Source organism: Artemia sp. Qi Xiang Cuo, chromosome 5 (assembly GCF_049724085.1).
Source record: "Artemia sp. Qi Xiang Cuo chromosome 5, ASM4972408v1, whole genome shotgun sequence".
Classification (NCBI taxonomy): domain Eukaryota; kingdom Metazoa; phylum Arthropoda; class Branchiopoda; order Anostraca; family Artemiidae; genus Artemia; species Artemia sp. Qi Xiang Cuo.
The window spans coordinates 65,445,341-65,506,288 of record NC_142798.1 but is presented as its reverse complement, the minus strand read 5'-3'; the positions used below and the strand labels follow the sequence as shown (position 1 = coordinate 65,506,288).

At 36.2% G+C, this 60,948-nt stretch overlaps 1 protein-coding gene across 3 annotated transcripts; it reads right to left on the bottom strand.

Moving 5' to 3' along the window:
- Window positions 1-273: 273 nt before the first annotated feature.
- On the bottom strand, window positions 274-47,470 carry LOC148952398 (pyruvate dehydrogenase [acetyl-transferring]-phosphatase 1, mitochondrial-like). Of its 3 annotated transcripts, none has more exons than XM_089089856.1 (4): window positions 47,449-47,470; window positions 12,425-12,648; window positions 6,602-6,743; window positions 274-4,344 (listed from the first exon to the last, which is right to left on the bottom strand). In XM_089089856.1, exons 2-4 carry the CDS (start codon window positions 12,626-12,628, stop codon window positions 3,092-3,094), a joined length of 1,599 nt encoding a protein of 532 aa, XP_088945982.1. In that variant the 5' UTR covers window positions 12,629-12,648; window positions 47,449-47,470; the 3' UTR covers window positions 274-3,091. The 3 variants fall into 3 exon arrangements, with proteins under 3 accessions (XP_088945982.1, XP_088945981.1, XP_088945980.1); XM_089089855.1 differs by having other exon boundaries at window positions 47,408-47,462; XM_089089854.1 differs by lacking the exon at window positions 47,449-47,470 and adding an exon at window positions 45,228-45,267.
- Between the last annotated feature and the right edge of the window lie 13,478 nt (window positions 47,471-60,948).

The window sequence follows — 60,948 nt, the reverse complement described above, 5'->3', positions numbered from 1 at the left end:
TGACACACAAAAAGTGAGTCTATAGCCCCTGCCCCCCCTCCCCGGATGCAGTATTTTCAACTGTTCTTTGAATTTTGAGCATAAAAAACGTTCAGATTACGGGGTATAAGAGGGGTGTTGCAGCAATTTCCTCCAAAATTTTTTCAACCTTAATTTCTAACGCGTGAAGAATGCGCTAGGGCCAAGAGCGGATCCAGGATTTTTGTTGGGGGGGGGGGGGTTTACTAATTTTCGACTCGGTCAACAATTTCGGGGGGGGGGGGTTCGAACCGGGTAACCCCCCCCCCCCTGGATACGGCCTTGGCTAGGGCGTTGTCACGATGAAAGAGGATTCCACCACAGACCTTCCCTGAACGTTTTTTAGCTATTTCTGCTCTCGATTTCCTCAAAACGTCTATATAATAGGCTTCTGTAACAGTTTTTCAACCTTCAAAGAAATCTCAATCACAACTCGTTCAGAGTTCCAGAAAACGGCTGCCGACCTTGTTGACAAATAAGCTGACAATTAATTAGAAAGTGCGGAGCAAGATATTTTCTGAATGCCCAGTTAGCTACTATCGAACAATAAAGCCATCGCGTGGCTACATTGCATAAGTACACAAACAAACATCAATAACACTTAAAGTGCAAACAACCAATATTTTGATTCCCATATGACAATAAGTTTTGATTCTGAGCAAAAATTAACAACATACAGAAAATTTTAGATCTTTCATTATCGAATAAGATTGAGTATAAACTAAAATTAACTAACTATTAATTAGAAAGTGTTGAGCAAGATCTCATTCGTTTTTACCTTTATGCATATTATCCCTCCTATTTTCTCGTACTTCGTCGCAATTTGTAGAATTAAAGCATAAATTTGCACAGACTTCACATTAACGGATATGGTAATGCATCATTTTATGGATCTTATTCAGAAAACAAACGCGATGTCTTTTTCTCCCGTTGCTCTCAGATTTGAAAGGCATGATTTTGGTAAGAATACCAATTTTCAAGGCCATACCCCCTCTAATAAAAAAAATTTTTTTCTCCCTCGCTGAACCTTTGGGCAGCCACATACTCTACCATAGTCTGTTTTAGTTTCTGACTTTAATAGTATTGATTCAAAGAACGAAACTTCTGGGAAATGAGAAGGATTTATTCCAGATGAAGGGGGGATAGTTTGAGATAGCATGTACTCTGAATCTGAATGGGGAAGACCCCCTTATGGGCAGGTATAACAGAAAGCCTTCAAAAGCTAGGTTGAGAAGAATAACGTCTACAACGCCACTTCTATCTCTGAGACTTGATGCTCTATAGGTCTAGAAGTCGACATTCATTACATTTTGGGAGTACAGAAAAAAAGAGACGACGATTCTGAGATACAACGGTAAAAGCTAACTCTGTTTTTCTTAAATCTCTATTTGGACATAATGCCACATGATACATCGCTTTTACGTATATTGAGCATTAAAAATTATGATGTGCACGTTTTCTCAAAATGACAGAATTGAAACCAAAAATGTTTCAATAACGTAAAAAGAAATTGAATTACAGGTGTTTCATCATTTATACAGATCCAACTAGAATTATGAATCTACATTAAAGAACTAAACTTGTTCGATTAGGAACAACGATTATTTCCATGACTAAAAAAAAAGAATCGACCTTTTTTATTCTACAAATAACGTTCCACACATGTGTTATGTGTCAATCTATATGTAACGAAAAATACGACCACCTAATGAGGACAGATTGTTGGTGATTTGGGTTATATTTTAGTTGCTGCAATACAAGGGGCATTGCGTCACATTTTTCGTAGAACTGAGATTCGTAGCCTTCATTCGTAAACCCAAGATACTCAATCGATTTATTTGATTCCGTGGTTAAACCGACTTAATCAATTAGTTGATTTAACCAATTACTTTATTGATTTAATCAATTAATAAGTAATCAAACTGAAATAAATTAAAATGACAGTCACAATCAATTAAATTGATAAATAAATTTTGGTGGGTCCACAAGACATATAAAATCAAATCTCAGTCATAAAAATACATAGGAAAATGGAATACCAGAAAAATATTTATATTAATAATTCTCACGGCATCTTTGATGCTTGAAATTTCTTTTTGTTCTAACAGATTGCCCTTTAAAACTCAAAGACCCCATTTTACTAGACTCGAATAACCAGTAAAATTACACTGAGACATATAAGATAATCTTGACTTTTCTATGAACGGAATGTATGGAAGCCGTTTCTACAAATGGGATTTAAAATTCCACGCGATTCCTGAGATGCATCGTTTAATATCAATTACTAGATGAAGAAATATTAGCATTCAACCCTGTTTCAACTCTTTACTTTGGCCCCCTTCAAAGGGGAGACGCCAGCTACTAAGACAAACACAGCGATAAGCCTGGTTTCTATATTCAATAGTTGAAGAATAGATGCATGAAGGTAATTTAAAAACACGATTTTTTTTTGTACAATATTCTAAAGTTTCTGTTGACTTTGCTGGCTGAGTAGGCTAAAAAAAACCTTGGAAACGCATTTTTAGTTTTTACACTGAAAGTTCATGTTTTGCAACATTATACTTTTGGAAATACGGCAGCCAATTTTCCCCAACGTCCAAATCGTATATAACTCGTAAAACTCGTTAAAAACTTGCAAGAGGTATTTACTTGCATATTCATATTATTTTGTCATATTTTTCGACGACTAAACAGCTTATTTATATAGAAGATATTTTTGAACCCACTACTCAGGTAAGCAATAACAAGCGCAAATCCGTAAGAACGCAATACCATTTACATATAGCACTTCTACACGTTTTACATTAAATAATATACAACTATCACACATGAATTGTATGTAATCATTTGTAATTGATTCCATAGTTGATAGGAGCTACAATTTAGTTCCACCACAATCTCAGCATTTTGAAAACATCACTCAGGTGAAACACAACGAGTGCACATCCTCAAGAACCCAACACCTTTTGCATACACTACTTCTAGGCTTTTTAAGTTGAAAAAAGGTATAGCTATCACATATAAATTGTAGGTTATCACTTGCAATCCATTTTGTAGCAGAAGAATGGAAGGTTTAATCTAATTGTGCTGTAATCTCAGCGTGAAAGGGGTACTTCAGGAGATATTCTGAGTCAAAATATACAACTATGATTGATATGTCATCCCTGAAGTGTCGAACTATATCTTCAGGCATAGTTAGAAGCTGTGCCAACCTATCGTGGTCAAGACCTGTGGCAGTACCTGCTAAAGCATGACGCAATAAATGAGTGGCAACGTTCACATCTTCTGGGCGTTTAGACAAGTTTTCTCTTCGTTTGAGCAAGAGATCATGCACTGCACCTAGTGAAACGTCAGTAGGAGGTAAAATAAGAGGTCCAAGGGCTTCATGCCCTAGCATATGCTCCCCAACTAGCTTTACGGCCTGTGAAGGTGTCAGTTGGTCCCAAAGACCATCTGTTGCCAAAATAAGGAATTTATCATTGTTAGAAAGATGACGCTGCATTATCTCTGGCCGGGCTGTCAAATAAGGAGGCGTGTGGTAGTTAGGAGGTACAGCTTTGTTGCTGAAGTAAGGTACAGAATGTTCTTGTATCACTGCTTTGTCCCATTTAAATCGAAAGTCACCAAAGGCACGCAAAGGCATTAACTGACCAAGAAGTCGATCCATAACAATAATCGAATCTTTTTCTTTGGGAGGGTGCTCAGAAAAGAGTCGGTTAAGCTCACCTGAGTTCTCAACTGTATGCTCGGAAGACAATTTGGTTGTCACCCATCTACCGTCTTCCCCTAGTGTACCAAGAACAGCTTGACAATCACCAACATTAGCAACAGAAAGAATATTGTTATGAACGTGAGCCACGCTACTCACAGCGCCCGACATAGCAACAGTCATTGTGGCTAGAGCAACGTTCTGATCTTTTCTTGATGCTAAAGCCTCTTTGCTTAAATCGTCATCCAGCCTTAGAAATGCCTCTTCTAACGATGCAGCAACATCATTTATCTCATCGTCTCCAATAGTAGAATTTACAACACTTGTGCCATCAAACTCAATAGCTTCGAGCAATGTTGAATCATCCTTCCTTTTTTCAGCAACATATTTCAACAGACTAAGAGTATAGAGCTCATGAAGTTCTGGTACCAAATCTACAGTATCCGCAACATCTTCCAGAAACTCATCTCTTATGTCCTTAGAATGTTCTTGACTGAAAAAGCTTCGCAGCTTTCTACTGTGGGTCAGTGCAGTTGCAATATAAGGGAAAATCCGTTTTGCAAGTACTTGAGCACAGGAAGGACCTCCATGCCCATCAAAAACACCAAAAAGCATACCTGGAAACAAATACGCAGTTATAAACTTGGCTAAAATCACATTCGCTAAAAGTAATACACAGTACAGTATATTCAAAAGGAGATCAAATAGCATTATCTTTTTATCAAACAATACAAGTTTGATAAAGTATTGACAAGACTTGCCGAGTAGAGGTAACAGGAGACAAGCTAAGAGGATAGAAATATTTTTCGCGAATCAGTTTGAAAGAAACACTCGGGAAAAATATCCCGAAAAGGTAGCCGAGAGTATTCAGGATAGTTAGTCTTTCATTTTTCAGTAGCGCGTATACTCCCAGGCTAAGTATCTTAGCGAAAATAGACACATAATATATTGCTAGCTTCATTACATAAACAAGTTCAACGCGATTGAAGCTGAAAGTTATTTGGTTGTACAAAATGATTTCAAATACTTTTTTTCGCACTGATACCACCAATCAATACAGAAGGGCTCATAAACATATACGGTACATCTACGTCAAAACTATATTTTTGCAAGGAATGTATGTTTATTTTTAATGCCCAATTTGGCCCACAACAGATTGTGAACTTCAATAATCGACGTGGGAGGGGGGAGGGGTATGTATGCTATTCAACAATAATTTGAATGGAAGCAAAAAAAAGAAGAAATAAAGAAGGAGGAAAGAAGGGCATCAACTTCTGGTGTTGGATAGAAGTCCTCACTAGTTGGTTTCTTAGTTCGATCAAGTGCTGAGTTAATCAAATCACAGGACATCACTCTTTTCAAAAGCGTTTTGACGTTACAGCTATGTCAGTACCCTACAGTTTCATGCTTTACACTCCCTCTGAGGAAGTTCCCATTGTAATATCTATCTAAGTTTATGCAATGAGGGTACTACGTTACAACTTCGTTCTTACCGTTTGCTTTCACCAGGAACTAGCAGGAAGGAATATTAATTGGAGTGCTTCGTCCGGCGATTGGGTACTATCAACAACGCTTTCCCACTGCAAGCTATCCACCGAAAATGGTCTTCAGAAACTTTTTTTACGAGGAGTGTTCTTTAAACCAAAATCGCAATATTGGAATGTGAAAAGTCAGGGAACTTGACTAAGTATAGACAGCCCCCCCCCCAAAAAAAAAATTGATCCTTATTAACATTAGAATATACAATTGAAAAAGCTGTGCAAGAATGCTCTAGTCCAACTTTGAGCGAAAACAATACTATGGAAAGCGTATATTTGATATATTAATGATGCCTTTTGAAGAAAATTATTACACAAAACGACAAAATCAATCTATCTACAAATATTCGATCATTTTTCTGCTCCTTACACAAAACTACACTACTATTAAAATAATTTTACAGTGAATTCTAAAATACAATCATAGCTTCTCTGTCTACCAAATTTTTTCCCTGAATAAAAACTTGGGTATTTTAACTATTTTTTCCTTTATTTTATTGTATGAGAACCCATTTTATTTTAAGTCAAAATATGGGTTGATTTCCCAATTTTATAAGTCTTCCATATTCCCAGCAGTCCAGCCTAAACTGTGAATTATACAAAATTTTGAGACGGTCTTTTGGCAAAAACAAAAGGGCAAATACAGACTTTTATCTTTGGTAGGAAGGGACGTAAAGTCATGCAGTGTTTTTTTTCTTTTACAAGAGTAAGACATTTAGGGTTGGGGGAGGAGTTTGGAAAGCAACAAGCGAGTCATTTAACATTGTAGAAAATCCTGGACATAAAAGTAAAAATCCCAACATTTTACAAAACGGGACCCAAGCCCAACTGCTCTTGTACATGCCTTGGATGAGATTGGGAAACAGCTTGACGTAAAAAAAGATCATGTATATTCTTCAATGTAAAAGGTTGCATACAACATAGATTGCTTCAAATTAGGCTATAAATGGGGAAACCAAAAATGTACTACAGCTTGACCATCTAACGTAAAAACAATCATGTATATTTTTCAAAGTAGCATTATTTGTAGATTTTTCCGTGTTGTTTGGTTTTTAGATTTTTTAATTCGTCAAATTTTGGTTTTTATTTGTTTCTTCTGTTTGGTTCCCACGTTGTTTGTTTTCAACCGGTTTGTCTCGTTCAGAAATGTCAACGTGTTTCATTGTAACGTTCTCTTATGGCGCTGAATAAAGGAAGCGGATTTCCTCCAAAAATACCCGTTTTGTTTCGTCAAGTATTTTCGTTAGCCTTAAACCAATCCATTCTTGATCTCCATTCTTTTAACTATGTTTTTTCTTATCTGTCAGTAAAAAGAAAAAAAAGACAAAGAATTCACCCTTTGAAGGTTTGCAATGAGCCACTGCTAGAGTATCTTCAATGGGGGTATTGGATCCTAATTGATTCCATTCAACCGTTTTGACAGCACCTGGACGTGTTAGTATCCTTGACACCTCGTTGGCTCTTAATATTTCTGTTGCCTGGAAATAATATACGATCAAGTTAATGATACCATTTGGATCATAAATGATATTATTTGTATCATCATACAGATCATATGCCTGAACATCAATTGATACCAAAGTGTGTGCCAAGGACCTAATGTACGTTAATAGTAATTAGGATGCCTGGACAAAAATAAACAGGAGCAAGTTTATGATACTATTTGGAGCATAATTAATACAATTTGTATTGTCATATTGAACGGAAGTCTGATCATCAACTGATACAAAGGTGTATGCCAAGGACCTATTATACGTAATTAATATTGTGGTTGCCTGGAAAGAAGACAGGATATAGAAACGATGCCATTTGGATGATAAAGATTAATATTTGTATCGTCATACTGATCGTATATTTGATCAACTGATACCAAGGTGTGTGACAAGGACCTATTTTACGTAAATAATACTTCGATTGCCTTGAATGAAAACAGGATCAAGTTAGTGATGTCACTTGGAGCATACATGATACTATTTGTATCGTCATACTTATCGTATGTCTAATCATCAACAAGTACCAAGAAGTGTGCCCAGGAGCTATTGTACATAAACAGGATTGATAATTACCATCAAAATGGAAAGTGATTATATTATTTATAGAATGTTACCATAGTATGTCTATTGTGTTTGAAATTACCATTAAGGACTCTACCATTGATACGAATTTCTTAAAGAAAGAAAAAAGAACAAAAGAACCAACTCGTTACTGAATTTTCATAGTCATTATAGTTTATTAATTTCTGCTATGTATATGATATAATATGTATGTATATAATATAAGTTTATTAATTTTCTGCTATGTTACATTGTTTCATACTGCTTGCACTATAGTAAATTTAAAACGGCATAATGTTATGCCACAACAAAAGCAAAATACATCATATTCCTAACGCTGCTTGGAAAAAGATGTACAAATCGCAACTCGAAATCCTTGAAATTCAAGGTTTGTGAGCAAAAGAACGGGGAGTGGCAAAATATATGCCGGGCTATTGTGCGTAGGCTCGAAGAGTAGCTTCAATAGGTAAAGTGATAATACTATTTTTAAAATAAAATCACAGCATACCTATTGTGTATTGAAATTTATCTTTTAGGGTTATAAAGATGAAACTAATTTCTTAAGAAAGATAAAAAAAACAAAGCAAAATAAGCAACTCGTTGCTTAATTTGTAAAACCATTAGTTTAATTCTTAATTTCTATTATTTTTACATTGTTTCATAATATTTCCCTTACTTAATTACTTAATTCCTATGGTGGCTTTTGAGAGCGTAGTCAGCCTTCTCCGCAAGGGGGGATCAACAGCAAGGGCCTCTGCATTAGACAACAAATCTCAAGGCTGGCCCAGGAATTTCCCGAGACTGTCATTCCATCGGAACTTGGGTCTTCCTCTTGGACGTTTCCACCCACTAGTGATTGGTTCGAACTCGTACAGAATCCGAGCCAGTGTCAGCAGGCAGTCGCAAAATTTGACAAGCAAATATCAAATGCATTGCACCATCCTAACTATGAATTCTTTAGGTAAACGAACAAAAAACCAAATAAACACGCATCCGTGATCTTTTTTCGTGCAAAAATACAAAATTCCATATTTTTGCATATATGAGCTTGAAACCCTAACAGTACGGCTCATTAATGCGATGAGATCGATAGTATGATATACCTTGAAGTTCTATTACTTTTATAGGTCGTTTTCTTCCTTTTTCGGAAATAAGGCAAATTGTCTCAGTCTCATAACTTTTGATGGATAACAGTAAACTTGATAAAATTTATATTTAAAATCACCATAAAAATATGATTATTTTATGTATCTATTGGTATCAAAATTCCGTTTTTAGAGTTTCGGTTACTATTGAGACGAGTCGCTCTTACAGTTCAAACAGTTCGTTACCACGAACTATTTGATTAAAAAGAAAACAATACTGGTTTAAATGTAAATAATAAACTAATCATTTTCTTACATTCAATCCTCAACAATTTCCGAATCACCATTGGGTCTTAGCCTACATGTAACATTGAAGCATATGTCTTACACATCTTAATATCGATATTTTTGAAAGTAATGTATAGGCCTAATGCATTTGAGATTAACTTGTCAAATATTTGTAATAGATTATTTCTTAGAAATCCAGCTAAGGCGAAACCAAAAATAGAACCTCCTAGAATTTAGTGGAAAGATGGCATAAGGAAAGATGTGAGGGATGTAAAAACTTCCTCGAAGGGAAGCGTGAAGTTCTGAACAGTGAGGTGGAGGAGGAACTTGCGTAGTTTGTCTTGGCCTCAGAAGGCTGGGTGCTGGAATGAGTCATCAGAAGCAGTAGCAGTTATATACATGCTCCAGAACTACTACTACTAAGAGCTCACTGCAGTGTCAAGCAGCCTGAGGCCAGCACAGCAGCGCACACTTCTCCTCCATCCCAATATATTCAGAACGACCCTCTTTACACGTTACCAAGAAGTTACAATGCCTTTTAAATATTTTCTGACGATCACTTCCCATCCCATTTGGGGACGACCCACTTTTTCGTTTGGTCCTTGATGGATGGCCGAAAAGAACTATCTTTAGCAATCTGTCATTCTTCATCCGCAAAACGTGTCCTGTCCATCTCAACCTTTCTCTGGTTATAGCTATAGACAGCGGGACAGAACCATATTTTTCATAAAGTTTACTGTTTGAAATACAATCAGTTAAAGGGGAACCCAAAACAATGCGTAGAAAATTCCTCTAGAAAACATCTAACAAATTATCCTCTGTCTCCCGAAGCACCCACGTTTCAGAACCATACTTGACAACTGTCATCACCAGAGACTTCAATATTCTAGCCTTGGTTCGCAGACTTATCCTCAAATTCTTCGTAACTTTTTTCCCTTCTTCATTGTGAAAAACAACCTCGGCGCTGGCTATTCTACTTTTAACATCTTAACTGTATCCATCTATTTCATTAGTACTGCAAACTGCAAAGGCACAATGACTTTTTTTTAACATTGACTACTTAATTTTTACTAATATCAAATTAATTTCATCATACTGAATATCAGTTCCCAAAGATTGTCTGTAGCAAGATACGCAAGTGCCTATGTCTTGAGATAAGCTACGAAGGTATTCACAAAAAAATATTTCCTAACTAAACAATCCTTCTCAAGGTAATACATAAATATGAAGTTAAAAACTGATGCAATAGGATTTCCTGTCAAATTTTAAGACTTTTGCAGTTTTAAAATTTTAAAAACTGCATTGATTTCCCTGAAAATATTTTTAGCTTTGGGTTTGGTTTGCTCCAATATTAGTAAGCTTTTTGAAAAGCCGATTTTCCAAGAAATCAAACAGTTCGTGGTAACGAACTGTAAATAAGGAGCGACCCGGCTCAATAGTAACCAAAACACTAAAAGACGGAATTTTGATACCAATAGATACATCAATAGAACCATATTTTTATGCTGATTTCAAATATGTAAGTTTCATTAAGTTTAGTCTTACCCATCAAAAGTTACGCGCCAGAGAAAAATTTGTCTTATTTTCGAAAAAAGGGGGAAACAACTCCTAAACGTCATAGAACTTTAATAAACATCACAAAATCAGATTCAGCGCATCAGAGATCCATACTATAGAAGTTTCAAGCTCCTATCTGCAAAAATGTGGAATTTGGTATTTTTGCCAGAAGAAAGATTATGGATGCGTGTTAATTTGTTGTTTTTTTTCAGGGGTGATCGTATCGATCCAATAGTCCTAGAATATCGTGAGAGGGCTCATTCGAAGGGCAATTAAAAGTTCTAGTGCCCTTTTTAAGTGACCAAAAAAATTGCAGGGCAACTAGGCACCCTCCCACGCTCATTTTTTTCCCAAGGTCACCTGATCAAAATTTTGAGATAACCATTTTGTTCAGCATAGTCGAAAATCTAATAAATATGTCTTTGAAAATGACTTCATCCCCCACAGTTCCCGGGGGAAGGGCTGCAAGTTATCAACTTTGTCCATTTTTTATATATAGTATTGGTTAATAGGAAGTATACAGACGATTGCAGGAAGGATTTTTTTCTGGTGGGAGGGTCGGAGGACAGGGTTCCTGGGTAGGATATTTCCATTGAGGATGTTTACGAGGGGGAAAGCACATTTCTATGAAAGAGGCGCCGGATTTCCCAGCATTACTTAAAAAACCATCAGAAATTATATAAAAAAACTAGTTTTTTCAACTGAAAGTAAGGAGCAAAATTAAAAATTAAAATGAAAAGAAATTATTACGTATATGAGGGGATTCGCCCTCTAGTCATTACCTCGCCCTTTACAATAAAGTTTTTTTTTAGTACTTTCAAAAGAGATATCTATTCTAATTAACCGGCCTTTGTTATTCAGGGGTTTGTGATTTGAAATTAAGCGTAAAGAGCGAGGTATTGACTAGGGGGCGAACTCCCTAATATACGTAATAAAAACATACGACTATAGAAATTCGTTACGAAGTTAATTCGTAAGTTACGCCAGAACAAAATTTCGAGAAAACCGTTTAGCCAAAAAAGTGAAATTAATATGCAAATTTTGTTTTAATTATTCTTGTATGGTGAGCCAAAATCAAAGCTGCATTAATTCAAAAACGTTCAGAAATTAAATAAAAAAAAACAAGTTTTTTTAACTGAAAGTAAGGACCGACATTAAAACTTAAAACGAACAGAAATTATTCCGTATACGAAAGGGGTTGTCCCCTCCTCAACGCCTCGCTCTTTACGCTAAAGTTTGACTCTGTCCCACAACTCTGTTTTTTAAAACAACAAAAAACTTTAGCGTAAAGAGCGAGGCGTTGAGAAGGGGACAGCCCCTTTCATATACGGAATAATTTCTTTTCGTTTTAAGTTTTAATGTCGCTCCTTACTTTCAGTTAAATAAAAAAAAAAATTTTTTTAATTTAATCAACAGAAGGTTCGACCATGGAGACAACCAGCTCAGATTCCACGAAGGCTTGGGCGTCCGAAACGCACACGCAACTTTTTGGCTATTTTAGACCGCTATCAGATACTGAAAAAGAATCTGTATGTGTGCGCGATCTACATTTCAAAGGCGTGCAATTCCATAATTCATTCAGAGGCTATTGTTTTTCTATTGAAAAGAAGAATAAACCCTTTTTTCTGCCATCTCTTATGGAATTGAAATGACAATGTCTATTTTTGTTGTTCTTACTCCTTGCGTTGAGGATATATATGTTATTTTCCTAATAGGAATAGCACCAAAAATGCATTTGGATCCAGTTCTCGGGGGGGGGGATGTTCTTGTGAGACAGAGCAAAACGTAGAGAATAGTAAATTTTTCAATTATTCTAGGAAAAGGGTCCCTTCTCAAAAAAGTTTTCCTCAGTGGGAACTTCATACTTTGAGATTATACCCTGAGTGACACAGACGGAATTTAGATAGCAATAACAGGTAAATGAAACAAAGGGTAAAACAATGGGTTCATTCTACTTCCCTTACTGACATATGGTTATGGATTGGACAAAAAAAAGGCCATTGGCTTTACATTTCAAAAACTGACGCAATGAAAGCACACGTTATAACACAGAATTATTGGTCTTTTCCTCTGTGGTTACATGTTCAAGACCTCTTGTGACAGATTTGGGGTTTACTTTTAATAGCTACACTAAACAAAACAATAAAATATACAAAGGAACTTGAAAGTTTGTACCTGAGCTGGGGATAGAAGATCAGAGATATCTTTAAAGGGAGTAGCAAATTCGTCATCAAGTCTTTCTCTATTTGAGCTAGATGTAGAGAGCTCCCTCAATGAGAAACGTGACGCATTGCAGTTGCCGTTAAATAGGCAATTGCCTAATCTTCGAACCTTGTAATTCCAAGATAATATAATAAGGCCTCTCAGCATCTTCTCCATTTCTTTCACATATCTTGTACCTAAAATTTGAGAAGACATTTGTTAGAGTACGTTTTTTTACATTGTGATTTAAAGAAAATAGCTTTGCTCTTCATGGGCAAAACTGTTGAGGAGGGGGCGAAGGACAACTGACTACCACACATTTTTGCGTATTTCTTATCTTTATTCAAAAATATACTTTCACTCCCGCCCCACATATTTCAGCAATTGGTACCACTGTTCCTCTTTAGTTCACCGCTTTACTAGCTAAACCATCCAACTCTCCTTTTGAAGACTTTCCCATTATACTATTATAACCAAAAATTGAAAACAAAGGCTTAAAAAATACAATAAACGGTTTTTATTCAGCACTGCCACTTTCTTGTAAAAGTTCTGAAAGCAAGATATATTTTAAAACCTGACAACAGCTTAAGAGAGCCGAAACAATTCGGCGGTTTCACTTCCTCTGAATAAAAATGGGCGTTCTTCTTCTTCTATTTAACAGCAGGCGGGCTTTTCAGTAAAACTATTTAGCCCTTTTCCTTTTGCTTCACTCTGTGGGCTACAGAGCTACTGGCTTGATTGCCTCATATTTATTAGATATATTCAGATATCTTTCAGCAGATCTTTCGACTCTAGGAGTTCAAATATAAGATGATAGATGTCGATTTCTATGCTCTGTTTGCAGGTATAGTTTGCTAGGCTCTTGGCTGATAGTGGGATTTTGTGGTGTTTGAAGTATTTTAACAGTTTAGAAAGCAAGGTATGTTGTGCAGACGTCAGCATATTACATTCAAATAGGCAATGGTCAATTGTTTCATTATTCATATTACAATGCCTGCAAAGAGGGGACAGGGGAATTGAACCACTTGAATTAGAAAGCTTATATGAGAATGCAAGGAAATTTAGTCCATTTGTTCCAGAACGAATTCTATGATAAATTTTAGAAAGATACTTATTGGGAAAGGGGGAAAGGATAGGATTAATCTTATTAAAATTAATATCTGATAGCCTCCATCGGTAAATATCTCTAAATGGGATTGGTCTCCCACTTGGCTGGTCAATGTTTATAGCATTTTTTGCTATTTCATCAACCTGATGATTACCACTTATGCCAGAGTGGCTAGGAATGTACTGAAAGTAAGTTTTTATGCCATTTGAAGCAAGATTATCAATAATACTGAGACAATGATAAGTGTCAATGTCCAACTTATATTGAGGAGCTGAGGCCAGCAACTCAAAGTTTGATAAAGAGTCGGAATAGATGATAATATTATTCGAATTTTCAATCAAAGATTGGTTTTGCTTAAGGTGTTCTAATTCCATGATTATGGAATTTAACTCAGAAGACATTATACATAAATTATTAAATAGTCTCTTGCCCATTGCAATTTTCAGGTGAGTAAGGAAAACACCACTTGCAACCTTCTCATTCATTTTTGACCCATCAACAAATATTTGGAAGTGATTTTTATAGGTAATTGTATTGAGTTCTGCAAATTTTTTCTGAACAAAAGCAATGGGGGTTAAATCTTTATTCCATTTTGAAAATTCAGTATTTATTATGGGAAATGACCAATTACATGGAGGTGATTAGGGGAAATTAGGTGCAATAGACTTTGCTGGTACAGGTAACTTCTTTTGAATATTTGCATACTCATCTGCAATACCTCTATACATGTCTGGATTTCTTAACCAATTATTTAATGTGTGTGAGCTATTTGATTCAATTTTTGTAAGATTTTTTATCAAGAGAAACCTACATCTCTCCCTTATTGTTGTTAATCCACTCTCCATAAGCAGAAACTTGGTGCTTGTGGGTTTCCTAAGACCAAATATGAGACGTATTATATCGTTTTGTATTGTTTCAATTTTTTGCATCTGGGTCTTTGCACATTCACCATAGACGATTAGCCCATAGTCAATATGGGGTCTTATATGTGATTTATAAAACTGGATTAAGGTTTTCTCCTTACAACCCCAGGGTGTGGAAAGAAGTCTTTTTAGTATATTTGCTTTTCTATAGCATTTTCTTATTGTGTTTGAAATGTGGAGGTGGAAATTAAGTTTTTGGTCAAGCATTAGACCTAGGTAATTAATATTATTATCTTCTGGAATAGTTGTTTTATTTGGAGTTAGTTTTGCATTAACATGGTTTCGCTTCCGGTGAAATTGGATTATTTTTGACTTGGTGGGTGCAATGGGTAAATCTGAATGTTGAGAGAATTTTTCAAACTGGAAAAGTGACTTTTGCAGATTTGACTGTGCTATCTGAAAGGTGTTGCCAGATGACCATAGCACCAGATCATCAGCATATTGTAGATTCGTGTGGGGTAGGTTCATGTCCAAGAGATATAGGGCAAATAGGAGGCAACTGAGGACTGCTCCCTGAGGTAGGCCTTTGGATATTGTCTTTTGGGGTGAAGAGGCTTAACCAGCACAAACAATGATACTTCGCACTTCTATGAAGGATTTAATAAAGGATACTAGCTTAGGAGGTACTCCAAGGTTTACAAGTTTATCTAAAAGGATTTGGTGGTTCACATTGTCATATGCTCCTTCAAAATCTAGGAAAGCTGCCACTAGGATATTATTTTTTGAGAAAGATTCATTTATTGCATTTGTTAGCAAAATGAAAGCATCTGTTGAGGAGTGGTATTTCCTAAATCCAGTTTGAGTGTGTGGGATCATGTTAAATTCCCAACAAACCAGAGGAGTCTGTGATAAATCATTTTCTCCATTATTTTCCCTATCACAGGTGTAATCATTATGGGCCTATAAGACTCAGGGTTATCTTTTGGTTTATTTTTCTTTAGGATTGGTAGGAGGGACGAACATTTCCATATATTGGGGAACATAGAAGATGCCCAAGCATGATTATAACAATTTATCAGTTTTTTTTTGCATGAAGGTGTGAGATTCATTATCCATGTGGGGTGTACATTGTCATAGCTGCTGCTAGTTTTGAACCTAATATGATGTATTGCATTATTCAATTCCTGGATTGAAAATGGATTAGTTATGTACTCGGATCCTGGGCGCGGTTAGTAACTAGGGTTCATAGAAATTGTGGACAGTTTGCTTTGATAATTTGATGTTAGCTTATTAACAAAAAGAGTTGCAAATAGGTTAGCCTTTTTAATATCGTTGTCATAATGGGTATTATTATGTAAAAGCTCATACAGGAGTGGGTTGGGAGAAGTCTTTTTCCCACATATGTGGCTTATGACTTTATGTATAATTGGCTCATGCGTTTCTCTGGAGAGATTATTTGCAAAATTATTCCAGTATTTATATTTAGCATCTATTATAGTCCTTTTTAGATTAGATTCTGCTTGTAATTTTTTTAAATATGTAGTAGGTGTTGGTTTTTCTTATGAAGTCTGTCCTAGCTACCTTTTTTATCCTCCGTTTATTTATACACTCATTTGTCCACCAAGCTTTAGGGATTTGTTTAGGGACTGTTTTATTAGGTGTTGTCCAGGTAATAGTATGATTAGCTGTATTTATTAGTAAAGATGTCAAGGCTTCAGCATGTGTGTCAACTGTTGTGTTAGAAATGCATGAACTTTGGGTGAAACTTGTAATTTCATCATTTAGCTTATTTTGGAAAATAGACCAATTTGCTTTAGTGTTGATATATTTGGAGGTATGAGATGAAGTTTCAGTAGGTTCATTAAGGGAGCAAACTATAGCAAAGTGGTCTGTACATAGACTATCAATTTTATTTATGTAAATTTTGTTCAAAAAATTTAAAGACATAATTCGTAGATCAATTGTGGACAATTTGCCACTTTTGGGGTTAAAATATGTATTCAGGTTTGGAGGGGTAGCAACAGCTAATTCATTATTATTTGAGGTCATATGCTCAGTAAATTTACCAGCTTTATTTGCTGGTTTATTCCCCCACAAAAGGCTGTGGGCATTGAAATCACCACAAATAATGATATTTTTTAACATATTAGAATTATTTATATAATTAAAGAAATCCTTGGCATCTGTAGTTTGGCCATTAGGGTTATAAAAGCTTATTATGTAGGTTTTTAAATTATTCAGCCAAACACTTATACCAATTACATCAACATCATTTTCAAAATCTGGAAAATTGATGCCACAAAATTTTATATTATTATTAACTAATAAAGCTACACCACCTCCTTTTCTCTCTGAAGATCTATCCTTTCTCATGATAGTATATCCCAGAGACTTAATTTGTTGATTTTGGGTTAAATGAGTTTCCTGGAGGCAAGCAATATTAATGGATTTATTATTCATAAATGATATTAGTTCATTTAGCTTATTTTCTGTGAGTGATCTTACATTCCATTGGAGTATTGATAAATGTTGTGTTGTTGATTTATTCTTCATATGACTGTGTATCAATGTTCAGCTTTGTTAAAAGTAAAGCAAGATCTTTTTGTGCTTGAATGAGCATATCATCTTGGATGTAGATTTTTGCCAATTCTGCAATAATTTTTGTTTTCTGTAGTTGATGTATGTTCATGGCCTGAACTGCATTACAGTTTAGAATGAATAAGCATATATTTGGGGATTGCATTTTTGGTAGTGCATCCTGTTTGTTGGTTAAGGGATTGATTCCTGGTAGTGTTTCTGGCTTGTTTCTTCTAGGGAGGAAGGGCCAGGCTTGCCTCATCTCACTGGAAAACGAGACTTGCTGGCTTGGTGATTCCTTCTGATAGGGATTTGAGCTGGGGGGCTTAGAAGATATTGTTTCATATGGGGTGCTAGATGCATTTGGGGCAATTGACTTGGGGGCTTTGGTTGGTTTCATTACAGGCTTTATTTGGTATTGTTGGGCAGCATTTGCTTCCATTGCTGCAAAGGGGTATGGGATGGCCTTCTCTGTTGATATTTGGAGTGTTAGAGCTCTTTTCTTGTATGCAGGGCATAATGATTTATTTATAGATTCATGTGGGCCTTTGCAATTGATGCATGTAGGCTGGGTGTTTTTGCAAGTTGTCAGCTCTTTAGGATGGAAAGATTTACAATTAATACACTCTTAGAGAATTTCATTGCAATTGTTTGTCGTGTGTCCCAGTTTGAAACACTTCTGACACTGAATAGGCTTAGGTTTGTATTCCTTGTGTGGTTTGATTTGCCCAAATAGGAATAATTTCTCTGGGATATCAATTTTATCCTTTAGTGTGAATAAGAAGGATGTACTAGTTTTTATGCCATTAGAGTTAGGTTTTCCAAGTTGGGTAACATCCTCAACTGGGATTGTGTTACCAGTCCTATCTGAGAGGCCTTCTTTTAACTCCTGAGTAGATATCTCTGGGGGAACATTATAAACTACAATTTTTGTTGGTGATTGTTTTGGGTTCCAATTAGATGCAATAATTGGGATATTTAGAAGGGATTTAAGGTTTATTATTGTATCTGCTGATTTCTGATCTTCTACAGCTATTAGCAGAGATCCATCACGGTTAATGTTAAGAGAGAAAATTGATTTTAGCAATTTAAAAATTGCAACTCTTATTGCAGTGATCATTTTTATTTCAAAGGGGGTAGTGGGAGTAATTTTAAGGTAAATTCCTAAGTTTTTGGAGAGATGATCTTGGGCAGGGAGAGGGGAAATGCTTTTAATTGGGGAGATTTTTTTCCTTTTTTAGAGCTTCTAGAGGGGACCTCTTGAAACCCATTATCATCATTTATGGTTGCATTAGGATCTACAGTTATCATTGTCCTATTCTCCGAATTTGAGCCATCATTAGAACTTTCAGATAATGTGCTTGACCAGCCAGGATGGGTATCTTTCACTATGGAATTTGATGTGGGATCTGGGGGGACGTTTTTTTTTGGAGGACTTCTAAACATTGCCTATTGGAAAAAGCTTTAAACACAAATATAAAACTAAAACAAGAAGGGAAAATAGATGATATCAAACCGTCTGCACTATACTATGGGGAGGATAAACACCACAGTATAGCCCTGAGGATGACTTGAGCAGGATAGGTTTGGTGCAACTGCTGATTAGAAGCGATAATAATCACGAGAAAATATATTTCGATTTTCTTATAAGGTTGCTGTTGTGCGTTACATTGCATGGGTAAATCCATCCAACACTGACTGAAAAGTATTGAAGGATTTTTCCATTGGAGGGGGGATGAAACACCCAAGAAGTTCGTTTTTATGTAGCCTAAATATTTTTAAAATATTCTGAATAAGGATTGGTTGGGTTCCCTTTCACTCCTCCCTGTTTCTACACACATCCTGATGATTGGCCCAGAAAAGATGGTGAAACCTCAATATATTTTGACTTCACTCTCTAACAAGTTTGCCAATCTTAAATGAATTTGAATTGAAGTTATCAAGTATTTTGCAGTAGGTTGCATCAAGATCTGTCATTTGTATAGTAAAGACGAATTGCATCTTGACAAATCTACTTTTTACACATTCACGACATGCACAATCTCTAATAAAACTGCTACTATTACCTAATAAATTTTCTAAATAAAACTAATATTCTTTTTCATTTAACCATTTCATAAATAATTCTTGGCTTGGTCATAGGTAGAGTAGAGGGACTGGTCCCATTCTAGAAATCCATTGTCCCTTCCCTTTATCATTAAACTATTACTATTATTAGACAACTATTAGATTATTTTATTCAAAGTGGATGCAAGTTGACACCCAAGCATTTATTATCTATCAGTCCCTTGCATACATTAAACCCAGGCATACACCAAATGAAGTCCAGGTTAAGGCCCTTAAAAGCATCAAGTCTTCTTTAAAGCAGTCTTCTTTCAGAGTTCAGAGTGACCACATCTAAACTCGGATATTATTAAACCAATCAATTTTTCAAGTGAACTAATTTATCACTTAGTAATAACCATTGGCAAAGTTAGAGTTACCTATAGTCCTTTTCTATGTTAATCAATAACATCAGTGACCTTCAATGATTCTAAAATTGTCTAACAGTGATAAAATACAACAAATTATTCTCTAAGACTATAATTTTGAAATACGAACAGAAATAAGCCAAAAAATTAAACATTGTGTTTTGACCATTATATTACTTTGTTCTGCAGTGGAGAAGTAGGCAGACGGGGTTTGAGAGAGTTGTATGCCCGATACATGGGAACAAATGAGCTTGCCCCTGAAATCGCGGGGACAAGGTAGTCAGCCTCCAACGCTTCCCTTACTTCTCTCATAAGTGAATTTCTGCTATTCATTTGGATTGAATTATTTCATTTGGATAATTAGAAGGCGTTTATTGGTAAGTGGGGGGACTTAAAAAGCCCCCTTGCGGGTAAGTCATTGTTTTGTGACTTTACTTTAAGATTTAATTACGCTTAGAACTACAATGGCTGAAAGTGAAAAAATTATTTTGAATCCGTTACTGAATTGTGTAACGAGAGCACTAACAGATGGAATAAAATTGGAGTGTATCGTAAAAGCGTGTGTTGCTTTCTATACACAAGAAGATTTTATAGAGGCAAAGCGAATCCTTTATACTGAGTTGAATATCACGAATCGTCTTGTTATATACTCTAAAGATGAAGACAATATCATTGAAATATGCAAAATTCTAGTTTCAGCTGCAAAAAATAATGTGAGTATGCCAAAATTTGTCATCTTTAACCCCTGCTCGGTTCCGGTCATCGGATATGCGGTGAATGCAACAGTTACTGCCAAAGTAAATGAACTCTCTCGGAAGCTTGATAATTTTTTAGCTACCCAGTCCGCTCCAGCCACCAATATTTTCACAAGGAGTCATAGTGCACCTGAAACGTACAAGCCCAGAAACTCTACCTATTCTGTTGTCTTGAAAAATCCCCCCAAGGAGCTCAATGGCTCAAATGACCGGAAAGCTTTCATAGACAGTTTCTGTGAAAATACAAATGACATTAGTGAACTTCGCAAATCTGCAAACGAATGGAAGCTTGTGGTCATGTCGAAAGCTGCTGCAGCGAAAATCGTTGAGAAAGCGAAATCTTATAAGCCTGATCTCATAATTACTGGTCTAGAACCCCTGCGCAGAGCGCTGCTCCTAAATGCATCGGATGATATAAACTGTGAAGTCATAAAATATCTCATTCTTAATTGTATTAATACTGAACAGTGAGGAAAATTCCATTTATTAAAAGCGACTTTTGACACTCTTATTTATCTCCCCACAGTTTTGAGTGTTTTGGTAATTATTAGCTACGAGCGTCTACCTGCTGATCCGTTTAAGTTCTTGCCAAGACGATGCTATAACTGTCACAAAATCGGTCATCTCGCTTCCCAGTGTACGGCTGAACCTGTATGCTCTAGATTTGCCTCAAGTGAACATCGTTCTACGCGAGATGAACCATGCAGACAGCCAACATTCTGCGTTGAATGCAAAATCGGCAGTCACACGTGTTACAGTGTAAAATGACCCTCAAATAGTAATCCACAAAAGAAATGACTTCTGAATCTTATGCAGTTAAATGTTTATCGTGGAACATTCATGGCTCGTTCGCGAATAAAATTCCGATCTTAGATATTGTTTTAGAGCAAAATGAAGTTGTTTGTTTACAAGAACATTTCGTCACAAGCCGCAGTAAAAGTATTCTTAGTTTTAATAGTTCAGTATCGGTCTATTCAGTTTCAGCGAAGCAGCTAAGTGGAAAAGGGCGACCCTCCGGTGGTGTTGTCACTTTTGTTAGTTTGACTCTAAGATCTAGTGTATTTGAAGTCAATGATAATTTCCTCGCGATTCGTGTTAAGGGCTGTGTTTTTAGTAATGTATATTTGCCTACAAATTACCATAATGAACGTTCGGAGCGTGCTTTTAATTATTCGAGTGATAAACTCGGCCAGTGTATTAACCGTATTAGATCCTTAAGCCTTGAATGCATACTAGTTGGTGACTTCAATTGCGACTTGAATGAACGGCTCTTATCTAGGTCTTTACGTTCTACGTTGTTGCTTAGTATTTTTGGAGACCAGTTTGACCTCAAGTGCAAAGATTTAAATTTTACACATGTACACACCTCAATGTCCACATCAGATCTCGATCACGTCGTTGCGTCCGCAAATCTCAGGATTTCGCCTGTCAAGGTTGTGCTTGATTTTCAGCTGTCTGATCACTTACCAATACATTTCTCAGCCGATATTCCTTGCCACAGCTCAGATACACAAACGCAAACAACTTCAAAAATACCTCCTAGGTCTCGCCGTGATTGGCGTAAAATTAACCCTGTTTTATTTCAAGAAGAAGCCGCCAGAGTCCTTAGCAAGATCCGTGTCCCTTTCCATCTTCTCTCTGGATTAACTGCTCTTTCAAGGGAGGAAACACAACTATCAGTTGACTTTTTTTGCGCAGAAATTGGCCGTGCCCTTTGCTGTGCTGAAAAAGCTGCCGTCCCTCTAAGTAGACCCCGCCATCACACCCTTCCTGGCTGGTCTGAAAATCCAGAGTTAGTGGATACCCATTCTAAATCTAAATTTTGGCTTCAACTTTGGGTTTCTTGTGGACGACCCCGTTCAGGGGTAGTCAATTCAATCCACCTGCTCACAAAAAAAAAATTCGCAAAGGAGCAAAAAGCTCACAGACAAAAAATGATTGATATCGAATCTACACGGGCCAAAATTAATCCTTCTTTCCTTTGGCGTTTTCTGTCCTCTAAAAGCGATGTGTCTTTATCCGCATCTGCTATCCCTGATTCTGAATGGTACGCATATTATGGGTCAGAATTTTCGCCTCCTGACCCAGCCCTCAACGAAAGATACGAAGCTGAGTTGGACGACTTCCTAGATAGTTGTCCTCGGAGTGATTATCTTGTAACGGAGGGAGCTGTATGTAGGGCCATCCCTCACCTAAAACCTAAACAATCTTGTGGGATTGACGGGATCAGTACACTCCATCTAAAAAGGGGTGGGCCCGCTCTCATTAGTCATGTAACCCTCCTAATGCAGATTATCCTCATTCAGGGTATTGTCCCAACCACTTTCTTAATTGGAGATCTTACGCCAGTTCCTAAAAAAGGAAAAATTACCATGCAATGCTCCTCTTTCCGTCCAATCACGGTTACTACCACTCTCTGCAAGTTATTTGAACTTTTATTCGTAGATGAGTTTGAAAAACTGTGTTGCAGTCCACCAAGACAATTTGGTTTCTAACGCGGCATTAGTTGTGTAGAAGCACGCCATGTCGTTGCATATGCACTCCTGGATGCGAACAAATCACGAGAAAGTTTAGCAATCGGGGGCTTGGACCTGCAGAGAGTGTTTGATTCATTGATTCATGCGCTTATGTTGCTAAACTCAGCTAAAAGAGGAGTGAACTCAAATATCATCCGGGCTTTCCGTGATATTTATTCTCACCTTCGCGTGCGACTCAAGCTCCCTCCCGACAAAGGCCTTCCACCAGCCCAACGGTCAGCTTAGATACCAGTCCATAAAGGTACCCGTCAGGGAGCAGTTTTATCCCCCCATTTCTTCAATAACTACATTATTGAACCTCAAGACAGCTGTCCTTCATCATGCATTCTCAGTTCCATTGACATCTCCCTAGTATGCTATGCCGATGACACGCTGAATCTCAGCCGGACACTTAACCGCCTTTCAGAAATATTCTCATGTCTGCAGTCCAACTACGAGAAAGTCGGTCTGAGATTTAACTCCCAACAGTCAGAAGTTTTGTTTTATGATTTGAAGAATGACCCTCCCACTAATATCACACTCGGTGATTATTCAGTAGAACCAGTTTATAAAATAATATATCTAGGGTTGCCACTAGGTTCCTCATTGCAGTCTACCCATTCCCTCCTGATAACACATCTTGAACGGCGAATATCCAGCTCCTATGCTTTGATCGTTAAATCCACTCGGAGATTTAACCGTCCACTACTGGCAAGTATTTACAACGCTACCGCTCTGCCACATATATTATATGTGACCCCTTTCTGGAATTTATTGGCAAAACGTGAAAAGTCTAAACTCCGCTCTATATTTTTCCGTTTTGCAAAGTACCTACTAAAATTGCAACCTTGGACAAAAAATAGTTTTCTGATTCGGCGCTATGACCCAGCGGACACAAATCTTGCGTTCGAGGCACTTATTAACCGGCAAAAAAAAAAACCACCAATTCCAAACCCCGCGTGGGCAATTTTGGTTTTTTAATTTTCCCTCTTGTTTTTTTTTTTTTTTTTTTTTTTTTTTTTTTTTTTTTTTTTTTTTTTTTTCCTTTCAAAAGTTGTTGTCTTTGTTGCTATTTTCGAAGAAGTTGTTGCTTCTGTTGTAATTTTTGAGTATGCTATCTTTCAGTTTCCACTTTTCGTGCTATTTTGTATACTATTTAAGAGTTGTTGCTTTTGTTGTTATTATTATCGTTTTGTTTCCTTTTTTCGTATTTTTGTATACTCTGTCATTGTACATTTATTGTATACGACGGGTTTTCAATATATATTATTATATATTATATTATATTAATGTTATTTTGGAATATAGCTACATTAAGGGAATGAATTCAAAGCTTAAATTATGCCCTGGAAAGGTGTTTTCAAGAAATCTTCTCTACCCCTTCCCTATTCCCAAGACTTAGAAAAATGCCTTGTATGAGTTTATACTATTCTTTGACTCAATATTTCGAAAACAATAATTCTAATGATTTGAGCAGAATTTAAAGCCATTTTTGGAATTTGGTTTTAAATATAAGAGACACTTGTTTGATTTCTTAAAAAAAAATAATTAAATCAGGATTTATCAAAGTTATGAGGTTTAAAACACTTTCCTTGGGCCTTATGTGTCCTTTATATCTATTTCAAAAAGTTCCACTTTGATAATACAAATTTTGTCTATGTTCATTGAAAATCATTGCCCATCACCTTCCTCAACTGCTTTCCAAGATAACAAAAACATCAAATTCATTGGGAATCTTGCACTTAACAGACCAAACGCTATAGAGTTGCCGATAGCAGAGCCACAAGGCTTCAATGTTTTATTGTTATTTATTTATTTTTTCCCAGATACACTTAATATGGAATAGGTGGTTATATCAACTTTAGAGGGGGCTTATTTGATTGTAAATTTGATGTTCAAGCGCCCTTTTTAAGAGCTAAAAGTAATCAGAGCACAACTAGCTCCCGCCCCCCACACTCTCTTTTCCCTAAATGCACTTAATAAAAATTTTGAGATAACCATTTTGTTCAAAGTAGTCCAAAGATCATATAACAATGCCTTCAGGGTTGGCACAACCCCCAGAGCCCAGGGGAAAAGGTTGTAAGTTATGCCCTGAACATATACGATTTTTATGGAAGGGGTGGCCACATAAACTTTGGAGTCAAAGGTCATCAGAGGACAAATTGTGTAAATTGTGTTGTTGAATTACTTGTATGCTTGTTTTCCCTTTTGTATTTTATAGCCAAATTTTCAGTTCCTTTCACGATTTTTATTCTTTTCTTCTCTCTTTGATTTTCCTTCTTCTTTCTGCCTATCAGTATATTTTTTTTTTTTTTTTTTTTGTGATAAAGGTAGTAACCCACTTAAATGAGTGCGAATATATATTATGACCCTTTGAATGATTTTGAAAAAAACGGTTTATTCTTGGAAGCCAAGCTCGTGACACACTTGCGGGAGATGATGAATGCATTGATAATTTTTCGTTGAATTGTCGCCCAAGTAATTATGTGAATCCGAATAATCTTTATGAGTATTCAAATCCTGCGAGTGCAGAAAGAGCGATCGTTTCTGGAATTGTCAAGGTCTAAGAACGGAATATTCTTCTTTATGTGAGATTTTAAGTTCGCTGGATAAGAAACCGTGTATTGTAGGCCTTTGTGAGACAGTTGTTTCTAGCAAGTCACTGCCATGGGATTATTCTGTCCCACGACATATTTGCGAGTAAAGAGAGCGGACAACCATGGAGCGGGGCAGCCTACGGATTTTGATTAATGAAGGTACCCAATATTGGGCTAGGGATGAACTTTCTCTGTAGTTTGAAGGTATCACAGAAACACTTTTCATTGAAATGAAAAATGAAGGAGAAAGAAATTGGATTTTGGGGATTAATTTACAAAAATCCGACATGTGATATTAGTTTTTTTCTTGATGAATTTGAACCATTGTTAGATAAAATTAATAATGAAAATAAAAGCAAATTTATGATGGGAGATTTTAATAAAGATTTACTAAAAAGAGCGAATAGCTCAGATTTTGTTAATATGAAGGTGTCACATGATAGTTTTCCTCTTGTTACTATTCCAACTCGGATTTCGCATCTCTCGGCATCTTTAATTGATAATTTTTTTGTTATGGTAGATTGCTTGAAAGATCCCAAGCAGATGTGGTTGTGTCCGACTGCTCGGATCATCTTTTTTAAATAAGTAAAATAGAGCTGAATCAGTCAAAGGAAAATAAACAAAATGAAAGGGCTTCGTTTTACCGTGAAATGAATAATAAAAACCTAAAGAGTTTTGCAAATATGATGGATGAAAGAAATTTCTCGCGTGTAATAAAGGAAAACTGTCTAGATACTGCGTATGACCTATTCAATGAGATAGTGACGAATGCAATGAATGAAACATGTCCCTTGCGAAGAATAAACCCTAGTAGAAATTTTCCTAAGAAACCATGGATATCAAAAGCTATTCTGGTTTCAATAAAGCAGAAAAACAAACTTTATGTGAATTATTTAAAGGATCATTCAGTGATAATTTTATAAAATTCAAGAGTTTTCCGAATATTTTAAGTTCAGTAAAACGGAATGCTCAGAAAATTTATTTCCGAAATGAATTTCATGAAAATCAAGGGAATATGAAAAACACATGGAAAACAATAAATAAACTGTTGGGTCAATTTCATAGTAAGGAGGAGGTCGTCTTACTGATTCTCAAGACATATCTGAATTTCTGTGTGGCTATTTTGCAAATGAAGGAAAAAGACTTTGCGATCAAGTGCGGGCTAAAATACGCAAATCAGCGAGTTTAGGATCTGTCGTAGAAAGACAACCTGTAATTCAGAATTCCTTTGAGTTTGCAAGATATTCCGAATAGGAAGTGGCATGGTTCTGGACTACGATGAAGTCAAGCTCTAGCGGGATGGACGAGTTTTCCCTGAAACTCGTAAAGGCCGAAAAAACGAGTGTCTTACCTGTGTTGACGCACCTCATAAACCTTTCTCCAGATCTTGGAGTCTTCCCGGAAGCACTAAAGATTGCAAGAGTTTCCTCTTCATAAAGGAGGGAAAAAAGATGACCCATCGAATCGAAGACCTATATCTATTCTCCCATTTTTCTCTAAGTTATATGAGAAAGTGGTACATGCCCAGTTAAATTATTATATTGAAAAGAATAAAATTCTAATGGAAAATCAATTTGGGTTCAGAAAGGGGCTATCTACGGATATAGCAGTTCTGAAATTGGTTGATTGGATTAGTGATGCATTTGAAGCTGGTCTCATACCCGCAGCTGTGTTTTTGGATATGAAAAAAACGTTCGATACGGTGGACCACTCAGAGCTTATTCAAGCTCTTGACTCGATTGGGGTGAAGGGTTCGAGTCTGGAATGGTTTTCATCGTATCTAAACAAACGGTATCAGACAGTTCACAACGGGTCATTTTTATATTCAAAAATGAAAGTAGAGTGTGGGGTCCCACATTGGTCAATCTTGAGACCTCTACTTTTCATTATTTTAATTGATCAAGTGAAACACTACCTGTCAGAGGCTGGTGTCATCCTGTTTGCAGACGACACTTTGCTCTTTCTGGCAGCGCCTTCACTTGATGTTTTATATAATAAAATTCATAATGCAATTTCTGAATTTCTAACTTTTTCTCAGCAAAATATGTTAACCCTAAACTTTTCTAAAACCTTTTTCATGATATTTTCTAGACTTTCGTCTAGTGCTGGAAATGACCATATCACGGTTCAAGAGAATGTGATAAGAGAGTAACAACAACGAAGTATTTGGGGTTTTTAATTGATGAAAACCTGTCGTGGAAAAACCATTTAAGTGCAATAGCTGAAAAATTAAGCAGAGGCCTTGGGGTGATGCAAAGAATTAAAAATCTAGTCACAAAAAAGATCTTGAAAATGATTCATTTTTCTATATTTTACCCATATATTAGCTACGCATGTTCTATATGGGCAAGTAATTTTGTAACATGTTTCAAAAGAGTACAAAAACTTCAGAATAGAGCTGTAAAATTATTATCTGAATTTGATGATTCTGATGAGGTTCCTGCTCATGAACATTTAAAAAGAATAAGTTAATGGATGTATCCCAAATTCGAGATACCAAGTCACGATTTTCTCGTATAAATATTTGAATCAGCTGCTCACCCCTGCTTTTGAAAACCTTTTTACTTTTAATAGAAACCGTCATAATCATAATAAAAGAAAAGCTGATAACTTAACTCATGAGTTTGGGAGCACCACTCGGACATCTTTTGTGGTTCGCTATTATGGTCCCTATGTTTGGAATATATTGCCCGAGTGTGGGAAAAATGCGCCTAGTCTTCCGGCTTTCAAGTCACGGGCAAAGAAGTTTCTTTTATTTCGTGGGTGAATTTTGTGTCAAGCCCACTCCAGGTTGTCATTCTATTTAAGGTATTTCCCCGATTTACTTTGCTTTTTTTCTATCTACTTCTTGTCTTTTCCTCTTTCTCCCTTTTTTCCTTTATTCATTCATCATATAAGTTTCTTGTGTGTTGAGTAGCAAGGGTTTTAATTAGCTGAGAGTGATAACCTCGCTTGCCCTTTCAAGCTTATTGCCTTTCTTGGCAGGCGAAAGGCGAATAGTGTTTGTTTTCTTTTTTAATAAATGTATATCTCATATCTCATAATACACATCCCCTCTTACAACCTTTCCCTTTTAACCTAAAATGGATCCAATCAAAATTTTGAGATAGCCATTTTGCTCAAAATTGTCTAAAGGCAAAATGACTATGTCTCCAGGAGTTTACCCCCCCCCCCCCGGCCCTTGGGCTCCAGGATATGCTAGTTGTTCATTGTTAACATATATAAGGTTTTATAAAAGGAGTGGTTGTATAAACTTTGGAGGAGACTCCTTGAAAAAAAACCTAGCCTGGGGCACAGAACATAATTGACGAATAAGTTAAGGTTTTTACAGAAGGGGTGGTTGTATAAACTTTTGAGAGACTCATTTGACTGGAAATCAAGGGAGGGGGGCGAGTTACAGGTAGGACAAAGAAAGGCATATGAAGGGCCATGGGTCTGCTTCCATAAGCTTTGCAATAATATATTGTTAATAACTTCTTTTTTTTTGGGGGGGGGGAGGGGGGTGATGGTTGGGCTATAGAGGGCCAGGGGTCAGTTTAAATAAATTTGGAATACAATTATTTTTGTTTGGGGGGGGGGGATCAGGCCATAGAGGGCTGGGAGTCAGCTTCCATAAGTTTTGTAATAAAATATCTTTAATACAATTTTTTAGGGGGAGCGGGATGAGAGATGGAAGACCCTCGGTTAGCTCCCACGAGTTTTGGAAACAAATAATATTAATATTTTTTTTGGAGGGGGGAGGGAGGTGGGGCATGGCCTTGGAGGGCCAGGGGTTCATTCCCATAAGGTTTAGAATAAAATATCGTTCACAATATTTAGTAGGGGGATCGAGCCATGGAAGGCATGGATGGTAAGACACAGAGAGAACTCGTTCAGTATCATTTATTACAACTAAGTCAAGTAAGGAAGGTTGTTGTTGGTGCCTAGATTGTGTTGCCGGGTCTATGAACTATCAGTAGGTTGTTGGTGAGGGAATTTTTAGTGACACGGGGTGGGCTAAATGTTTCAAGGTTTCAAATGTTTTTCGGTTTGGAGATTTTAACATGCCTGGTGTTCATTGAATTGAAGGCATAGGATACCCCTCGAAAGTAGCCCACCCCGTGTCACTAAAAATTCCCTCACCAACAACCTACTGATAGTTCATAGACCCGGCAACACAATCTAGGCACCGACAACGACCTTCCTTACTTGACTTAGTTGTAATAAATGATACTGAACGAGTTCTCTCTATGTCTTACCATGCAGCTCTTAGAAGCAGTGACCGTATCAGGATCATTACTGAGATACAGATAAATGGATTGGATATAGAAATCTTTCACAGATTGTCAGAAGCACCGCTATTACATTGTATATAGTAAAGGCCATAAGGCTTGAATGTTTTATAAATTTTTTTCCCGTGAGGCACTACATAAGGAAGAAGTGATTAGATGACTTCTGAGGGGATTCAGTTGATTGGAAACAGGAAGTTATAGTGTCCTTTTTGAGATTCAAAAGTGATTGGAGGGAAGCAAGCCCCCCCCCCACCCTTTTTCCCCAAATGCTTCCAATCAAAATTTCAAGATAAGCCATTTTGTTAAGAATAGTTCAAAGATTACATAACAAGAACTCTAGGGTCAACATAAACCCCCAGAGGCCTGGGAGCATATAAGGTTTTTATGGAATGGTTTTTAAAATAGTTTAATGATCAGATGAGCCCCCCCCCCCAACGCAATAAAAACTTACTAACAATATTTTCCCCCAAAACTTAAGAGAGCTAACCCCTGGCTCTCCCGCCATAGCCCCCCCCCAAAAAGCAACTAAGAGACTTATTACCAGCACTTTATTCCAAAAATCATGGGAGCTGACCCTTGGCCACCATGGCCTGATCCCCTACCCAAAAAAAACAAATTAATTGCAGCTTATTCCTAAACTCAAGGGAGCTGGCGCCTGGCCTTCCATGGCTCGATCCCCCTACTAAATATTACGAATGATATTTTATTCTAAACCTCATGGGAATGAACCCCTGGCCCTCCATTGCCATACCCCACCTTCCTCCCCCCCCAAAAAAAATATTAACATTATTTGATTCCAAAACTCGTGGGAGCTAACCGAGGGTCTTCCATCTCTCAACCCGCTCCCCCTAAAAAATTGTATTAAAGATATTTTATTACAAAACTTATGGAAGCTGACTCCCAGCCCTCTATGGCCTGACCCCCCCCCCCAAACAAAAATAATTGTATTCCAAATTTATTTAACCTGACCCCTGGCCCTCTATAGCCCAACCATCACCCCCCCCCCCCCAAAAAAAAAAAAAAGAAGAAGAAGTTAATAACAATATATTATTGCAAAGCTTATGGGAGCAGACCCATGGCCCTTCATATGCCTTTCTTTGCCCTACCTGTAACTCACCCCCCCCCCTCCCTTCTGCCAGAGTAATTAATGTCAGACCAAATGGTCATGCCATTTATATGCAAAAAAGACATAAAAAATAGGCTTAAGAAGCTTGATGATTATAGAGCTACTGGACCAGACAGCCTATTCCCAAGACTATTCAAACAATAGCTGAGCACATTGCAACAATGTTTGAGATGTACTTCACTTCCAAACAATTGTAGGCATGCTAATATTAAGCCAATATACAAGAAGGCAAGGTCCTTGCTAGTAATTATCTGCCTATAAGTCTCACATTGGCTGTATGTAAAGTACTTGAGGGCACCATAAACAAAACACTGGTCTCTCACCTAAAGAAAAACAGCTGCTTAGCAAAAGCTAACATAGTTTTTAAAAAGAGCATTCAATTGTTACCAACATAATTTAGTCATATGATTTTGTGACTAGACTCTTAGATATTGGCCTACTAGTAGATGTAATATTGCTTGACCAAGCCAAAACCTTTGACAAAGTTCAAAACCAACTACTAATTTTGAAATTAAAGGCAAATGAAATGCATACAAATTAGTCCCCGAAGCTGCACCGAAAACCGGCGGCGCGCAACCAAAAAGCTTTCAGCACACCGCCACCGAAAAGGCTTCAGCGCGCCGGCGTCGCCGCTGATACGGTCGGCGGCGGCGCGCCTCCGGAAATTTGAAGCACCGAATTATTTTCTGAGACTATTGAGAAGCAAATATAATACAAAATCTACTATTTAATGGTAAATGCAAAATTTTTTGGATCCTCTCAAAATGTTTTTGAATCTACTTGTCAACCGTGGACTTTAGATTATCATTCACTCGTTTCTGTCCTTTTTGGTACAATGTAATATTTTCTAAATAAAATGACTTTCAACTAGCCAGGATATTCCCCAAATACCTTATGTATAAATGCTTTACCATATCCAAAAAGGCAGCTATTCTACAAAAGCCTTAGAACAAGGTTTTTACATATGCACATGCTTTTTTTTTACATATGTACATGGAAGCATGTACAAAGTGGAAGAACTAAACTTATATGAAAAAATTCTTTGTTTTCCTAACAACCTTCTCAAAAAAAATTCAAATTTAGAATAAAAATGAATTCCTTAAAATATTTTGTGATATAGATTAGGTGTGATATAGATTTGCTTCCTATGTTCCCAAAATATAAACAATACATGTCCTTAAAACGAAATTTGCCCACAAGATAGAATGCAACATAAAGTATGTAACAAAGTATTATTCAATACAAAACCTTCTGGCAAGTGTTTTGTGTAAAATGGGAAACCTGACCTTGCTATAGATGATGAGGAATATGAACTGATGCTTGACCTTTGCTCTCTAGGGTCAAATTTTTCTACTACAGTCGAGGCCATTGAGGGAGAATTCTTTCCCACCCTAAATATTGCTCTGCTCTGTTGGGATCTCCTAAAAGGTCACCTTGAGGAGCAACCTAATGATAGTAGCTTTATTTTGCTTCTGAAAGAAAAGATGAGAAACAAGTTTGACTCTCGCTTCCCATCTCATGGTGTCAGCTGTACTTTTGGATTTCGAAACATTCAATATCAGTGAAATTGATGACCATCTGAACATTTTGATGGTTCACTGACAAGAAGGGAATTCTTGTTCAAAATGGTTAAGACTCTAGTGCTAGAGACTGACATAAGGTTATTTATCACATCCCATTGGAATGGAATTTGTTCAATAAACACTCCAGGCTCCACCAGTTCAACTTGTAGTGTGCTTTTTTGCACAGTAAAAATTATTTGGTACGTAGTGGAGAGGGTCCTCGAAAACCCTGAAAGGGAGATTGCAATTTCTGATGCTGTCACTGAATCAAGTACCCCAAACAGTTGTGTTAATATGGCTAATGGATTTTCTCAGAAGAGCAGAAACATTAAATCTGCTCATGATCATACATAAAAAAAGGAGGCTGCTTGGTTAGATAAATGTGTGAGAGCAATGATGCAGAACAGAATAAAAATGATCATGTGATATGGCGTCAAGTCGATTGCCTTCTGAAAATATATTCTATTCAGCTGCCATGGATTGTAGCTTTGGTAGGAAAAGTTATATCGTTGGCGGCAACAAGTGCTGGAGCAGAAAGGGTTTTCAGTGGTGCAGGACTAATTGTCACTGCTGTGCATTCTAAGTTGGCTCCACACCGTGCAAACAAGCTTATTTTTATACATGATAACTGCAAGCTCGTTAAAGCTTTAAAGGAAAGTGCTAAGGTTTATTTCTAGCAAAGTGTTTTGAATTTTTTTTCTGTCTCCTTAAACTGCCTGAGAATTGACAAGACAGGGAATTTAAAACTTAATTCAAATTAAACTCTGAAATTTAAAGCCAGGATTAAAAATTTAATAATATATTTATAATATATTCAATAATATAATTATAAAGAATGGTTTTCTTTATATGATGATGCCTCTTTTTATATAAAAGCTTTTCTTTACAAAATGTTACTTCTTTTTCTTCTTATACCTGGGAACGAACCGTTCTTAAAAAACGACATGCTAACTTTCTGAAAATTGGCTATGTAAAAAGACAAAAAAAAAAGAATCAAATATTAAATCCTATACGCTAAAGTATAACTTTGATCATTTAATATGCTTACCCGCCATGTTCAAGTACGTCCACGACCACAATACCCTAATTGCTGAGATGGGAAGGACAAAAAATAAGCTCTTTCATTCTCAAAGGCGTTGGTTAAAATATTTAATTTTAAAACCTTGATTTTATCACTTGAGAGGATTCAATCTTGAAGCAAAGAGAAATAATAGCTTCAGTAGCGTAGACAGTGAGGGGTTAAGTGGTAGGGTAGTCAAAGAAGTGGAATGCAGGTTGAAAGAACAGGAAATTCGAACATAAACCAAGATATACACATCAGACTCCATTGATGTTTCATAAATTAGCCATGGATTTATGGTGACAGTTAATTTGTTTAATTCAAGATTTAGAGCTTAATTTGAGTTAAATTTTGAATTTAACTAATTAGTTTAAGGCAGTTTAAGGTCTTGCTGTTGATCATTTGGATTGAAAGAATGTTTTTGAGAAGTTAAGATTGATATTTCGTCCTTATTTTGTCCGAGGTTTTGGTCATGGTAATGAAGCTAAAAAGAAATCGAGTACCGAATTCCGATAAAAGCTGATACCGATTAAGGATTCAATCTTGGAGCAATGAAAAATAATAGCTTCAGTAACGTAGAGAATGAGGGGTAGGGTAGTCAAAGAAGTGGAATGCAGGTTGCAAGACCAGGAAATGCAAACATAAAGTAAGATATGCACATCAGATTCCATTGATGTTTCATAAATTTGCCATGGATTTATGGTGACAGTTAATTTGTTTAATTCAAGTTTTAGAGCTTAACTTGAGTTAAATTTTAAAATACCTATTTTGTCGGATTCATTCAATTATAAGGCAGTTTACGCTCTCGTTGTCCATCATTTGGATTGAAAGAACGTTTTTGAGAAGTTAAGGTTGATATTTCGTCCTTATTTTGTCCGAGGTTTTGGTCATGGTAATGAAGTTAAAAAGAAATTGAGTACCGGATTCCGATAAAACTGATACCGATTAAGTTTCCAAAACTTTTAAAAAGCAGCCAAAAAAAAAAAAAAAAAAATCTAAAAATAGAACAAACACCGATCAATTGACGGCGCGCCACCAAAAAAAATTTCAGTGACGCCAGCGGCGCACCGCCCCCGGCGTAATTGTATCTGCCGCCACCAATTTTTATTTCGGCGCGGCTTCGGGGTCTAATACAAATAATGTAGATTGAATAGAAGCCTTTTTAACTGGCAGGACTCAAAGAATGATGATGTACAACTACAGTAGCAATGCTGTCTTTTCTGAATTGCCACTTATTTACCTTGTCTATACCTTGTCTATAACTTATTACCTTGTCTATAGTTTTATTTATTTTATTTATTTATTTAGACTATGATGTAAAGTTAAAATTTTAGTTAAAAACTAAACAGATACAATAGCTTTTAAATGAGTCCTTAAACACCTCTGTTAGATATTTCAGTGCCCTATTAACAACAAAGAAAAAAAAATGGTCAGTCCTACCTATGCAAAAATGTGATTTTCCTTGTTGTTAAAGAAAGGGGTGTTGTAAGTTTTGGTTTAAGTAAAAGATTAATGGTTCTTCAGAAGGAAACATCCTAGAACAAAAAGAGACATTAGATTACTAATTGTAAGCTCAATTTTATAATTTTTGTTTATGTTTTTGATGATTCATCCCAGTACCCCTTTATGGGTCTCATATAGTCCTTAAATGTACAAAAAAAAAACTAAGCAACAAAATGATAGAATTTTTACTTTGTACTATACAGCAAGTAAAAACGAGTCATACTTTCTTTTTTGTCCTATTTTTACCTGTTTTTGAGTCGGTTTCATCAATTATTATGTTTGATTTTTCTACATAGCCTATGGTTATATGAGACAATTAAACGGGGGCAGGGGATGAACTGCCAAAAAAAAAACAACGAAAAAAACATGAAAAATGAACATACAATTAGCAATTTAAATATGTTTCTCTTTTACTTCTTAGATGTCTCCTTCCAAAGAGCTGTTATTCATCACATTTACCTAAGTTTCCTGTTTAGGATTTTCAACAACAATAGAGATTCTAATGGTACACTTTCTGTTTTGATCTGATGATATTGAGGGGTTTCAGGCTCTCTTTAGAAATTCCTGCTATGTTGTTTATAAATACTATTTTACTATAAATGAAAATAATAATCACCATTCCAGAATCAGCTACCAATGACAATTCTTTTTCACTAGACAGTTTTTAGAAATACATTGGTAATGGTCTAGATTAGAGGGGATTGAGGATGAAACATGTTAAGAAAACAGTACTTACTTTATAATATTCAGAATAATTGCAGCTGACACTTTTTGCATGCAGCTCTGCTATAATTTACCCTCCCTCTCGCCTCCACTAAATGTGCAAATACATAGCCCAAATTATATATTTCCTATGCAATTATACCCATGTATCTCTCTTGTTCCAACTTATTTTCCTGTAAATTGAATTAACTGTGACAAAACAAGAACCAGAGATACAAAAGTGATGGGTGGTGGAATGCATGTACAATATATAATTTAGGCTATATATATGTCCATTAGGGGTATGGTGGTAAAGTGTAGTGGACCTGTAGTCAGAATATGTTAACTACATTTATTCTGCATGTTATAATTATCCTTGGTGCAAGCAACCATATTATAATAAGCTATAGGTTTAAACTATACCCAAAGAGATCATTATTTAGAAAACATGTGTATATACATTATAGTCTAATCCAAAAGGAACTAGGCTAGCAGAATACGATTGGTCCTTCATTGATGCAATGAGTGCAGAAGATCCATATTGTGCCACTAAAAATTTATTGCTTGATGTTTTCAATAGACATTCATCTACAAAGTGGAAAAGCAAAACCAATACTCTCCCATTTATGTCAAGGAAATTGTCATGTCAAAAAATGGAAAATAGGACAAAAGTTTACCTTTTTTAACTACTGAAATAAGTAAGCTAATTAACAGAAAACATTGAGCACGGAATTGAAACAGAAAAAAGAAAACCTTAGGAGATTATCAAGTCTTTAAAACTTTTTGTATCCAGACAACCAGCCAAATCAAGGAGTTGAAGAGAAGATTTGAAGAAAAATTAGCTGAGGATGTTAAGGATAATCCTAAATATTTCTGGCGTTATGCCTCTCAAAAATGTCATGGCAGATGCATAGTTTCTGATATCTTGTACAATAGTCAACCAGTTGCTGATCCTGAGCTGAAAGTTGAAACTTTCAACCAACAATTCTCATCTGCCTTTTCCCTCGAAATCCATTAATATTTTTCCCCCCACCTCCTATATATGATATCACATAAGATCAATTCTGATTACTGATACAACAGTTCTAAAGGAGCTTGTGTCCCTCAAAACGAATAATTCTGCTGGTCCAAACTGCATTCCTCCTTGTATCCTTCATGAATGTCAAACAAACTCGGGTAAACCTCTCTCCTAGCTGTTCAAGTTATCATTGAATCTTACCAGACTACCTCAGGATTGAAAAACTACCAATATCATTCCAATATTTAATAAAGGTAGAAAGGGCCTTGCTGAAAACTATAAAACCTGTTAGCATGACATCAGTGGTTGTTAAGGTTCTTGAAAGAATAATCAGTTCCACAATTATTACACATCTTGGAGCAAAAAATCTCTTGCACAGCTCACAGCATGGTTTTGTTCTGGAAGATCTGTTGATACCAATCTCCTTGAATCTTTATGTCCACATCACTAAGTTACTTGACTCTGGGGTGCCTGCTCATATGATTCTACTTGACTTTTCTAAAGCTTTTGACAAAGTTTATCAAAAGCAACTTGTAATTACATTATGTGTAGTCAAGCTTGAAGAAAAATCCTTGTTCTGGATCCTTGACTTTCTTTATCTGCAATCTCAACGTATTCAGCTATTTGATGACTCTGGTAACCATATCTGCAGAATTTAGTGGTTGATTAATTACTGTTGTTATGTAGTACTTATGTTATATCTCATTGCAGGCGCTTGGGTTTTAAATAAACCTTGAAATTGTATGAAATTCTACATGGTGTCAGAAGTATAGAAGATGGATTCAACTCATTGTTGACCCATGATTGACTGGAACTTCCCTAATCTAAAGCATACACAGACTTAGTTTAAACAACATGCAAAGTTAACGTTTAGTGCCCCCCTGAGTGGCAAATCAGAAGCTGAGAAGTGCTCATACCTACTGATATGGGTTGGGGAGAAGGAAAGAGGCATAATTAACACATTCAGTGTTGCTGATTCTGGACAAACAGTGGCTGCATACAGGAGCAGAGGTAAATATACTTCCATTGGTGGAATTTGAGAGGCTATACCCCCATCCAATTCTAAACAAGACCAATAGCATCCTGACAAGCTATACCAATGGAAAGTTAAATGTATATGGAGTGTGTGAAGATGAAATACAGTGCATAGATAGACCCGGACAAAAACATAAATTCTTTTTAGTCAATACTCAAAAAGTCCCGATCATCAGTAGATAAACCAGTGTTGACCTAGGTCTTGTCAAATTTATATTTGAGATCCAATCTATGGAACAAACCCCTGATACAATCAAAATCATGATAGACAATTACGCAGATGTTTTTGAAGGCATTGGACAGCTGCCTGGCATTTGTAAGTTAACATTAAAGGAAGGAGCTATCCCCACCATTGAACCACAAAAACAACTAGAAATTTTTGGAACCAGTAAAAGAAACTTGTCTATTTAACAATGAATAACCATATACCATAATTCAAGGCTACACACAGTATTCATTTGCAGATGCGTCACTATAAGAAATTCCATACACAGATTACTACTAATGCCATCTTTTTAAGAAACATTGGAGACTTATTCAAGATGTTGTTTTTACAAATGAAGAGCCAACATAAAAAGTAATTTATAGCTGGCATCAATATGACAAAACAATTAATTTTTTAAGTCCCTGTAACAGGATCAAAATAAAGTGGCGGATTAAATAGAAAAATATGCTTTGAATAATGCCTAAGGAACTGGACGGATTCATATTCATGTCAAGGGTCTTCTTGACTAAAACCTTTCAAGAGAGAAAAACATACTTACTAGCTCCAGCGAGCAAAATCAATTTTACACCCAAAATTATAATTTTTGTTCTGCAGCACAAACAGACTAGTGCGCATATAAAGGGAAATAGAAATAATAGCAAATGTGAAAATGAAGGCTATAACATGGAATTTCGGTAGTTTTATGACTTTTACACAAAGGGCTGTTTTGATTGACTCATGGACTGCTCTCCCCCCCCTCCCTGAGATTAGAATGCGTATTCTTTGATAATGAGTAATTTAATTAAGCTATTTATGACATTTTCTTAAAGTAAGGGTTTGCAAAAGCACAGAATGGCTGGCCCCCAGCCCCCCATTGCACTTCCAGGCTGAAGGGTAACGAAACGGAGATCAGCATTGCCGGTTTGTACCTTAAAGGTCTAGTGCCATCATACTTCTTTACTTTTATTTTTTAATTGCTTAAAGTATGTCTTTAGAAGGAAGGATTTGTGGTAATTTTAATTCGTTTTAAGTTTTAGTTTATTATTTATAATTTCTATTCGTTTTGGGTCTGGATTTTATTTATGTATTAATTGTGATTTATGTTCTTTTTATGCTTGAATTGTTATCTAGAGATATCTCTTGACCTCTAGACAACTATATCTCTATTGCGACAACAATGGGAAGAGAAAACCCCAACTCAATGCAACACAAACAATAGCATATTAATCGTTTTCATCGGTTCTCACCTCAAATTTGTTATTACTCAAGCTCCAAATGTATAAGAGATGACAAAGCTCTTCAACCGGATTCGATCTGAACGTGCAAGTATTAGGCCTGTTTTTTCACTCATCAATGTGCTAAAATCTTACATCTTTTGTCAGAAAACGCTTAAAAGTGAAATCTTTGAACAAAGATCTTACATCTTTGGCAGTTTTTGTGCAAACGTCTTTCATCATTCTGCTCTGATCAGCGGTCTGAGAACAATGATGAGTAGATCATCAAAGTTCTCTCATCATTGTTCTATATGGTAAAACAGTGGCGGTCTTCACACTTTTTGCTAACATCTGTGAGCTGTAAGATCTTATAACAAAGATGAGTTAAAAAACGATAATCATTGCAGAAAGATGTAAGATCTTAGATGTAAGATCTTAGTGCTAAAAAACGGGCCTATTAATAAGCATAGATTACAAGAATCATGTTTTGGAGATACAGGGCAAAAAGAAAGTATCACTTTGGAAGGAAACTGCTTGACCTTCTGGAACCATAGAGACAAACTAGTCATCAACCAAAGTATAATTTTGAAAGGGACTAAAGTTGTAATTCCCCCATCCACACAGCCTGGCATCCTATGCAAACTGCATGTATTGCATCTGGGTATAACCAAAACCAAGCAGCATGCTAGGACTACCATCTTCTGGCCCGGTATCACAAAAAATATCACTTCCCTCATATCCAGGTCTCATGCTTGCAACACATATTGTGACAATCAGCAACAAGAGCTGCTTTTATGCTCCAAAAATCCCAAGTTGCCTTGGGAACACATGGCCATTGACATCTTTGATTGGCAGAATTGCCACTACCTCATCACAATTGACTACTAAAGTCAATTCTTTGAGCTTGATGAACTAGAATCATTACCCTCATCAGCCATCATTATGAAATTGAAAAGCCAGTTCAGTCACCATGGAACACCAAAAATACCTCACATCTGACTTCAACAATTTTACCAAACTGTGGGACATTAGTCACAAAACAAGCAGCCTAAAATACCCCCAAGGTAACAGACATGCTGAAAAACAGTCAAAACTTCAAAAAAAAACATGTCAAAAGCACTAGAAAATGACTCAGATCCATACTTAGCCATTCTTGAATATTAAATACACCAATTGATGATGGACAGAATACACCTGCAGAATTACTTATGAGTTGTAAGCTCTGTTCAATACTACCAGTGATTTCATCATAACATGAACCAAAAACTGTCCCTTATTTGTTGTTTGAAGTCAACAAATGAAAAAACAAAACTTTCAGAAATCATACCATGACAGATCAGCTAAATCAATGACTACCTTAAAGGCATGGTAACCAGTGTGGGTCAAACTTAGCAACATAAAGAAATGGGGAAAAGCATTGATAACCAAAGCCTTTCAAGGTACCCCTTGCTCATACCCAGTGAAAACTCAAAATGGCTATACATACCAAAGGAACCAACAACACATCAGTCCCCAAATGGGACTAAATGATGACCCCCTTTACCCCATAATAACCGCAAGAGATGAATCTTGTCATTTCTCACCAAGGATGAGCTCTGATGGTTCATCAGTTGGAGCTGAAGGAAACATGTAACCATCTGTAGTACAACCTTCACCACAAATACCTTCAGTGCTCCTACCTACAGAAAATACATTCACATCTCCCATTGCCAATCATCCACAAAGCCCCTCTACATGGATGCCAAGGACCACTGGATACACCACCCACTCTGGCCAAATGGTTAAGTATGTTGTTCCCTTGGATCTGTGAGGCAAAAGCTAACAAGAGAGAGGTGAGGCAGAGTTTAGTGCTTGATTAATTACTGTTGTTATGTAGCACTTATGTTACACCTCATTGCACGTACTTGGGTTTTGAATAAACCTTGAAATTGTATGAAATTCTACATGGTGTCAGAAGTATGGAAGATGGATTCAACTCATTGTTCTACACCCACAATTGACTGGAACTCAATTTAAAGCAATATCCTTTCTTCCTGTTTGAGGCCCTATACTGTTCAATATCTTCATCAATGGTGCTCTTTCCACTATCAGCAGTAACTAAATGCTCTAAGCTGACAACCTGAAGCTTCTTGGTTGAGCCTTGTCCTGTGAAGATCATGCCCTTCTACAAAATGATCTTAGATTGATTGTTCAATGGGCTGAGGATTGGCTTCTTAAATTCAACGTTGCCAAGTGCCATGTCATTCACTTTGGTAAAATGAATCCTTGTTGCTCTTATTTTTTTTTTCAGGCCACCCACTCTCCTCTGTAAATAATAAGCAAGATCTTGGAGTCACTATTGACAATGAACTAAAATTCAGTAATCATTTAATTAAATTGGACTTGTCAGCAAGTTAAGGTGGCTATAACCAGTGTTACCAACAGGTATAACCACACCTGTTGGTAGCAGTGACCATGTTGTAATTATTTCAGAGTTATGTTTACCTACCATTCAGCCTTCCTCTAAGCAACAAAAGCATGTAAACTACAAAATAGTCTCTGAAAAACTTGCCAAAGTCAACTGGAAAAAGCTTATTACTGATGATGTTTAGGAGACTTGGTCAAATGTAAAAACGGAAATTCTAAATACTGAAAAGTCATGCACCAGAATTTGTCAGGTAAAACAGGCAAAAAGTTTACCTTTTTAGACTACTAAAATTAGTAAGCTAATCAATAAAAACACAGAGCATGGAACCATTACAGAAAAAATAAGACCACAGAAAATTATTTAGTCTTCAAATCCTTTTGTAATCAAACAACAAACCAAATAAAGGTATTGAAGTGAAGGTTTGAGGAAAAACTGGCAGAAGAAGTTAAGGTTAACCCTAAATCTTTCTGGCGTTATGCCACTCAAAAATGTAGCAGCAGACGCACAATCCCAGATATCTTGCATGATAGTAAATCAGTTGCTGATCCTGAACTGAAAGCTGAAATTATCAATCAATATTTCTCTTCTGTTTTTTGTCCAAACCCAGTATTGTATATCCTAAACCTGCTTTATATGATGTATCACATAATATGGAACCAATTCTGATTACAGATTCTCTGGTTCTGAAGGAACTGACATCCCTCAAACTGAATAAATCTGCTGGCCCAGACGGCATTCACCCATGTATCCAACATAAATGTTGTACAGTTTTGTGTCAACCTCTTTCCCTGCTGTTCAAATTATCATTAAATCTTTCTAGACTACCTCAGAATTGGAAAACTGCACATAATATTCCTATTTTTAAAAAAGGTAGAAAGGACCTCGCTGAAAATTATCGACCCATCAGCTTGACATCAGCAGTTGTTAAGGTTCTTGAAAGAATAATCAATTCTGCAGTTGTTAAGCACCTTGAAGCCAATAATGTTTTACACAGTTCACAACATGGCTTTTGTTCTAGAAGACACCAATCTCCTTGAATCATATGATCACATCACCAAGTTGCTTGATATTGGGGTTCCTGCTGATATGATTCTGCTTGACTTTTCTAAAGCTTTTGACAAAGTGTGTAACAATTGACTTGCAATTCAATTGCACACAGTTAAGCTTGAAGAGAAATCCCTGCTCTGGATCCTTGATTTTCTTTACTTGTGAAACCAATGTGTTCTGTTGTTTGATGACTCTGTTCAGCTGCAACGTGTGTTCTGAGAGGAGTTCCTCAAGGAAGTGTCTTGGGTCCTACATTATTTAATATTTTCGTCAATGATGCTCCTTTGATTATCAGCAGTAATTCAACTCTTTATGCAGATGACCTGAAAGTTCTTGGATCAGCTTTGTCCTGTGAAGATCATGCCCTGCTACAAAATAATCTTCATCTGCTGGGTCAATGGGCTGAGGCCTGGCTTCTTGAATTCAATGTTGCCAAGTGCCATATCATTCACTTTGATAAGAATCCATGCCACTCTTATTTTTTCTTATGCCATCCAATCTCTTTTGTTAATAATGAGCAAGATCTTGGTGTCATTATTGACAATGAATTAAAAATCAACAAACATACTAAGAGGTCTGCTCCTGGGGTTGGTTCAACCTTGGGTTTGATTAAGCGTATCACTTCCGCGTGTTCTACTAAAGTCATCAGTCTTCTTTATAAGGAACTTGTGTATCCAAAGCTTGAAGTTGGAGTGTCACTTGCCTCCCTATATTTTGAAAAAGATATAAAGTCTCTTGAAGATGTGCAGAGACATGCTATTGAAGTGATATATGGTATACAAGAGTTGCCCCGTCCTGTAAGACTGTCAAAGCTTAACCTCTCATCACTTTTTTACAGGAGAAATAGAGGGGATGCCATTTTAGCCTTCAAGTTATTGAGGGCTGATATTCTCATATCATTAACCCCTGTTGTTAGGACCAATTCAAGAACTAGAGATCATCAACTGAAACTTGTCAAGAGCTGTTCATTCCAGAGCTGTACAAGGAGAAATCCTTAGATTGCTCCTAGCTGCAATTTAAGGTAATAACCTCCTGTAGTACTTGCTGGTTTGGGAATGATGTTTTCTGAATATCACAGGAGCATCCCAGTGATATTTCCATTCAACACTTGCCCACTCACAATCAACAGTTTTTTTTTTCGGACTTTATAGAGGAAGTTGAAACAGTAGAATCAGAAAGACTGTTCCCAGCTGGCACTGCACAAATAGAAAAAAAGTTCCATCTCTCTTGTCTTTTTATATATTTTGTTTGAAGCTTTAATGAATGACTCCTTGTTAAAGAATATAATATAGAGCTAAAAAACAGGTCTATCATATTATTGTGGAAAAAAAATTTCAATGCTATTACATCCCCCCTTTGGCTTCAGTATACTAATGAGGGCAGGTTAAATTTCTTCAAGCAGTCTGGGTATGCCATATCATTATGTGAAGCTGATAATTTAGTAGATCTCCTTTGAACTCCTTCTAATAATGCAATGTCACTTTTATATGAAGAGTTGCTGACTGGGCAACCAAACTCCAGATGAGGGTAAACAAGAACTGTGTACAATATTTTAACTACCAAGAAGAAATTGTTTGTTTGATCAGACCAAGAAGTCTGCTGCTGGTTCTAGTTCAACTCTGGGGCTGATTAAGCATTCCCCTAAAGTCATCAGTCTTCTGTATAAGGGATTTGTGTAGCCTAAGCTTGAAGTTGGAATGTCTCTAGCCTCCCCTTCTTTAAGAAGATGTGCAGAGACATGCCAACAAAGTGATATTCAGCATGCAGGAGCTTTCCTGCCCTGCAGGAATAGCAAATCTGAAACTCCCAAAACTAGTATCAAAGAGAAATAGAGGTGATGCCATTCATGCCTATGAGCTAATGATGGTCAATACTCTCCCACCATTAATTCCTATTATTGTCCTAATTCAAGAACTAGAGGTCAGTAAGTGATACTTATTAAGCAGTCTATGCTTCCAAGAATCTGCACTCAATTCTTTTCCTCAACAATTGTCAGCAGTTGGAATTAACTCTCCAAAGAAACAATAACTGCTGAATCTGTTGACATTTTCAAACAAAGGCTGGATGCTGAGTGGTCCTCTAGAGAGTGTAAACTCAACTGGGAAACTACTGATCATCCAACTGCACCTGGCCACAAAAGAACATTGAAAACAACTCAAATCATCAACTATGGAGCTTCACAAGGAGAAATACTTAGATTGCTCCAAGCTGCAATTTAAGGCAAAGGAATTAAAAATGGCCAGGAACAGGAAAAGAAGTGCTGGAGATTGCAAGCACAGAATGTGGTTAATAATGCAGTTCATTACAAAAGATACAAGCATGCAACCAGATGAGAAATATTTCTAGAAAGATTTTAGAGCAGTATGAGAAGACAATAACAGCATCAGTAAAATCAAGTTCTAAAAGATTTTGAAACTATGCCTCAAATAAAAAGCCTGGAAGACATTCAGTACATAATGTCATCCCCAAGCAATAGCAAATTCCCTTATTGATCAATTTGGATTTAACTTCATACCTGTTGACAGTGCTCTACTCCCAGATCCCCCAAGTGTGACATCATAAGTGTAATGACACCTATTACTATCAGTAGAGTTGACCTTAAAGTCCATCTAAAAAACCTGACCCCAAATAAGTCATATGCTCCAGATGGCATTCCTTGACCTGTAAAAGAAGCACATATTGAACTGTCTCTTCCTTTTACCTAGATTTTCCAGAAGTCTCTAGATTTAAAATGAATACCTGCAGAATAGAAGTTATTTTCCATGTAACTTTCAATAGACATGCTTCTTGAAAAGTTCTTGATCATGCCTTCTTGTTCTTGAAGAGACATCCAGTTGAAAGATATTTGAGATAAGTTGTTTCATGGTTGAGCAGCTTGAATGTTATAATTATATCCTTTCTCTTTTGGCAATAAGCTAGCCAGGATGGGTAAGGAATCTCATAGAAACCTCTGATGCATTTAGCTGTAGGCCTATGCCTCTGATTCTAGAGATTCTTGATCTGATTAATTAATTGGGATGGTAATCCATAGTAGCTGGTGTTTACACCCCCCCCCCAGAAAATACTCCCTTGGAAATTTCTCTCCCCATGGTTGGTTGATCTCTAATCACTTTTGATTTATAAAAAAAATGGACCTGAACTCTCAATTTCTAATCTAATGAGCACCCTCTAAAATTTATTGAACCATGAGGCCAAGGTATACATGAGGGAGGGAAAGTCCCCCACCTATACAGAATATATTCTGCCTTTTTTGCCCCTACCCCCTCTCAAACAAAAATTAGTATAAATTTACAACCACTCCTGGTCATAAGGAGAGATGTTAATAAAACAATTCATACTTCATAATATGCAAAATTATCCAAGTGAACATATTTTCCAGGGGGACCACCTTAATCCTCACTATTTTCCTTGGTTTTCCCAGCTTTTCAATCACATTTTTCAATATGTTTGTCCTTTCTCCAAGTTTTGAAAATTGTTTATAAACAAAACACCCAAGAGCCATCTAGCTAATCTAACCTAACCTAAATTTATTAACATTAGCCTATTTGTATATTTTTGGTAGATGACAGTGATGGTGTTCAACTGTAATAAATAGAATATTTGAAAACAGATACATGATGTCAAATATGTTTTTTTTTCACAATTTTGTTTAAAAAAATTGTACAACAGTGAAAATAGTGAGGATAAAGGTGCTCTCCCTGGAAAATATGTTAACTTAGGATTATTAAAAAGTAAGAACAATTTTCTTAACATGCTTCTTTATGATCACAGCTGGTTGTAAATTTATACCCAAAAATCCTGGTTATGGCCCTGGAGATTATGCCAGGGGCAGATCCAGGATTTTCTTTAGGGGGGCAGGGGAGAGAGGGCACAAAATAGATTGATCCAATAAAAAAAATTTGGGGGGGGGGGGGGTGCAATGGTGCAAAATAGGTTGATCAAATAAACTTGAATTAGGAGCAAGTTTGATTAGTGCAAAGTTGAATTAATCAAGTAAATTACATTACTTTAGACTACAATAGGAAGGGTACCCCATTTGCCCTCCCCTTGGATCTGCCACTAAATTATGCACTAATTTCTACCTCCACCCTCCCCTTGTCTCTCTCTTAGAACTAATTCCGTATTTATTTGCTGGCTCAATGAGAGCTGGGATGCTTTGACATTAAAATGCATGCTTTGAGGTATCTTCCTCCCTCCCAAACTACAAAGTAATCAGACAAGTTTAAGTGCCTTTTTAAGTTTTGTAATTTGTCCATTGCTAACAGATAGTATTTGCTATTGGGAAAAATATGGACATTTTTTGTGGGAGTTTTATGCAGGGAGATGAGTATCTGGGGGAATTTTCAGTGGAGAGAAAATTATTGAGAATAGGCTAATATAGGCTACTTACAGCAAGAATTTATTTTCTAGGAAAGAATGATAGGTAAAGTTCTATGAAATCATATTATTGAGTTAGGACTAAAGTGAATACACCATTTGATGCCTTTTTTTATGCTGATTACAAATATAATAAGCATTTCTATAACAAATGAATTCCACCCCCCCCTCCTTAGATAGGCTCTTCCTAACCTAACCCTTAATTGGCCTATAGGGGGGGGGGGCGTAAATTCCTTCGTAATAGAAATGCTTATTATATTCGTAATCAGCATAAAAAAAGGCACCAAATGGTGTATTCACTTTAGTCCTAACTCAATAATATGATTTCGTAGAACTTTACCAAATGATATAGATCAGCTTGATTTTCAGTAAAATAAAATGGAACTACCTTCAAATAATCAGTCGTTTACGAGTTGTTACCTAGGCTAGTAAACCAACGATACTTTAAAGCCCAGCGACCAAAGAACCCAAATTCATTAATACTTTAGCACCCAGCGCCCAGAACCCACAGATCCCAACCTGAAAAATTAATACTAACATACCCAAGCCTCAATTCATTAAACTAAACATTAAGTTATTTTACTTCTTCTTCTTCTATTTCACAGCAGGCGGCTTTTCAGTAGATACTATTTAGCACATTTCCTTTTGCTCCACTCTCTCGGCTACAAAGCTACTGGCAGGGTTGCCATCCTGACCTGGAAGAATCTACTAAATCGGAGAGGGAAAATTTACTAGATCGCATCTGTTTTTACTAAATGCTTAAAAAAAATTTTTGCGCGTGCGGCTACAGCCGCAAGCACACCATCAAGCATCGATATTTACTATAGGAGGATAATCAATAGGATTTTTACAATCTTTTTTCTTTTTTTTTCTCTTTTCCTCTTTTCTTTCGTTTTCATAGTATGATTGAAAAATCCTGGAAAGCTACAAGTTCATATATATATATATATATATATATATATATATATATATATATATATATATATATATAAAATGCTACATTTCTACTTACTTTTAATTTCTCTGAGTAGGATCCTTTTTCCTCAATAAAAATTTTTAAACTGAGGAGATTCACCTAATCAACTTGGGTGGTTGGGTTTTTGTTTTGATTCCAATAGATTCCCAATCATCACAAATCCAAGTGTCATTACAGCTTCATTTTTAGTTGGTAAGATTTAATACACAGAAAGCTGATTTTGTTGACCTTTAGACGCCGGAAGGGAATTGTCTGTCTATGAAAATAGGTGACTGCTTTTCTGTCTCTGAGACAGACAAGCAAAATTGTAAATTGTAAAATAGACAAGCAAAATTTGTAACTTGTCATATGTTTACGATAATTTTTTTCCCTGAATTCAAGGAAAATAAAAAAAAAAGTCTTGTTTACTATAAATCATGACTTTTTACTAGATTTTACTAGATTTCGGGAAATTTACTAGATCCTCTAAATTTACTAGATTTTTTTTTACTAGATCTAGTAAAATGCTATTGATAGTGGCAACCCTGGCTACTGGCTTGGTTGTCTCTTATTTATTAGATATTCTCAGATATCTTTCAGTAGATCTTTTGACTCAAGGAGTTCAAAAATAAGATGATAAAAATCAATTTCTGTGCTCTGTGTGCAGGTATAGTCGGCTAGGCTCCTGGCTGATAGTGAGATTTTGTGGTGTTTGAAGCACTTTAACAGTTTACAATGCAAGGTATGCTGTGCAGACGTCAGCATATTACATTCAAATAGGCAGTGGTCAATTGTTTCATTATTCATAATACAATACCTGCAAAGAGGGGACAGGGTAACTGAACCACTTGAATTAGGAAACTGATACGAGAATGCAAGAAAGTTTAGTCTATTTGTTCCAGAACGAATTCCATGATAAATTTTAGAAAAATACTTAATGGGAAAGGGGGAAAGAGTAGGATTTTTCATAATATCTGATAGTCTCCATCGGTAAATATCTCTAATGGAGATTGGTCTCCCACTTGGCTGGTCAATATTTATAGGATTTTTTGCTATTTCATCAACCTGATGATTACCACTTATACCAGAGTGGCTAGGAATATACTGAAGATAAGTTCTTATGCCACTTGAAGCAAGATTATCTATAATACCAAGACAATGATAAGTGTAGATATCCAGCTTATACTGAGGAGCTGAAGACAGCAACTCAAGGCTTGATAAAGAGTCAGAATACACGATAATATTATTTGAATTAGCAATCAAGGGTTTATTTTCCATAAGGTGTTCTAATGCCATAATTATGGCATTTAACTCTGCAGACATTATAGATACATTATTATACAATCTCTCACCCATTGTAATTTTCAGGTGAGGAAGGAAGCCACCACTTGCTACCTTCTCATTCATTTTGAACCCATCAACAAAGATTTGGAAATGGTTTTTATAAGTAATTGTATTAAGTTCAGCAAATTTTTTCTGGACAAAAGCGATGGGGGTTAAATCTTTAGTCCACTTTGAGAAATCGGTATTTATTATGGGGATTGACCAATTTCATGGAGGGGATTGAGGGAAAGTAGGTGCAATAGACTTTGCGGGTGCAAGGAACTTCTTCTGAATATTGGCATACTCATCTGCAATGCCTCTATACATGACTGGATTTCTTAACCAATTATGTATGGTGTGTGAACTATTTGATTCAATTTTCGTAAGATGTTTTATTAAGAGAAAGCTACGTCTCTCCCTTATTGTTGTTAATCCACCCTCCATAAGCAGAAACTTGGTGCTTGTGGGTTTCCTAAGACCAAATATGACACGTATTATATCCTTTTGTATTGTTTTAATTTTTTGCATCTGGGTCTTTGCACAAGCACCATAGACGATAAGCACATGGTCAATATGGGGTCTTATATGTGATTTATAAAACTAGAGTAAGGTTTTCTCCTTACAGCCCTAGGGTGTGGAAAGAAGTCTTTTAGTATAATTGTTTTTCTATAGCATTTTTTTATTGTGTTTGAAATGTGGAGGTGGAAATTAAATTTTTGGTCGAGCCTGAGACCTAGGTAATTGATATGATTATCTTCTGGAATAGTTGTTCCATTTAGAGTTAGTCTTACATTAACATGATTTCGCTTTCGGTGAAATTGGATTATTTTTGACTTGGTAGGTGCAATGGGTAAATCTGAATGTTGAGAGAATTTTTCAAATTGGAAAAGAGACTTTTGCAGCTTTGACTGCAATGTAAAAGGTGTTGCCAGATGACCATAGTAGCAGATCATCAGCATATTGTAGATTTGTGTGGGGGAGGTTCATGTCCCAGAGATATAGGGCAAAGAGGAGGCAGATGAGGACTGCTCCCTGAGGAAGGCCTTTGGTTATTGTCTTTTGGGGTGAAGAGGCTGAACTTACACAAACAATGAAACTTCGCAATTCTATGAAAGATTTTATAAAAGATACTAGCTTGAGGGGTAGTCCAAGGTTTGCAAGTTTAGTTAAAAGTATTTGGTGGTTCACATTTTCATATGCCCCTTCAAAATCTAGGAAAGCAGCAACAAGGACATTTTTTTTTTAGAATGATTAATTTATTGCATTTGTTAACAATATGAAAGCATCTGTTGAGGAATGGTGTTTCCTGAAGCCAGTTTGAGTGTAAGGGATCATATTATTTTTTTCAACAAACCAGGGGAGTCGGTAATATATCATTTTTTCCATTATTTTCCCCATCACAGGAGTATCATTATGGGCCTATAAGACTCAGGGTTATTTTTGGGTTTATTCCTCTTTAGGATTGGTAGGACGGATGAACATTTCCAGATATTGGGGAACATAGATGAAGCCAAAGCATGATTATAACAATTTAGAAGTTCCTGTTTGTATGAAGGGGTGAGATTCTTTATCCATGTAGGGTGTATATTGTTATAGCTGCCGCTAGTCTTGGTCCTAATATGATGTATTGCATTATTCATTTCCTGGATTGAAAATGGGCTGGTTATATACTCGGATCCTGGGTGAGGTTGGTAACTTGGGCTCATAGGAATAGGGGGCATTTTGCTACAATTATTTGATGTTAGCTTATTAACAAACAGAGTGGCAAATAGCTTAGCTTTTTCATTATCATTGCCATATTGGGTATTATTATGTATAAGCTCATACAGGAGCAGGTTTGGGGAAGTCTTTTTCCCACAGATGTGGCATATGACTTTATGCATAATTGGCTCATGTGTTTCTCTGGAGAGATTATTTGCAAAATTATTCCAGTAGTTATATTTAACATTTATTATGGTCCTTTTTAGATTAGATTCCGCTTGCAATTTTTTCAAATATGTAGTAGGTGATGGTTTTTTTTTAAGAATGTTCTCCTAGCTGCCTTTTTTTTTCTTCATTTATTTTGGCACTCATTTGTCCACCATGCTTTGGGAATATGTTTAGGGAAGGTTTTTCTGGGTGTTGTCCTGGGGATAGCATGATTAGCTGTATTTATTAGTAAAGAAGCCAAAATTTCAGCATTTGTGTCAACTGTTGCGTTTGAAATGCATGAATTTTGGGTGAAACCTGTAATTTCATCATTTAGCTTATTTTGGAACTTAAGCCAATTTGCTTTAGTGTTGATATATTTGGAGGTATGTGATAGGGTTTCAGCAGGTTCATTTAGGGAGCAAACTATGGCAAAGTGGTCAGTACATAGACTATCAATTCTATTCAAAATATTTAAAGACATAATTTGTAGGTCAATTGTAGAGAAACTGCCACTTTTGGGGTTGAAGTATCTATTAAGGTTTGGAAGGGTAGCAACAGCTAATTCATTATTATTTGAAGTCATATGCTCAATGAACTTACCAGCTTTATTTGCTGGTTTATTCTCCCACAAAAGGCTGTGGGCATTAAAGTCTCCACAAAAAATTATATTTTTCAAGCATTTTAGAATTATTTATATAGCTAAAGAAATCCATGTCATCTGTAGTTTGGCCATTAGGGTTATAAAAGCTTATTATGTAAGTTTTTGTATTATTCAGCCAAACACTGATACCAATTGCATCAACATCATATACAAAATCTGGAAAGTTGATGCTACAGAATTTTATATTATTTTAACTATTGAAGCTACTCCACCTCCTTTTCTCGCTGATGATCTATCCTTTCTCAGGATAGTGTATCCCAGATACTTAATTTGTTGATTTTGGGTTAAATGAGTTTCCTGGAGGCAAGCAATATTGATGGAATTATTATTCATAAAAGATATTAGCTCATTTCACTTATTTTCTGAAAGTGATCTTACGTTCCACTGGAGTATTGATATGTGTTGTGTTGTTGATTTATTTTTCATATGACTGTGTATCAATGTTCAGCTTTGTTAATAGTAAAGCAAGATCTTTTTTTGCTTGAATGAGCATATGATTAGGGATGTAGATTTTTGCCAATTCAACAATGATTTTTTTTTTCTGTTGTTGTTGTATATTCATGGCCTGAACTGCATTGCAGTTTAGAATGAATAAGCATATATTTGGGGTTTGTATGTTTGATTGCGCATCCAGTTTGTCAGTTAAGGGATTAATTCCTGGTAGTTTTTCTGGTTTGTTTTTTAATGGGAGGGGGCGCAAGGCCGATCTCATCTCACTAGGCAAGGAGGCTTGTTGGCTTTGTGATTCTTTCTGGTAGAGATGTGAGCTAGGGGGCTTAAAGGATGGTGTTTTGTAAGGAGTACTTGATGCATTGGGGGTGTTTGATTTGGGAATTTTATTCGATTTCAATATAGGTTTTATTTGGTTTGATTGGGCAGTATTTGCTTCCATTGATGCAAAAGGGTATGGACCGGCCTTCTCTGTTGCTATTTGGAGTGTTAGTGCTCTTTTCATATATGCAGAGCATTGTGATTTATTGGTGGATTCATGTGGGCCTTTACAATTGATACATGTAGGCTGAGTGTTGTTGCAAGTTGGCAACTCTTTAGGATTGGTTTCTATACAATTACTACAGGCTAGGAGAATTTCATTGCATTTATTTGCTGTGTGTCCCAGTTCTTCTCCTTCTTCTTCTTCTATTAAACAGCAGTTGGGCTTTTCAGTAATGCTATTTAGCCCTTTTCCTTTTAATTCACTCTGTGGGCTACAGAGCTACTTCCTTGATTGACTCATATTTATTAGATATTTTTAGATATCTTTCAGTAGATCTTTCGACTCTAGGAGTTTAAATATAAGATGATAGATGTGGATTTCTATGCTCTGTGTGCAGGTATAATTGGCTAGACTCTTGGCTGATATTGAGATTTTGTGGTGTTTGAAGCATTTTAACAGTTTACAAAGCAAGGTATGTTGTGCAGACGTCAGCATATTACATTCAAATAGGCAATGATCAATTGTTTCATTATTCACATTACAATTCCTGCAAAGACGGGACAGTGGAATTGAACCACTTGAATTAGAAAACTTATACGAGAATGCAAGAAAATTTAATCCTTTTGTTCCAGAACGAATTCTATGATAAATTTTACAGATGTGGCTTATGACTCAGATCCCACACAGATGTAGCTTATGACTTTATGTATAATTGGCTCATGTGTTTCTGTACCGATAAACTTTTAGAGTAGGAATAAATGTTGTAATTAAGATTGACCGCGTCAAATGTAATATTATACCTTAAAATGGTGAACTTACACCTTATAAGTCCTCCAATAGCACCACTTATAGCGCTAAAGATTGTGCCATCGAGGCCTGCGCCACAGCAATGGGGAGTAATGTTAATTACTCCCCATTGCTTTCAGCGGGTTGACCGCGCCACCCGCTGAAAGCGAGAAAATAAAATATGTAGGTATATAAATGTAACCTCTTTTCCTTGAGTTATCTGGAAATTGATTACTTCTAATGTCATGTAGAAATCAGATCCCTGGGAACGTACCTTGGAGACATACAAACTAATTACCTGTCGTGCGACTAGATACAGACATATAAAATAAAATAAACACAAATAGAAAAGCAATAGATTTATTGTCACTTACATTTTAGGTGAACAACAATGCTCACTTCAATTGACGACAAATAGGAGCAGAGATAATAATAATGACTGAATTGTAATGCCTGAACGCCAAAATAATTCTGATCATAATAATAATCCTCAAAACCACTTTTACCACACTATAAAACATAGTTTTTGTCCTGCACTCTAAGAGCTTACTCACAATTGGCCCAAGTCCTCTTGAGGGGGCCGCTATTTTGTAATTATGTTCGCAAACTCACTACATTATGCGGCCTATTTATCCAATAATTTTGTTTTAAATATTTCGATGATTTCAACGTTCCCACTCTCTTATAACTTATACTTCCTGTGAAACATTGTACCCAGCATCTTTTTTATTATCAATTATCTTAGCGAAATTCAAACCGAATAGCGTCATTGTTTGACTGAAGCTAAAATGCAATTTCTCTTTTTGCTGATTAAGTTTCAGACTCTTGGAAAGGGTATTTGAACTTAATTAGGGGACGTTTAATTTATGTCGGAATTGTCTTTAGAAAAAAGGAACTTTATTTTTGTATTTTAAATACATCACATTTTACTCACGGTACATATTACCCTTCCCATTATTTAATGACGTCCCGTCATTAGCACTTGCTTGCCCTCAGGCCTTTGAAATATTCGTGATTTATTTATTTTTTTCCTACGTAATTTTAATTGACGTTGTATTATTTTATACTTTTACATAAGCTTAATCAGGAGTGCTAAAAATTTTCTCAATTACTTTTCTTATTTTATTATACATCCCTATCTAAAGTTCATCTACCGGACTAAGATTATTTATGGTTCTAGCCTAGCTACTCTACTAAAGATTTGTTTTCTGCATCTAACACTGATTACTTTTACATTTCCAACAAGGTTTGGGCTATTCTACCTTTACATAAGATTTTTTGAGAATTCACCTTTTACAAGTTTTCTTTTTTACTTTGCTGCCTATAGGGCACACTGCTTCCTATCTACGCTACATTAAATGAATAGTACGACAACGCTACACCTAACTCTATCTGAACATCTAACACTACATACAAGAAAGATTTAAAACACACAATATTATGTTTACCACGTTCACTGGTAACATTAGAACACTTTCACTGGGGATGTTTGCTACGTAACATTAATGATAGGATATTGGAATTTTTGAGTTATCAAAGTTATTAAGATGTAACATATGTAAATTCACACCTATTTCATGACCATTCATGTCTTTTTAGCGTACTCAATCCTTCTGTTGTAAATTATGGTCCTTCACTCCTTTTGTCTTGGCAAAATTTTTAAAGCACTTACAAAATGGTTTCTTCACGAACAGGTCGAGCATGGTTAACTTCATCTTGCTTCTCCAATTTTCAAACGGGAAATGATACTTCCAACTACAGGTGTGTGGGGATATGCTATCAAAGTTCATTCTCGTCTGTTTTTTTTATGTACTTTGTCATTAAAGGGTTGAACACTGGGACTGCGTTCATTTTCCTCTCAGCATATCATTTTTTGGAAATTTTAAAGCCCATAGAGAATGTAATTCTCGTATAAAATTGCTCATTTGTGCACTTAAGGATTATAGTTCTCTTATAAAACCGTTAGTGTATGGCTTGCATCTATTAACCTTTGTGGTAATTCCTTAGTTAATCACAGGGGAACTGATGTTTGGATTTGGACTGGGTCGACATCAAACTTTAGTGACTCCCTCAACATATTGTCTTTAACATGCGGGAGGAGTATATTGTCACTAAGGGGTTAATGACTAGGGTTCATTTTGGTTTCCATAATTCAATTGTTGGTTTCCAGGTCCAGTTTTCTGAAAATTCTTCGTAAAGTTTAAGGGATAATGGAGATATGAACTTTTCACATAAAGGGAGTGGGATGGATTCCGAGAGATGTTCGAAGGGATTCGACGCTTGAATCTGCGTCACATAAATAATTTTTGGGATCATCAAATATCATAACTATACAGTCCTATGGTACATGGGTCCATAAGGATTATCAAGGGTGATATTTAGATACTTATATCTTGCACTGGTCGATGGGTTTCTCAGGATTTATGAGATTATATAGTTCGATAATGCACTGGATGCTGAGATTCAAAGATAGTGTTACCTGATACGTAATATGGTTCTTGTTCAAGGAAACAACGATCAAAGGTAACTATAATTTTAGTAGACGAAGCTGGGATGAAAATTGCCTGGAGTGTATTGTGAGTACTCTTCGTTGGTTGAGGTATGATGAAAATAGATGCTACTATGTTTTACCTGCACTGGACTAAGCATTGTAATGATTGATTTCCAATATGTCAATCCACTTCCTGTAATAAAAATAACGAGGCAGAATCACACGTTCTTTAAAACAAATAGTCATAACACATGATAAGCAATATGATTGGTTACAATAAATGGTTAATGTTATACTACAAGGTAATATCAAGCATATGCCAATGTTAATATGCATATATTGTTTTTAACAAACTGGCATTGTTATTTCTCTTATATAAGAGATTACTTCTCTTAACTTTAAGTAATGTCACTTATTATTTTCCTCGGCATACTTTATTACACACAATTTAACTTAATCTTTCTCAGCACTCATTCAATTCTATATTAGATTTTAAATGACCATTTAAATATAAGTTACGCTACATTGTTAAGTTTGAGGTCTAATTTTGCAAGATATTTCATGCCTGCATTGTTCACGCACATTCGTCCTGTTTAAGAAACGCATGTTGCAGTATCATAGCCACACGGTTTTACGTAAACGACCCTACAATGAGGGAACTAGACATAGCAAGGACGAGTGGAGACCTCTATACCCACTCTTTTTCTAGTGTCTTCCCTTTTTCTTTGCTTAGGCGCTTTCATGAGGTTCCGGGTTTAACTTCTACATTTCAGCCGTTTCCCCGTGTTCTTCCCTTGGGTTTTGCCTTCTTAGTCTCAGGATTTTTCCATAATTAAAAGTCAGTAAGATTCTCATGGTCAGGGAAATCGCGAATACGAAACATACGGTCAGTAGTATGTTCCACCAGAAATTGGTTGAGAATAATCCGTATCTATTATCCACATACTTTAATCTCTGGTCCTCGTTTGAAAATAGGGGAATCTGGGAGTCTAATGCTTCTCTTATTTTTGTGAAAAGTAATGTCCCTTTATTCTTTTCTATTTTGGACCATATCCAGGTTTTCACTTCCTCACTCTCTATATTGGGAATAGTGTACGACAGGTTAATTGCCTTTAAAATTGATTATTTTAGGACTTATTACATTTGAACTCGTGGTAATTAATGGCGTTTTCACAGTTGACTCTTTAGTTACAAGTCGACATCCTTGTTTTATGGTTATCGTACCCACATCTTGTAACAGTAATTCCGTCCTGTAACTTGGATTTATTCTTTCTGTGTTATTATAGCAGGACAAAGCTCCAATAGTTTCTCTTGGAACAGAAGGTAACCTAAGGTAATTTCTAAGGTGTATGAATATTTCTCGTTTAGTACTCCCTATCACGGCTTCTTTCAGCTGGACTGGATACATCGTACTGGAATGGTACGGGTAGACTTTTTATATTAAAGGAAATTATTCGAATTAATTATATGCAGTGTTACTTTTTAATTAGAATTTGTTTTCGGGAACTGATATATGTTGAACAGACGGTATCAGACGGTTTTGATTCATGCGAAGCCCTGATATATGTTGAACAAAATTTTTCTACAGCATTTTTAATTTTGTATGATTTTTACTCGTAAGTTAAAAGTTTTAAAATTATTATTCCTTTATGACGCCTATCCATTAAAATCTTTTAATCCTATACTGATTAAGTGTAATTCCATCTGTCGGGTTTTTTAACCGTTTTACCTGACTGTGTCGTTATTTTTCTTCTGTTTCTTGCGTTTTTTTCTTCTTAGGTTTCACTAGCGAAATGAGATCAAATTTTTTTAATTGTTTTTTCAAGAATTCTTGCCCTTTTAATTTTGTTTCTTTCGCATGTGCAGCTGCTGAAGTCGGTTTTGATTTCCCTATTTTCTTAACTACTATCTGGTCTGATTCGCCTTTCCTTCGTAAACTTTCCTTCGTAAACTTCGTAAAGGTGGAACTGGTTTCCGACGAATCCACATTAGAACTTTTAGAGGTGGCACTTTTTGAGGTATCACCTGCCTTTCCTTCGTAAATTTCTACTCCTCTGGAAGTAGAAGGTTTATTCTCTAAGTTCTCCCTTTGAGTTTTCATTTCGGGAGATTTAAAAGATTCTTGAGAGCTTTGAGAGGAATCAAAAGTTTTTGCGGGGCTCCTCCACTGTTTAAATGCCATGTCTTCAGGGGGATGGGGCATTCTTTGCACTAGTGTTTCCCTTCCACTGTTTAGGTTTGACCTTGGACACAGTTATATCATGATATTGTCCTTGCTGGTCATTCTTGGGAGTTTGATTTTTAGGCAATGCACTTTGATTCTTTTTTATTGGGAAATTTATTAAATCCATAGCTTCTCGCAGATTTGTTTTAGTTGAATCTTTGGGAGGAGTTTTCTTTACAGTAATACCCGGAGTTTCTACAGCTCTGTTCAATTCTTCCTGCAATGACAGGGACCTTTCTATTGGTGTTGCAGGCAAAACCATATCGTCTGGAAATCTTTTGGGGGACAGAGGGTTGAAATTCTATCAGGGAAAAATTGGTTTTTCGGAGATATCGTATAATCTAATACTCCTGCGCTCTCCGATGATGAACTTTTTGGATCTTCTGGCATTTTTATTCTCTCTGGTAGTAGGAATTTTCCTTTAGGAATAACTAAATTTTTCATTGCTAAAAATTCTTCAAAGTTTTTCTCATCGCGCTCATCCTCGAAATAGTCTTGCTTGAAATTATAGTGTTTTAGCTCTGCCAATCTTTATTTAGGGGGCTCATTTTCTGCATCTGACGAATCAGTAGAGGAGGGACGTGATACCCATCTCTCTGGAAATTTGGCCCTTTTTATTCGGCTAACAAGCGCCTTGTAAGTTCTTCCACTATCGGGGTTCTCCATTTTAAAAGTATAATCGTTATCGTACTTTTTGACTATTCTGTACGGTCCAGAATATTTGTTGGAAAGTTTTTTGCCATCCGTCTCTGCCTCGTTCTTTAGGTAGACGCAATCTCCTATTTTGAAATCTATGTCGCCCTAGACTTTGGTTTGGTTTCTTAGTTATCGGTTTATTTTACATTTTTCCAACTCTTGCCTAACTATCTTATGTGTTTTTTTAATCCTATTTATGAACTACTGTTTTTAATCCTCCGAGCTATTGTAGTATTGCCAGGACGCGATAATATCACCATACGGGATTCTAAAATCACGACCAAGAAGTGATTAAAATGGATGGTCTTTGGTTGTTTCTGAATAAGCAGTATTGATCACGTTACTTACATAAGGTACCAATTGATCCCGATCGGTTCTATTGTATTTTGTATAAATACTTAATACGTTCGAAAATATTTTATGCCTATTTTCTATTTTACCATTAGCTTGTGGGTGATATGGAGAAGTCACCAATTTCTCTATGTTAAGAAAACTCATTAAGTCTTTTGTTATTTTTGAAACAAAATTGCTTCCATTATCACTTAAGACTTTATTTGGAATGCCAAATTGTAAAAATAATTTCGCTAAAGCCTTACTTGTGGCGTAAACGCCTTGATTCTTTAATGCTTTTCCAAAAGTAAAACCAGAAAAATGGTCTATAACTGAAAGAATACAAGTATGGCCTCTGTTGGAGACAGGTAAGCCTCCGCTGGTTCCATATAAATCAAATGATACAATATCAAAGGGAAATCTCGCTACTGGGACTCTTCCCATTGGAGGGTTAGGATAAGTTTGGGGTTTTTTTCTTAAGTTACACGCTTCGCATGGACTTAAAAATTCTTTAAGTTTTGTTATTCCTGACGGCACGTAAAAATATTGTTTTAATTTATGGAAAGTTTTCGTTTCTCCTAAATGTCTGCCTATGTCTGAATGAAAATATTCGAATGAAGGTGTTATTAAGTTTTGGAGTAGTGCAGGTAATATTGAGGTTTGGTTTCTATTTGCCTCGGCAGTCATGATTCTGCATAGTATTTCTTCATCAAGATCATAATAAAAATTAGCTATTTCTTTTCTAAGAGTTTTGAATTTATTTGGTAACGCATTATCATTCACAAAATAATTAATAAGTGCTAAACACATTTCGTCCTGTTTTTGCTGTCTTTTTATATTTTATGAAGACAGGGGACAATAGTTACCCTTATTTTCCTTTACTGTGCCTTTATCCTTGTCTTTCTTACATTTATGTTTACTTTTAGCATTGATAGCGTTAACTTCATTTTCCTCAGTTTCCGACGGAATATTTTCTGGGTATCTACTCAAAAAGTCGCAAGCTGCATTTTGTTTACCTTTTAAATATTAAAATTCGTAATCTAGGTCTTGGATTTTCATAATCAGCTAGAATTCCCGTGGGGTTTTTGAATGTTCGCAGGTACTGCAAGCTTTTATGGTCTGATCGTAGTATAAATTTTCTACCAATTAAATAGTGTCTAAATTTGTCCAAGTGGTGGGTTATAGATAATAATTCTAAGTTTGTGGCGGAATAACTACTTTCACCTTTTGACAAGGTTCTACTCGAATAGTATATAACTTTTTCTATTTTCTTTTGTTTAGGCGTTCCCTCTAGAGGATTAGGGTTTTCTACCGGGATTACTTAAGAAAGAATAGTGCCATTGCCCTTTGAACTAGCATCGGTTGTGACCACAAACTGTCCGTTTTCGAAATCAGGAAGTGATAATATTGGTTCAGAAGTGAGCGCTTTTTTGAGACGGTCTAGGGAAGTTTGAGCTTCCTGGGTCCAGGTAACATTTTGGGAGTTCCCTTTAGTTAACTCTGTGAGGTGTTTCGCAATTTGGGCATAATTGCGCACGAATTTTCTAAAGTAGCCAGTGAGACCCAAAATTCCTCTTAATTCTTTAATAGTTCTAGGGGGTTTGAGGTTTTCAACACATTTTATTCGTTCAGGGTCTGGAGATATCTCTCCTTGCGTCACCACTACTCCAAAAAATTTAATTTTAGGTTGAAATAAATTTACTTTTTCAGGTCGGCATTTTAAATTGCCCTGTCTGAATTTCTCAAACACATTAGCTAATGTTGCTAAGTGT

Coding starts and splice junctions, on each gene's coding strand:
- LOC148952398 (XM_089089854.1), bottom strand. CDS start 45,252: ATGGAAAATAACTTCTATTCTGCAG. Junction 6,744..12,424: donor ATCTTCTATCCCCAGCTCAG/GTACAAACTTTC, acceptor TATTATTTCCAG/GCAACAGAAATATTAAGAGC. Junction 4,345..6,601: donor TCATTGCAAACCTTCAAAGG/GTGAATTCTTTG, acceptor ATTTGTTTCCAG/GTATGCTTTTTGGTGTTTTT.